Raw genomic sequence first — 72,089 nt, 5'->3', positions numbered from 1 at the left:
CATATTTCTATTACCTGCTAAGTGCATCAATGTGTGGCACAGCTGTCTGGATCTTTTAAATACTGATGGAAATTTTGGAAATAAACTTCACCAGGAAGAAAGAAAACACAAGTCCCAATATATTTAGATTATCCTTGATGGTTTTGTAAAATACAGGAGAGTAGGGAGAACAGTTGATGAGTCAGCTTATTTTAGATTGCTTCAGTAAAAGAACTGGCAAAAATACAAAGGGCTCAATGGCTTCAATCTGTGCTGTCACCTCTTTGTGTTTTATGAATGAAACAGTACACCTCGTGATGTCATGCCCTCATGAAACATGAGGTGTAATTGTGCAAAGAAGGCTGTTATAATGAAACATTTCAAATGGTTGAATCCACATATATCCCCAGGGAGAGATGTCATTTTACTGAAAGAACTGAACGAGAGTGAAGAGGAGATTTGAAAGCTGCTGATCAGCATTTTATGGGCATCACTGGACACTAGATATAAGTTGATTAGAAACAAGATTAGGGGGTGCTTATATTCTTGAAAACTGACAGCGTGAATAGATGCAGATAATTACAGGCTCATTTGTCTTACAGCAACTTACCAAAAATCTTTCAACATTACCTTCCAAATCATGACATCCCAGAAGGACAAAGACAGCAGATTCATGAGAGTAAATACCTCTGCCAATACCTCTGCACACCATCCTGACTGGAACAATATATTGGTGCTCCTTCACTGTCACTGGACAAAATCCTGGAACTCACTTCTCAATGTACCAAAAACACATGGACTGCAGCTATTTACGAAGGCAGCTCCACATCCCACTCTCAAGGGCAGTTAAGGATGGGCTATAAATGGCTGGCATTGCCATCAGATTAGATTACTTACAGTGTGGAAACAGGCCCTTCGGCCCAACAGGTCCACACCGCCCCGCCGAAGCACAACCCACCCATACCCCTACATTTACCCCTTACCTAACACTATGGGCAATTTAGCATGGCCAATTCACCTGACCTGCACATCTTTGGACTGTGGGAGGAAACCGGAGCACCCGGAGGAAACCCACGCAGACACGAGGAGAACGTGCAAACTGCACACAGTCGCCTGAGGTGGGAGTTGAACCCAGGTCTCTGGTGCTGTGAGGCAGCAGTGCTAACCACTGTGCCACCGTGCCACCCACTAATACCCACATTCTGGATTAGTGGTGCTGGAAAAGCACAGCAGTTCAGGCAGCATCCGAGGAGCACTAACATCGACATTTCAGGCAAAAGCCCTTCATTAGGAATACAGGCAGGGATCCTGAAGGGTGGAGAGATAAGTGAGAGGAGGGTGGGGGTGGGGAGAAAGTAGCATAGAGTACAATAGGTGAGTGGGGGAGGGGATGAAGGTGATAGGTCGGGGGGGGAGGGTGGAGTGGATAGGTGGAAAAGAAGATAGGCAGGTAGGACAAGTCATGAGGACAGTGCTGAGCTGGAAGTTTGGAACTGGGGTGAGGTGGGGGAAGGGGAAATGAGGAAATTGTTGGAGTCCACATTGATGCCCTGGGGTTGAAGTGTTCCGAGGCAGAAGATGAGACATTCTTCCTCCAGGCGTCTGGTGGTGAGGGAGTGGCGGTGAAGGAGGCCCAGGACCTCCATGTCCTCAGCAGGGTGGGAGGGGGAGTTGAAATGTTGGGACACAGGGCAGTGTGGTTGATTGGTCAGGTGTCCCAGAGATGTTCCCTAAAGCGCTCTGCTAGGAGGCGTCCAGTCTCCCCAATGTAGAGGAGACCGCATCGGGAGCAACGGATACAATAAATGACATTGGTGGATGTGCAGGTAAAACTTTGATGGATGTGGAAGGCTTCTTTAGGGCCTTGGATGGAGGTGAGGGAGGAGGTGTGGGCGCAGGTTTTGCAATTCCTGCAGTGGCAGGGGAAGGTGCCAGGATGGGAGGGTGGGCTGTAGGGGGGCATGAACCTGACCAGATAGTCACGGAGGGAACGGTCTTTGCGGAAGGCGGAAAGGAATGGGGAGGGAAATATATCCCTGGTGGTGGGTCTTTTTGGAGGTGGCGGAAATGTCAACAGATGATTTGGTTTATGCGAAGGTTGGTAGGGTAGAAGGTGAGCACCAGGGGCATGTCAAAGCTAAACCCACCCACCCATCCTTCACCTGGTGGCACAGTCTCTGACATGCACCCAGTATATCCACATCACCCCACAGTTTCAATCCTGCACCTGCTACCCCCCTAATCCCTCCAAGGATTGGAGGAAATGGAACCTTCTCCAGAGAAGGAAAGGTAGATGGAAATGACCAAGGAAAAATTTGGCTGCAGGGATGGTGCAGGAGAGAGGGTTTCAGGTACTTGGATAATTGGGGCCCATGCTAGGGAAGGTTGGACCTCTACAAACAGGACAGTCTTCACTTGAACCAGAGGAGTACGAATGTCCTGGGTGGGAAATTTGCCGATGCTATTTGGGTGGGTTTGAACGAGCTCAGTAGGAGGATGGGATCCTGAAGTATAGTTCCAGTGCACAGGAGGATGAGAGTAGGGAGAACATGGACAGGATTTCACGGTCACAGGAATGTGATGGCAGACAGCAAGTTGGTTTGAAGTGTGTCTACTTCAGCACCAGAAGTATCCAAAATAAGGTAGGTGAGCTGGCAGCACGGATATGGACCTGGGACTTGGATGTTGTGGTCAGTTTGGAGGTATGGATAGAGCAGGGTCAGGAATGCGTGTTGCAAGTTCCAGAGTTTAGATCTTTCATTAAGAACAGGCAAGGCAGTAAAAGAGGGGGAGGTGTGGCCTTGTTAGTTAGGGATAATATAATGGTGGCTGAAGGAACTTTTGAGGAGGAGTCGTCTACTGAGATAGTATGGGCTGAGGTTAGAAACAGGAGAGAAGAGGTCACACTGCTGGGAATTTTTTTATAGGCCTCCACAGAGTTCCAGGGATGAGGAGAGGATTGGCAAAATTATTCTGGGTAGGAGTGAAACGAACAGGATGGTCATTATGGGGGACTTTAACTTCCTCAGCATTGACTGGAAATGCTATAACTCTCGTACGACGGATGAATACGTTTTTGTCCAATGTGTGCAAGTGAGTTTCCAGACACAGCATGTCGAACGGCCAACAAGAGGGGAGGCTACACTGAATCTGGTGCTTGGTAATGAACCAGACCAGGTGTTTGATTTAGTGGTAGGTGAGGACTTTGGAGAGAGTGACCATAACTCAGTTCCATTTAGTTTAGTGATGAAAAGGGATAGATACATGCCACAGGGCAAGAGTTATTGATGGGGCAAGGCAATTATAATATGATTAGGCAAGACTTAGGATGCATAGTACGGGGTAGCAAAATACAGTGGGTGGGGACAATCACAATGTGGAGCTGGTTTAAGGAACAGATATTGCATGTCCTTGATAGGTATGTCCCTGTCAGACAGGGAGGAAGTGATAAGGTAAGGGAACCGTGGTTTACTACATAAATTGCACCTCTTGTTAAGCGGAAGAAGGATGGTTATGTGAAAATGAGGCGAGATGGTTCAGATGAGGCGATGAAAACTTACAGATTAGCTATGAAGGATTTAAAGAGAGAGCTAAGAAGAGCAAAGAGAGGATATGAGCAGTCTTTAGCAGGTAGAATAAAGGAGAACCCTGAAGCTTTCTATAGGTATGTGAGGAATAAACGGATGACTAGGGTAGGGAGAGGGCCAGTCAAAGACAGAAGTAGGAAGTTGTATGTGACCCTGTGGAGATCGGAGAGGTGCTAAATGAATATTTCTCAACTGTTTTCACTCAAGAAAAGGAAAATATTGTAGAGGAGAAGACTGAGATAAGGGATATTAGACGAGAAAGGATCGAGGTTATTAAGGAAGAGGTGTTATCAATTCTAGACGGAGTGAAAGTAGACAAGACCCCTGGGCCAGATGGGATTTATTCGAGGATTCTGTGGGAAGCTAGGGAGAAGAGGTTGGACACTTTGGCTTTGATCATTGAGTTGTCATTGTCTGCAGATTTAGTACCAGAGGACTGGAGGATTGCAAATGTGCCCTTGTTCAAGAAGGGCAGTCAAGATGACCCAGGTAATTATAGATCAGTGAGCCTTACATCTGGTGTAGGAAAAGTTTTGGAAAGGATTATAAGAGATAGGATTTATAATCATCGAGTAAGCAACAATTGGATTTCAGATAGTCAACGTGGTTTTGACAAAGGCAGGTTGTATCTCATAAACCTAATTTTTTGAGAAGGTGACCAAGCATGTGGATGAGGGTCGGGCAGTTGATGTGGTGTGCATGGACTTCTGTAGAGCCTTTGATAAGGTTCCACATGGTAGGCTGTAGGCAGAGGCATGGGATTAAGGGTGATTTAGTGGTTTGGATTAGAAACTGGCTTCTGAAAGATGGCAGCAAGTGGTGGTTGATGGAAATTATTCAGCCTGGAGTCTGGTTACTCGTGGTGTGCCACAAGGATCAGTTTTGGGACCACTGCTGTTTGTCATTTTTATAAATGATTTAGACGCAGGTATAGGTGGGTGGATTAGTAAATTTGCAGATGACTCTAAAGTTGGTGGAGTAGTGGACAGTGTGGAACAATGTTGCAGGTTACAGAGGGACTTGTTTAAACTGCAGAATTGGGCTGAGAAGTGGCAAATGGAGTTCAATGTAGATAAACGTGAGGTGATTCACTTTGGGAAGAATAACAGGAAGGCAGAATACTGGGTCAATGGAAAGATTCTTGGTAGTGTGGATGTGCAGAGGGATCTTGGAGTTTGCAGGTAAAGGGACAGCTGGAAAATGGGAAGCCTTCAGAAATGAGATAACAAGAATCCAGGGAAAGTATATTCCTGTCAGGGTGAAAGGGAAGGCTGGTAGCTATAGGGAATGCTGGATGACGAAAGAAATTGAGGGTTTGGTGAAGAAAAAGAAGGAAGCATATGTCAGGTACAGGCAGGATAGATCGAGTGAATCCTTAGAAGAGTATAAAGAAAGTAGGAGTATACTTAAGAGGGAAATCAGGAGGGCAAAATGGGGACATGAGATAGCTTTCGCAAATAGAATTAAGGAGAATCCAAAGGGCTTTTACAAATATATTAAGGACAAAAGGGTAACTAGGGAGAGAATAGGGCCCCTCAAAGATCAGCAAGGCAGCCTTTGTGTGGAGCCACCAAAAATGGGGGAGATACTAAATGAATATTTTGCATCAGTATTTACTATGGAAAAGGATATGGAAGATATAGACTGTAGGGAAATAGATGGTGACATTTTGCAAAATGTCCAGATTACAGAGGAGGAAGTGCTGGATGTCTTGAAATGGCTAAAGGTTGATAAAACCCCAGGACCTGATCAGGTGTACCTGAGAACTCTGTGGGAAGCTAGAGAAGTGATTGCTGGGCCTCTTGCTGAGATAGTTGTATCATTGATAGTCACAGGTGAGGTGCTGGAAGACTGGAGGTTGGCAAACGTGGTGCCACTGTTTAAGAAGGGTGGTAAGGACAAGCCAGGGAACTATAGATCAGTGAGCCTGACCTCGGTGGTGTGCAAGTTGTTGGAGGGAATCCTGAGGGATAGGATGTACATGTATTTGGAAAGGCAAGAACTGATTCGGAATAGTCAACATGACTTTGTGCGTGGGAAATCATGTCTCACAAACTTGATTGAGTTTTTTGATGAAGTAACAAAGAAGATTGATGAGGGCAGAGCAGTAGATGTGATCTATATGGACTTCAGTAAGGCGTTCGACAAGATTCCCTGGGAGACTGATTAGCAAGGTTAGATCTCATGGAATACAGGGAGAAGTAGCCATTTGGATACAGAACTGGCTCAAAGGTAGAAGACAGAGGGTGGTGGTGGAGGGTTGTTTTTCAGACTGGAGGCCTGTGACCAGTGGAGTGTCACAAGGATCAGTGCTGGGCCCTCTACTTTTTGTCATTTACATAAATGATTTGGATGCGAGCATAAGAGGTACAGTTAGTAAATTTGCATTTGACACCAAAATTGGAGGTGTATTAGACAGCGAAGAAGGTTACCTCAGATTACAACAGGATTTTGACCAGATGGACCGATGGGTTGAGAAGTGGCGGATGGAGTTTAATTCAGATAAATGCAAGGTGCTGCATTTTGGGAAAGCAAATCTTAGCAGGACTTATACACTTAATGGTAAGGTCCTAGGGAGTGTTGCTGAACAAAGAGACCTTGGAGTGCAGGTTCATAGCTCCTTGAAAGTGGAGTTGCAGGTAGATAGGATAGTGAAGAAGGTGTTTCGTATGCTTTCCTTTATTGGTCAGATATTGAGTACAGGAGTTGGGAAGTCATGTTGAGGTTGTACAGGACATTGGTTAGGTCACTGCTGGAATATTGTATGCAATTCTGGTCTCCTTTCTATCGGAAAGATGTTAGACAATAGACAATTGACAATAGACAATAGATGCAGGAGTAGGCCATTCAGCCCTTCGAGCCTGCACCGCCATTCAATATGATCATGGCTGATCTTTCCCAATCAGTATCCTGTTCCAGCCTTATCTCCATAACCCTTGACTCCACTATCTTTAAGAGCTCTATCCAATTCTTTCTTAAATGAATCCAGAGACTGGGCCTCCACTGCCCTCTGGGGCAGAGCATTCCACACAGCCACCACTCTCTGGGTGAAGTAGTTTCTCCTCATCTCTGTCCTAAATGGTCTACCCCGTATTTTTAAGTTGTGTCCTCTGGTTCGGCACTCCCCCATCAGCGGAAATATGTTTCCTCCTGCCAGAGTGTCCAATCCTTTCATAATCCTATACGTTTCAATCAGATCCCCTCTCAGTCTTCTAAACTCAAGGGTATACAAGCCCAGTCGCTTCAGTCTTCCCGTGTAAGGCAATCCTGCCATTCCAGGAATTGACCTCGTGAACCTACGCTGCACTCCCTCAATAGCCAGAATGTCTTTCCTCAAATTTGGAGACCAGAACTGTACACAGTACTCCAGGTGTGGTCTCACCAGGGCCCTGTACAGCTGCAGAAGCACCTCTTTGCTTCTATACTCAATCCCTCTTGTTATGAAGGCCAGCATGCTATTAGCCTTCTTCACGACATGCTGTACCTGCATGCTTGCCTTCATTGACTGGTGGACAAGAACACCCAGATCTCTCTGAACAGCCCCTTTACCTAATTTGATACCATTGAGGTAGTAATCTGCCTTCCTGTTCTTGCCACCAAAGTGGATAACCAGACATTTATCCACATTAAACTGCATCTGCCATGCATCTGCCCACTCACCTAACTTGTCCAGGTCACCCTGTAATCTCCTAACATCCTCATCACATTTCACCCTACCACCCAGCTTTGTATCATCAGCTTGATGAAACTTGAAAGGGTTCAGAAAAGATTTACAAGGATGTTGCCAGGGTTGGAGGATCTGAGCTATAGGGAGAGGCTGAACAGGCTGGGGCTGTTTTCCGTGGAGCATCAGAGGCTGAGGGGGTGACCTTATAGAGGTTTACAAAATTATGAGGGGCATGGATAGAATAAATCGGCAAAGTCTTTTCCTTGGGGTTGGGGAGTCCAGAACTAGAGGATATAGGTTTAGAGTGAGAAGGGAAAGATATAAAAGAGACCTAAGGGGCAACTTTTTCACGCAGAGGGTGGTATGTGTATGGAATGAGCTGCCAGAGGATGTGGTGGAGGCTGGTACAATTGCAACATTTAAGAGGCATTTGGATGGGTATATTAATAGGAAGGGTTTGGAGGGATATGGGCTGGGTGCTGGCAGTTGGAACTAGATTGGGTTGGGGTATCTGGTCGGCATGGACGGGCTAGACAGAAGGGTCTGTTTCCATGCTGTACATCTCTGTGACTCTATGACTCTATGTACATAGATGCCTGAAAGTTGCCACCCAGGTTGGTAGTGCTGTTAAGAAGGCAGAGAGTGCGTTAGGTTTTGTTGACAGAGGGATTGAGTTCTGGTGCTATAATGTCATGCTGCAGCTATACAAAATGCTAGTGCAGCTGCACTTGGAATATTGTGTACAGTTCTGGTCGCCATATTTCAGGAAGGATGTGGAAGCATTGGAAATGGTGCAGAGGAGATTTACCAGGATGTTGCCTAGTCTGGAGGGAATGTCTTATGAAGAAAGACTGAGAGACTTGGGTTTGTTCTCATTGGAAAGAAGAAGTCTAAGAGGTGATTTGATAGAGTCATACTAGATGATCAGGGGATTAGATAAGGTAACAGTGAAAGTCTTTTTCTGAGGATAATGACGTCAGTTTGTATGAGGGGCATAGCTACAAATTGAGGGGTGATAGATTTAAGACAGATGTCAGAGGCAGGTTCTTTACTCAGAGAGTGGTAAGGGCGTGGAATGCCCTGCCTGCCAATGTAGTTAACTCAGCCACATTAGGGAGATTTAAACAATCTTTGGATAAGCACATGGATGATGATGGGACAGTGTAGGGGGATGAGCTTGGATTAGTTCACAAGTCGGTGCAACATCGAGAGCCGAAGGGCCTGTTCTGCGTTGTATTGTTCTATGTTCTATGAAATCAGGTAGGCAAGTGTTTTCCCTTGAAGTTGATTCCTAGAGGATCCAGGTTTTCAGTTAGCCATGACAGGTAAGTGGTATGAAGATCTCAAATCTGACTTCTGCAGAATTATCCAGCACAGCTCTATTTTGGTCAAAATACTCCACTCATTTCTCTCATTCCAAACACTTCACAGCTCTACCTAAACAGCTGACACTCATACTCACACTCATCTTATGCCCTCTCACACTCACACCTCTGGGTTACACCTTAATGTGGTTTCCTCCCTGGCCTTCCACAAAAGACCACTTTGAACACTCAAAGTATTTGCTTTCTCAAAGTGAAGAGAGTATTAAACCTTGGTCTGAGACAGGAAGCTGTGAATTCAAGATGGGTTAGTAAGGGTTGGGATGGTAGCTCTCAGAAACAGGTACTGACCATCTGTTTCTACTTGACCCAGTGGGAAGGAGATCTTATTCCTAGAAACTATAGGTAATTGTAATTATCTGTTGCGGAAATCAAGGTTCTTTGAGGAGTTGTTATTCAGGTATAGCAGGAGAGCTGATCCTCTGTTATATCCCAGTGTCATAGGTTTCACTTCCTTGAGCCAGATCTCAGTGTCCATCCCTTCTACAATGTGGCTCAAGGGGAGGCAGATGGTGCTAGTGCTATCACAGTTGTTGTTCATCTTACCTTAATCAGAGCTGAAATGTGTAGGTGTTCCCACACTTTAGAATCATAGAATCCCTACAGATTGGAAACAGGCCATTCAGCCACACAAGTCCACAACGACTTCTCCAAAAAGCATTGCACCCAGACTCACCCTTCCCTATCCTATCCCTGTATTTTCCATAGCAAATCCACCTTACCTGCACATCTTTGGACCATGGGAGGAAACTGGAGCAGCCGGAGGAAACTCACACAGTTGCCTGAGGGTGGAATCAAGCCCGGGTCCCTGGAGCTGTGAGGTAGCAGTGCTAACCACTGAGCTTTATTGAAGGGTAGCATTACAAATGTAATGCAGCAGAAGTTAAATGTAAGAAGGATGTGAAGTGATTCCCAAGAATTGGTGAATGCCTGTCAAGCTGTGCAATAACAATGTGAATTGCAGCCTCTCTCCTGGCTACGGCTACAGTTCTTCAGTTTCACTGATCAAAGACTTTCCAGCTTTTCAGTGTCTGCTACCAAATGTACACTCCCCTAAACAATCCTGGCAAGTGCTGATAGCTTTGGGACATTGGCTGTTGAAGACAGACTGCTTGGTTAAAACCATACCTGGTAACATTTTAGGATAATTAAAGCAACTTGCTGAAGACTTTGAACAGGGTGAAACCCTGGGAATTAGCCAGTTTGAAAGGTACAGGTAGTTGGGATCTTGACCCAATCTCATATGCTATTGGGGAGTTAAAGTCCATATGCAATCCCAATCTTGCTTTCCATTCCCTGTACAAATCCCCCCTCATACCAAAGAGGTGGTTCCAAAAGAATTGTTCATGAATATGTATATTCAAAATGAGCTGTAAGCTTTCAAAATGCAAACTTTGGTAAAATGGATTAAGAAATTCAGAGACAACTTGCATTCTGTCTATGTTTACTTGGATTGGTGTCATTTCCAAACCAGTTGATAGATCAACAGTTATGGTGTAAGACTACTCATCCAGTCTGAATGGAAGATAAATTAAGTAGTAGGCCAGATAATACCATTGTACATTGTTAGGAGAACATTTGTGCAGGGAAAGAATGTGCTACAGCTGAAAGTTATGTGAAAAATTTGAGCAAAGATCAGATGCAAGGAGAAGAAAGAAACATTTGCATTTATTTAGCATGTGTTATATCACATCTCTCAATAGCAACTCTAACAATTTACATGTATCAAATTAATTGCTTTGATTCAGCAAATATTCTGCATTTTACAGGCTGTAATGAGATGCAATAAAAGATATTCTATTTTTGAAAATTGTCCACAGGACACTGAGAGAAATTGATGAAAAAGCGAAATACTGCAGGCACTTAGAGTCACAGCCATAGATTCACAGAGCTGTACAGTACAGAAACAGACCCTTCGGTCTAACTCATCCATGTCTAAATGATTCTAGTTCCATTTGACAGCATTTGGCCCATATTCCTCTAAACCCTTCCTATTCATGTACCTATCCAGATGCCTTTTAAATGTTGTAATTGTACCACTTCCTCTAACAGCTCATTCCATGCACTCACCACCCTCTATGTGAGAAAGCTTTTAAATTCTTCCCCTCTCACTTTAAACCTATGTTCTCTAGTTTTGGAATCCCCTACCCTGGGAAAAAGACCTTGGCTATTCACGCTATTCATGCCCCTCATGATATTATAAACCTCTATCAGGTCACCCCTCAGCCTCCAATGTTCCGAGTTAAATAGCTTCAGCCTCTTCAGCCTCTCCCTGTAACTCAAATCCTCCAACCCTGGAATCATACTTGAAATCTTTTCTGCACCCTTGATATCTGACAAAAACGAAAGTAGAAATTGCTGGAAATACTCGACAGTTCTGATAGTTTCTGTGAAGAGAGAAAAAAACGAGTAAATGTTTTGAGTCAAATATGATTCTCTCTGAACTGAGAGAAATTGATGTTCTTCTTCCAATATTACGATGGATGTTTAGTAAACGGATAAATGTGATTTTGCTTGATTTTCATCCAAAAAAATGCCTTCTCTAATGTATCACACCCCATTAGTTGTGTGCAGTCCTAGGTAGAGTGGCAATGGAGATGGTGTTGTTCTCATCAGTAGATGATCAATCCAGAGCCCAGGTAAAAGCTGCAAGGTTACAGACTCCCACTATGGCAGCCACTCAAATTTAAGTTGAATTAATTTTTTAAAATCTGAAGGTAAAAGCTAGTCTCCATGTAATTATGATTCATTGTCATAAAAATCTCATTAGTTCACTTAAGGGAAAGATATACTCCGTTCTTACCCAGTCTGGTCCACATGTGTTTCCAGATCTACAGTAGTGTGTTTGAATGCTAACTGCCTCTGCAATAGCCTAACAAGCCACTCAGTTCACAGACAGTTAGCAATGATTAATAAATTCTGGCATTGTCAGTGACACCTACATCAAATGAAATAATTTATTTTAAGCATTTTGTTATGTAAACCTGAAACGTATAATCTTCAGGTTCAAAAGTGAGTGTGTTTGCAACTGGGCCAAGCTTATATGGACATGGTGGTTAGGTTTTGGAAAAGATATAAGAATAACTTTCAAAAGGGAAGTGGATACATATTGGAAGGAAAATAAATTGCAAGGAAATAAAGTGAGAGCAATGAATTAGGATGAATGAGATTGGCAGATAAAAGAGCTACTGCAGAATTCATAGGCCAAATGGACTCATTCTATGCTATTATAAGGTTCTTTAGTTAGTAATGGCATGTCTTAGTAGAAGTAAGTCAACAGCATTGAAGGCATCTGCACAGGGAAATAGAAAGATCACATTACACTCTAGGTAGAACCTTGGCAGCCACTGAACAGTACGGGCATTGGTGTGAACAATGGGCAAATCATGAGATCAGCGCTGACAAAATTCATGAAAAAGAGATCTATTTCCCAACCAAGTATTGGAAGGCACGGCAAGATTCTGACGAGTGACCAGTGATAGACCAATTTGCATGCATTCATATGAATTAATATCTTATCATTAGTGAATCTCACCTCATTTATATGCAGTTTCCCATTCTCTCACCCGGCAGAGACGGAGGATTTCTGACATAAAAGGGAGAGTGGTTACCCTGCAGCTTTAGCTCACTGCTTGCTCCCCTGGTCCAACATTTTGGACACTAGTTACCAATATTTCAAGCCACACTCCACGGGCAGTGATTGCACAAACCCTCCCTGTCCATGAATTTTGTCAAGGGACACATACCAGCTTTACTGCACCCGCATGGCTCACCCCCGACCCACTTACCAGACAGTTCTCCATTTCAATACAGCACTTTGGAGTGCACCATCATTGCACATTACCACCAGGACACGTAGCACATGGAAACAGGCAGCAGCTCATGGATTCCAGCAGTCTGTATCCTAGGGATCCTTTCTTGCACTTCTGAGTATGCTTGGATGCTCATAGCATTACTGCTTTATCTTGATTTGCTTCTTTGAGTTTTGCACATTCAGCCAGAGCTTAAATACTCAGAATATTTCATTTTGGTTTATTTTTTAATGCAACACTGAAGTCAGGAAGCTTATACCTGGTTGTGAACAGTTTTTAGCCAAGAGGTTGGATTGTTCCTATACGGCACTGTGTGATGTCAATCTCACAGCTGCAACATGTACCAGCAGTGTACATACTGCACCAAAGCGGCCTCATCTCAAAAGCTAATAGGAACATTTCTCAGTGAAGTCAAGGGAGATAGTCTTCAGTCAGGGGTTCTGATACTGTAAGTTAAGACAGAATCAAATATCAGTCAAGACAGCTTCTAATATCAGCCAAGGGGCAGTTTCCAATATCAATCAAGGGGAAGTCTCTAATATTGGTCAGATAGAGTCTCCATTATCAGTCAATGCAGTCACCAATATCAGTCAGGCACAGTCTCCAATATCAATCAGCTACAGTCTCCATTATCAGACAAGGGGCAGTCTCCAATATCAGTCAGCTACAGTCTCCAATATCAGTCAAGTGACTTGGACTTATCTGTATTGGACAGTCAAGATCAGGCTCCTTCATTCTCTTTTTTACAAAAAAACTTGTCATAGTCCAAAGATCAGGTTCATCTCTCAGCTCAGTTCACAGCTCCAAACCCAACTTGATAAGAAAGTGGTAGAATAATGAAACATCAACATGCATTCTAATAGCATAGGACCTAGACACATTGAATGTATCCTGTCTGGAGGCAGTTATTCTGTTCTCACCTTGAACTCCCACAGGGCTGCAGGTAGTAGGTGGGATGGAGGGGCAAGGTTTGGCCATCTCAGGAGTCTCCGGTGGCCTACCTTGTCTCCTTGTGAGAAAAAGGTATCTGCAGTGAGGACAACTTGTCATCATCCTCTTACATTGCTGTTGGAGTATCTATCGGTGCACAAAATGAGTAGACTCTGAGAGTTATGGAGCTGGGTCTACAAGGCAACCACCAACTTGACCAATGGAGGCAGTTGGATTCTGCATGCCAGAGGCAGTATGGTGCAAACAACATTAGTGCAGTGTGGCAACCTTTGTTTCAGATTGCCCAGTGCCTCTGACAAACCTGCCATCTGCTCTTACGCATTCATGTGAAGTTGTCAAAAACCAATAACATGGGTTTGAGCTTGGTCTCTGGAAGACCTCTGACTGATAGTGACCTGGGGCATTTCTTCCTCAACCAGCATTGAAGGCATGGTAATGATGTGCTCACAAACATACCTCTGTTCTAGCTAAAGTTTCCACCAGGGTGTCAGTATCAGAGCTCGTGACTGGTGTAAGAGTGTTGTGGGTAAATCACCACAAACTACCTTTAATTTGTCTATTTCTTAAGAAAGTCTCAAACCATCAAATACTGAAATGATGATTTAAACTTTATTGAACGTAGCAACCAAAATAAGACCCCACAAATAAGCAAGTTAAGCCTCACAATTCAATATGGTGGAATTTAGCTAAGATTCCAATTAACAGTGTCTATCTCTGCAAGATTCCAGGGTCAATACTTGTGCAATGTTGTGCTTCAAACCTGCCAAAAGAGAGTTCCGGTGTTGGATTCGTGTACAATTTTCTTACTTTCAAGTTTGTGGTATGACATTATTGGTGACCCTTTTGATTCTTTCATCCCCAACATCGTTTGCGCTTGTAGAATCCTCAAGTTTGTAGCTTACCTTCTTATCAGAATTGACTCCCCTGTTCCTTGTTCCACTCAGTTTTTCAAACAGCCTGTCCTGTAATTTACTCCTTTATATCATGGCATTCATTCTGCAGGCAATCTCAATTGTCCCTTTGTCATGAGGTGGCATGAGTGAGTGTGGGGTAGCAGAAAATAGATGATGGCTCTTATCCTGACATGTCATTAGTGGTACTGTATTGTGCTTCAACCATGGCTATTGCAGTTATCCAGGTGGTGTTCGTTGACCAGGCTGGCTGGATGTGATGTCATTGTCATTAAATTCCCAGGTCATTTTTCAAAAAGTGATCTTTAATGTTTCTGTGCCTGACATATCTCGGGCAAATGACACAAACCATGCAGGAAGCTCCAGATATGTCAGCACTGGATTTGGTGCCCCTGCCAAGGATCCCAGGACATGCCGATAGTGGTGAGTGGGAGGGTAATAATAAACGGAGTAAGAAAGCAGCTTACTGCAGAGGTAATGAAATAAGTTTGTGAGTATTATCTTGAGAAAACACATTTGGCTTTGTGGAGAGAAACTCTCCACAAAACTGACCAAAATGGACAATTAGCTGAAGCCTGGAATAAATGTGTTAAAAGTCAGAAGTAGCATTCTTGGAACTGAGGAGATAAAAAAAAGACAAGGCTGGAAGGTTTATAAGAGTTACAACTTTAATTCTATTGATAAAGAAGAAAAGGACAATCAACTTTGTAGTGAAGAAAGATGTTGGGCAAGGCGGCAATAAATCTTTTGGTATATATGTAAAAATAATATTGCACTGTTGCCCTAGTTAAGATCAATCATCTTGACTGCGGTCAGCAATCAAAATTAGTCTGAACTTCTCTGGTCAACAATGAGTGACATGCTTAGCAACTGGACCACTGGGAAACCTGATTGGCAGCCTTTATTCACAGCCGGTGGCTCAAACAGCTTTTCTTGTAAAAGCTCTTTAATTATCCAAAGGAAATATTTATTCATGAGTCTTATACCCTGTGGAAATTCTGCCAATCCTCTTCCCAAACGATTAGTATTAGTGTTTTACATTTAATGCCAGCGTGAAAAGGGGCCATCACATTCCCTTAAGATTCCCTCAGTTGCTGGGATCAAACCCAAGAGCTGTCTGTCCATGTTACACTTGGTGATTGGAAAATATTCACTCAGTGGAGTTAATCTCTCCAGTGTTTGTTGTGAACCATTACATGAGATTCATCAAGTCAAACTTAACAGACTGCCAACAGGACTGTGAACAGTGAAGATCCCACTGTTTGGTGAAATGTCACTTGAGAAATTACTGCACTGCATGAGCAGATGTGAAATTGAGAAGCTTTTGTGCTTTATCATTTCTTTTGTGGATGTTGTTCTCAGTTGATAAATTCGCATTGGAAAAATAGGGCTTCACCCTTTTCCTAAAATAGGTAAACCTGTCAGTCTGAGTGACATGATGTTTTCAGTACTTGCACTGCATAATTGAAGTTAATAATGGCAATGGATTCCCTTGGGTCATTCAACCATAGTTTAAGTCTCTGTGAAGCTGTAGCAAGATCTAGTTTTTCTTTCATTAATACTGTATTAGCTGTTTGTTTATTATTTTGCCTTATCTCATTTCATAAATGATCTCCTGTCCCTCAGAGAAAGAAAATGAAACAGGCTTCAGACTGTTATATTAGCTATAATTCCCAATTTTGAGAGTGGAGATCGATTTTCACTGCCTTTGCCTGGTGTTATCAAGATAGTAGCAGCCTTAAAATAGGGTCACTCGCCTTATTACTCTCCAACGTCAGTGAAGTGGCCTTTTGAAAGGAACTTACCTTCAGATGTTCAAATTGCCTGCCTATTTCAGGTGATAGTGTCCTCTCAATATGGAACTTGGGAGACAGTGAATGCTGCCCAGTGAAGTTATAGCAGGATATAGTTTTAAGGCGTCAATTTGATATTTCTTAGCAAATTGCTGTCAAACTTCTTATGAAATCCTGTGCATCAATAGTAGCACTTTCATTTCTGATTTAGACAGTTATATGTTCATATCTCACTCTTGATTCATAAAATACAGAAAGAGGCAATTCAGTCCATTAAACTGCCATATCTTTAAAAATGTTATCTATTTCTTGGCTGAAGGTGCACATTTTTTCTTTCCAAGTCTGCAGCTTATTTTTAGTATAAAAACAGAGAAGGGTTAGGAGTAGGCCATTCAATAAAATTATTGCTGATCATTGAGCTCAATAGCCTAATCCTGCCTTCCACCTTTAGCCCTTGATCTCTTTAGCCACAAGAGCTATGTCTGCCTCCTTCTGGTTGTGAAATCAATCGTGCAGCACTAATCCAATAACAATAAATCTCAGGCTTATGTTAACAGGCAGAGTGAAATAGAAAACAGTGGTTCTTTTTAATACTTCAGTCATTTCAGTTTCTCAAATATTTAAACACCAGAAATATTAAATGCATTTAAAGCTTTTGTCAGTTCAGTTCGATAGCCTCAATGAGTTATGCAACTTTTGCTGTCCTTCATGTCTAGTTTTAACAGTCATGAAGGGTACTTTATATCTCCAAAACTGTATCTGACCCCTTCCAGCAGTGTCCCAGACTATATACAAAAGGGAAACTTATCTATCACTAAAGGATACTCAAGCAAATCTGATAAATTTAGACCTGTCCCAACAAGGTTTGATTTAGCACTTATCGTTTTCCCATCCCATGATGATGAAAATCAGACATGACTGAATACAGCTTCTGTTTTATGGAGGCAATTGCCATCATGATGTAAGGATTCTTAATTTGGTGCATGCCCCAAATGGACACTCTCCATTAATGCTAAAATTCAGGCCTTAACCTCCAAAAGTACCTTTCTTTATCTAAACCTGAAAGTGAAGCTTCATGCAGTAGTTGAAACATTAGTAGACCAGCATCGGTTAAAGCATGTGTGGTTCTGCAGATAAACTGTTGAAGGCTGATGCTTCCACCTTGCTCAGTAACTAAACACACTAGATAATGTCAGTGACAAATGAGATAAAACAAACCACAATAAAAAAACTTGTGATGATGAATGGTATATACATCGACCGCTGGGACTTGAGGTAACAGATAACACATTGAGATCTTTAGTATATTTGCCATTCTCAGTTTCTCAATTCAGTACACAAGGAGACCTTTCTTCCATTTATACTTGATTACCAATGCTACTTTATTAAAAATCACACAACACCAGGTTATAGTCCAACAGATTTAATTGGAAGCACACTAGCTTTAACCTGGTGTTGTGTGATTTTTGATTTTGTACACCCCAGTGCAACACCGGCATCTCCAAATCAATGCTACTTTAGACAGTGACCTAATAGACATCTTCATCCTGCATACTGAAACCCTGTTTTTATGTATATGTGGAAGTGACCACCTCCAGAAGAGATACAGAAATCTGGAAGTGATCACTTAATTGTGGTAATTCATCAGAATAGCATTATAGTGTACATGAAAGAGAAGATCAAAGGGGCTATTTCATGTTATTTTCATCATGGAACTTCAGTAGGTGTAAGCTTGAGATGGAGCTGTCAGACTGCAGCCCTGACTCTATGACTTGTGCTTGATATTAATGACATTCCATACCACCAGCACACTCTCATGAAATTATTAGTCTGCACTTCTTCATACATGAACCTTTAATGAGAATCAGTGAGAAATGGAAGAGAGAAGAACATAATAATTTACCTGATTTATTCTTACCTGTTATGAACATTTTTTTTAGCAGTCTTCACTCCATCTCTACCTCTTATGTATTCTGTCTCCTCACTTTTGTCAGTCTTGCCTTCAGTAAATTAGATCTTAGCCATTGGAATTCTCTCTACAAACCTCAACTCATCCAACTCTATCTCCCTTTTTAAGACACAGTTTAAAACCTAACTTTTCAACTGACCTGATCAATGCAATCAGCATTGGTTTTGTGTCAATTATACTGCTGTGAAGCACAATATGATCCGTTTTATGTTATGTTTTATGTGTATATACATATAAAAGTTATTGCTATTAACTTGAGAATATTACAAATAAGGTAAGCTGACTGATTTTAACTTCTCTTGGCCAGTGGTAGTACAGATACTCATCAATGTCTGGCTTCTGCTTTGCCTGGAATAAGCCCAGAATAATAATTGAACAAAGACCTTTATTCGTGCTGATGACTTTTTTTTCAGCAATTTACAACACAATTCCAATTCAGCAATCAGAATTTTATAGCTCATGCTTAAATACATTTTCTCATTTAATCTGATCAATGGACAAGTTTCCTGAATTCACTCTGGAGTTACAGATCACAGTTTTCTTGTGTTTTTATGGCAATGCTGTATAGCAGAGGTTCTGATGTGAATAACACAGCAAAGCATTGAATGGCACAGTGATACATTTCACCCAATTAACTGTTAATCCATTTGCCTTTTATATGATGACGATGCACATTTGAATCAGTACTAATCAGTTTTCCTCAGATTGAAGTATCCAGCACTGGGAATAGACTAACAGGCATAGGCAAACTTTCTCACTGACAATTCTGCCACTTTGGAGTCAATAGCAATTACTACGTACCTCTTATATACCTCACTGTGAGTTATAAATCTTTTCTGTAAGGGTTGAGCTAAGAGCTTGACATGTCATTGTGCTGTTGATAGTTGGTTCTAAGTATGTTATCAATCACAATGCCGCTGTTGTTTCTATTTAATTGGAAGGAGAAAAATCTCCCATAAATCAAATAGAGTCCACTCAATTATTTCATTGTTGAACTAAGCCTTGGAAATAATATTTCAATTTACAATATTTTGCAAACTAGGTTACTTGACTGTGGAACAAACATCTGCACAAAATTTAATAGAATTGATTCCTTTATCTATCTAAAAATTCGATGGTGCACTGCCTATTTTCCAGATAGCATTCAGCAGAAGGTATACAAACTTTTTGAACACAAATTTCTGAGTCAGGGAATGTAAAGTTGAAACTGTTTAATCTTGATCTCTCAGGTGTTCAGCTGTTAACTGGATGTAAAAGGTTATTGGTTTCAATGAAGACCATAACAAGTGCTTTGTTTGATTGGTTTATTTAATCTAAGCTAAGGAATAAACCTTAGATTTCTCTAATGTATTCCAAAATATATCATAGAATCATAGATTTATAACAAAACAGTTGCAACTCAACTCATCATGGTCATTACACTCTCTGCAATAGCAGCAAAGCTAGCTCCTCTCCTTTCCTCTCTAACCCTGCAACTTGTTTTTCTTCAGATGCTTGTGCCTTCTCCTTCTACTTTGACAGTCTTTCAATTTTGAGGATGATTTGCTTCCACTCTGGGACATTCTGTGGTGGCTAAATGATCTGATTCTAGAACTGCAGATTCTACCACAGGTAGGGGAGGTGATGTTTGATGAGGTGGTGGTTGGGATGCTCTGGTTTTTGCTGACTCTGTTGCTTGTGCTTGGCCTCCACATGCTCCATTCAGTGTCGCTCCAAGTGGTTGGCGTCTTTGTGGATGCTTCATCTGCACTCTGTGTGTTCTGGGATAGGTGATTCCTACATGGTGATGATGGTACTGCATTTGGTTGGGAAGGGTTTCAGGGTGTCCTTGGAACAGTTCCTCTGCCCTCCTCGTGATTGTGTACCACTGTAGAGCTCACATAAAGCAGCTGTTTAAGGAATCTTGAGTTAAGCATGTGGATAATGTGGCCTTTCCATCCCAGCTGGTCATGCATGACCAATGGCTCAATGTTGGGTGATTGACCTGTAAGAAGACACCTATGTTGGTAAGCCTATCTTGCCAGTGGATTTGCAGGATTTAACAATAGCAGCATTTGTGATAACTGTCTGGAGGTTTGAGGTGTCTACTGTACATGATCCATGTTTCTGATTCATACAGGAGGATAGCATGGTTGCTCTGGAGACCAGGAGCTTGGTGATGGATGTGAGGTCTTGAACTTAGAACACCTTGACTTCAAGCATTCTATGGGTGATCTGGTGTATTGGCATTGATGTTAGGTGTCATTGTTACTGTCAGTTCACTCTAAGAGGAGGCTCATAACATATGGAAAATGATCCACATGGTCCAGGGGCTCATTGATGATTTTGATGGTGGGGTGTGGTGGGGTTTGATGGTGAAGGGGCAGTGTTGTGTGGCAGGAGCAGCCTGACAGAGAACCCTTGTTTTCTGGATGTTTAGCTTCAGGCCCATTCTCTTATTCGCTTCAGTGAATGTGTTGATGACGGTAATAGCTCAACCTCTGAGTGTGCACACTTGTAGGTGTTATCTCCATACTACAGCTTGATGAGAGAAGTTGGGGTCATCTTGGTGCTGATGATTATCCAATGCCTTTTGAAAGCTGTGAGAAAAGGAGGACTGCAGATGCTGGAGATCAGAATCGAGAGTGTGATGCTGGAAAAACACAGCAGGTCAGGTAGCATCCGAGGGGTAGGAGTATCAACATCAGGATGAAGGGCTTATGCCCAAAGCATCGATTCTCCTCAGATGCTGCCTGACCTGCTGTGCTTTACCAGCACCACACCCTCGACTTTTGAAAGCTGTGTTTGAATTCTCAGCCAGTGTGTTTCACTCCCTTTTAGGGAAGACAAAAATCTGTGCCATATTCTGCAGACTAAAACCAGACATTGCTGGAAAGACTCAGCAGGTCTGGCAGCATTTGTGGGAAGAAAGCAGAGTTAATGTTTTGACTCCAGTGACTCTTCAACAGAACCTCATTCGTCAACAGAGTAATGGCAGATGGTAGAATTTGAATTCAATTAAAAATCTGAAATTAAGAGTATTATGATGAGTATGAAACCATTAGCAAGCAAACACCCAACTGGATCACCATGTACTTCAGGGAGGGAAATCTGCTGTCTTGACTTGGTCTGACCTAAAATTGTTTCCAGACCCTCAGCACTGTGATTGACTTTGAACTACCCTCTGGACAATTAGAGACAGGCAATTAAAGCAGGCCTGGCCAGGGATCCCAACACCCTATCCTGGAATAAAGAAGTACTATATATTGGAAATCTTTGGCTCTTAACCTTTCCACAAGTGGGAACAGTTCCTTTCTATTTACCCTTTCTAGCCTCCTCATGTTTGAACACCACTGTCAAAGTTCCATCAAATGTTTATCTTCAAAAGGAGATGAAACTCAGTTTCTTCTCTTGATTTAGTTTACTGAACTTCTCTGGCACTAGAACCATTTTCACAAATTTTCTTTGCACACCCTCTAAAATTTTCATGCCCTCCTTAAACCTCAGAACTGCACACAGTATTACAATTAAGGCTGCAATATTTTCTAAAGTTTCATCATAATTGACTTGCTTTTATATTACCTGCTTTTTAACTTTTTAACCATTTTCTTAACTTGCCCTGTCACCTTCAATGTTTTGTGCACCCCACATCGTTCTGTTCCTGCATTCATTTTAAAATTTCAGTGGTTATCTCTGCATTTCATTCTTCCTGACAAAATTGTACCACTTGTGCAACAAATTTCATCTGCCACTTGTCCGGTCATAGTACCAATCCATCTAAGTTGTCTTGAAGTCCATCACTCGCTACTTGACAGTTCACATCACTACCAAATTTTGATTTATCTATAATGTTTGAAATTATAATGTGTTCTACTGTTTGAAATAAACAAACCCACAGAATTAGTTAATCCTAGATGAGCAATTAGTTATTCGGTCATTGACATGACATAGTGAAGACTAGTGGGAAATATGTTGATGGGACCTATTGCTCGTGAAGAGTCAGTAAACAAGTTAATCTACAGATAAAATACATGATCACCAGTAATAAATCATGCAAAACTGCATGAGTCAGCCTATGTTGTCATTCTTTGTTAGAGTTGAAGAGTAGTAAAAATACAGATTTCTGTTAAGCAGACAAATTCAGACTGAGAGACATATTTAGGTTGATTCACAAAGAAATAATCAGGATGTGTGCTGGATTGATAATATACAATGTAAGGTGAAAGGCATATGGTCAGAACATCCACAGTTAGTGCAGCAATTCGATTTGCAGGATCAATGATGCTGGAATACAAGTGCATGCAATGTACATGGATGTTACACATGCTCTGCATCCTAGGGAGTGCTGGACCAGCAGATTGCCTATATGTTGTGGAAACTTATAAGTTTACTTTTTTATGTAATTAGCCAAACTTACTTTTGAAAGATTGGGTGATGCATGTGCACAGTGTATTAAGAAAATTAACCTTTAAGGACTTCATGTGTGGAATGCATTCAATGCTGTGACTCTGCCTGTTAATCCACTGATGGCTTGTAAGATGCACACACAGTCATTAGTTAGTTTGCTGCGATAACTGCTTTATACTTTGGAATGTGTTTTGCCATTTTAAATAAGCAAACCCACTGAATTAATCAGTTCCTGATGAGGGATTATTAGATTCTTATAATATACCCAAGTCTAGGCCAAATAAACCAGAGTCCTGACACCCTAGGAAACCCCAGCTTTGAAAATAACTATTCATCACACTTTAGCTTTTAAAAAATTCAATTCCTTTGCTGATACCTTTTTGTTTTCCATTTGTAATCCCAAACAAGGTTTTAACTTCTGAGTGGCATTACCTTGATGAGTGATGACAGCAAATTGTAAAAACAAGACTTGCCACACAGTTAAATATTTTAAATAGCATGCTTTATTGATGAATAGTAGAAATGAATTGACATGAACAATATTTCTAAACCTTGTATTCAAGCATGGCAAAAATAAAATATTTCTCAGCCCTGAGTAAGGTAAAATAATCTGATCTTAAGTATGAAGGGAATTAATTATGGGAAAATGTATGATTTAAAATTCTGAAATTTCCTCCCTAAACTTCTGCACCTCCCTTCCTTACTTTAAGACATTTCTCAAAGCTCTGACTAAAGTTTTGGCATCTGATGAGAATTGCTTTATTCATTTCAAGGTCAGTTTTTGCTTTAAAGTTTCCCTTTGAAGTACCTTAAGGCATTAACTATTTGAAAGGTACGAAATAAATATAATTAGTTATTGTACAGACTAGAGTAGAGAAAGTAACTCCAGTATGCAAAAGAAATCCAAATGTATTACTTCAAATGAAGCTAGAAACATTTTGATTCGGCTTTTGAAATTGGAATTTACAAGGAAAGACTTTAGAACTCATATGAACTTCTTTACTCAAAGTATCTTCAGGCCCTGAATTTCTTTAAAGTTTCTCTTGCTATCTTAAAACAAGTCCAGTAGGGGATGACTGAAACTCCTCAGTCAACAGTGGAACTGGTTGGAAGTAGCTCATAAAGCTATTCCTGGCAATTTTCCACCAAAATGCAACAGAAAATTAAGTAACAGACGTTTGAAGCAGCCTTCTGAGTTGAGTAACAAGAATCATTTTCTTAACTATGCTCCATAATCCTTAAAGAGAATCAAATGATTCATGGAGGATTACTATCAGTGCATCCATTGTCGTGGAGCTTCTCCCTTTAATGACCTGGAATGCAACCCATCAATTCCAGGAGAATTACCCTTCTTTAGCCCCATTATTTGATTAACGTTTTTCTACGAGTAATAGTTATTGTATTTATTTCCTCCTACTTCTTCCCTTTGATTATTCAGCAATTTTGAAAGATTATCAATGTCTTCTATTAAGCTGGGCTACTAGCAGTCCAGTGACATTCAATGTAAGGATGAGGTTTCTAAATTCTTGGAAGAGCAGGGTCGGATTAGAACAAGTCAACATGGATTTAGTAAGGGGAGGTAGTGCATGACAAACCTGTTGGAATTCTTTGAAGAGGTGACAAGTAGGTTAGACCAGGGAAACCCAGTGGATGTGGTCTATCTAGACTTCCAAAAGGCCTTTGATAAGGTGCCATACGGGAGGCTGCTGAACAAGGTGAGGGCCCATGGTGTTCAAGGTGAGCTACTGGTAAGGATTGAGGATTGGCTGTCTGACAGAAGGCAGAGAGTTGGGATAAAAGGTTCTTTTTCGGAATGGCAGCCAGTGACAAGCGGTGTCCCGCAGGGTTCAGTGTTGGGGCTGCAGCTGTTCATGTTATATATTAATGATCTGGATGTAGGGACTGGGGGTATTCTAGCGAAGTTTGCAAATGATACGAAGTTAGGTGGACAGGCAGATACTACTGAGGAAGTGGGGAGGCTGCAGAAGGATCTAGACAGTTTGGGAGAGTGCTCCAGGAAATGGCTAATGGAATTCAATGTGAGCAAATGCGAGGTCTTATACTTTGGGAAAAAAAAACACAAGCATGGACTACTTTCTAAACAGTGAGAAAATTCATAAAGCCAAAGTACAAAGGGATCTGGGAGTGCTAGTCGAGGATTCTCTAAAGCTAAACATGTAGGTTGAGTCCATAATTAAGAAAGCGAATGCGATGTTGTCACTTATCTCAAGAGGGTTAGAATATAAAAGCACCGTTGTGCTACTGAGACTTTATAAAGCTCTGGTTAGGCCCCATTTGGAGTACTGTGTCCAGTTTTGGTCCCCACACCTCAGGAAGGACATACTAGCACTGGAGTGTGTCCAGCGGAGATTCACACAGATGATCCCTGAAATGGTAGGTCTAACATACGAGGAACGGCTGAGGATCCTGGGATTGTATTCATTGGAGTTAGAAGATTAAGGGGAGATCTAATAGAAACTTACAAGATAATACATGGCTTGGAAAGGGTGGATGCTAGGAAATTGTTTCCATTAAGCGAGGAGACTAGGACCCGTGGATACAGCCTTAGAATTAGAGGGGGTAAATTCAGAACAGAAATGCAAAACATTTCTTCAACCAGAGAGTGGTGGGCCCATGGAATTCATTGCCGCAGAGTGCTGTGGAGGCCGGGACGCTAAATGTTTTCAAGGCAGAGATTGTGAAATTCTTGATGTCACAAGGAATTAAGGGCTACGGGGAGAATGCGGGTAAATGGAGTTGAAATGCCCATCAGCCATGATTGAATAGTGGAGTGGACTCAATGGGCCGAATGGCCTTACTTCCACTCCTATGTCTTATGGTCTTATGGTCTTGTGGACATCCCCTCTATACCGCTACCTTGTCCTAGTGAATACTTTGCATTGCATCACTTGAAACTTCAGGTAACATTGATTTGAGTTGCTACCTGTATCAGAATTTAAAAGTTTGGGTTAATCACCATATCTCCACTTTTTATTGAGGGTTGGCTAATTTAAACTAATTTTTGTCAGATCATACCCAATTGGGAAACCAGTAGTCATTGTCCAAGGGGACCTGTGACTAGATCAATACTGGTTGACATAATATAGATTGCTGTGATATTTCTACTTGTTATAATTTACAGCTTTCAAGCAATTAGCTTGTGAAACATCAAGCACTTTTTGAGATTGATGAGTCAATACTATGTCAATCTTTATTCTAATGTGGACAAAATATAAACTAAAACAGCACTAGCCTAAATACAAATTGTAATCTTCTGAAAACAGAAGCAAGTATATGGCACTTGTATGACCTTGCCTGATGAAAAGCGCAAGCCAATTTCTTGATGCTACAGGCTAAGCTGTCTTCATAAGACTTAGCTCTATGCACAGAATGATTTGACTCCAAGGCAGCAATTTTCAAAATTTATTATCATGTGTGCAGAGTGTTAGTCTTTAACCATACCATACATGGACTACTTACGGATAGATTTAAATTCTCATTGCAAAAGCACCTTTTAAATCCCTTTTGTTTGGAATCAACAACAAAGTACCAAAATAAACACAATGTAAACGTTCCTTATAAAAGCAAAATACTGTGGATTCTGGAAAGCTGAAACAAACACGGAAAATACTAGAAATGCTCAAGAGGTTTGGTAACATCTGTGGTGAGAGAAACATAGTTAACGTTTCGGGTCCAGTGTGAGTCTTCTTCAAATCTGCTAGATCTGCAGAGTTTCTCAGTATTTTCTGTGTTTGTTTCAGATGTTTTCCATGTAAGGAAACATTGACAACAAACACAGAAAATACTGGAAAAGCTCAAGAGGTTTGGTAACGTCTGTGGTGAGAGGAACAGAGTTAACGTTTTGGGTCCAGTGTGACTCTTCTTCAAATCTGCCAGATCTGTTGAGTTTCTCAGTATTTTCTGTGTGTGTTGTCAATGTGTTCTTACATGGGAAATAGTGACTCACTATTCTGAGCCCCCTGCCTTGCGTCACTCTGGATCCACAACACCTCATCTTTAAAACAATGGTCCTGATTTCAAATTCAGTGCTCTGCTCCTTATTTGTGCAATCCTCTGAGATTTCTAAGCTCCTCCAATACTGGTCTCCTGAGAATCTTCAGTTTTTGTCAGCATTCTTCATTGTGCCAGCAGTGAGCTCAGCTCCAAGCTCTGAAATTCTCTCCCCGAAGCATGCCTTTAAGATTCTCCTAAAATCCTAGATCTTCTACTAAGTTTGGTTACCTAAAAACAAAGTTTTGGTCACTTCTGCTAATATCGCATTGGTGATTTGGTGTTCAACTTCAATGATTGTGATCCTGTGACAGTTTGCTGTATGAAATGTGCAAAATCAAGGAATGTTGTTAATGGATTCCATTGCAAACAAGATAACAATGTTTGTCATTGCAGTGAAGGAGTTTTGGAAATGATTTGGAGGCGTTGGTGTTGGACTGAGGTGTACAAAGGTAAAAATCATACAACACCAGGTTATAGTCCAACAGCTTTATTTGGAAGCACTAGCTTTCAGAGCGCTCTGACAACCACCTGGTGAAGGAGCAGTACTCCGGAAGCTAGTGCTTCCAAATAAACCTGTTGGACTATAACCTGGTGTTGTGTGATTTTTTTTTACTGAACTTTGGAAAAACTTTGTTGTTCCGAGAACAATAGCTGGTGACAGGATTTAGCTACAAGTTAGTATGACCTGGAATACACTACTGAAATGGTTGAGAAAGCATACTGAACAACTTTAGAAAGGGAGTTGCCCACATACATGAAAATAAAAGAAATAGGTATGCTAATAGAAAATAAAAACATAAACAGAGAATTAATCAGATAGCTCTTCTAAAGTGGCAGCATTGGCTAATTTTTGCATGGCACAAAGCACTGCAAGCGTAAATGTGAAAGGGTAAGGGAAGCTGGGGTAAGGGAAGGTGTAGCATTGTATTAAGACCACTGAATTAGTAAGTCACAAGCCCACTCCAATATTCTGGGGAAGTCCAGCTTGAAAGCAGAGTCATTAAGCTTAGAATGTAAACACCATTTCTCTCTCATCACAGGTGCTGCCAAACTTATTGAGTTACTCATGAATTTTCTGTTTTTATTTCAAACTTTTGACGCCTGCTGTATCCTGCCCTTAATAACATGCAAGACATGAGTTGAAATTCCCATCACAAATTGGAGAATTTAGATTCAATTGATAAATTTGGAATTAAGGCTGAGTGTCAGTCATAGTCAACATGAAATTCATGTCAGTTGTCATAAAAAAGCCCATTTGGTTTGTTAATGTCATTTAGGGGAAGTGTCACACCTCCCTAGGATAGTACACTAGAAGCCAAGTCTTGCTATTCCTGGAATTGTCATAAAAGAAAAAATTTTAGAATGAAAACACAAAATTTCCCAATTTACCACATTCCTGGGTCTAGTTTGATAGAACCTTGTTTCTGAACTTAACAAAAAGTAATATTTATTCAAAGTAAGTAGACTGAAATTACAGGTATACAGTTATAAACTGTCAACATGTAACACCACAACTGAAAACTCTAATTGCCTTATAAACTCTCGCTTACTAAAACACACAACACACATAAAAAACAAAAGGGAAAATAAGTTATTTGTCATTAGCAGTTTGGTGGTTTCTGTTCAGAGATTGCTGAGATGATCCTTATGAAATTAATAGAATGTCAACAGTGTGGAAGCTAGCCAATCAGCCCATCGAGTCTACAATGACCCTCCGAAGAACATTGCACCCAGACCTGCCTCAATAACGTATCCCTGTAACTTTGCATTCCTCATAGCCAATCCATCTAGTCTGAAGATCCCTAGACACTGGGCAAATTAACATAGCCAATCCGCATAACCTGCACTGGAGGAAACCAGAGCACCCGGAACAATCCCACATAGGTGCAGGAAAAGTGTACAAACTCCATGCAGTCGCCCAAGGGTGGCATTGAACCAGATCTCTGGTGCTGTGAAGTAGCAGTATTAACCATTGTGCCCCTGTGTTGCCCCAGGATTTTGCTTGTCAGAACTTTGCTTTCCATCATCTTTCTCGAGATGCTTCCATTGATTTGCATGAGACACAAGATGGCTGCTTCACTTATAAATGGTCTCTGACTTATCAAATAGAAGCCATACCTTGCAATAAGTGCTGAATATAGGAACAGGTGAAGGCCATTCAGCCCCTCAGGATTGTCCTGACATTAGTGAGATCATGGCTGATTTGTGGCCTAATTCTACATACCTGCCTTTGGCCCATCTCCCTCAATACGTTTACTTAGCAAGAATTTATCTACCTTAGATTTAAAGTTAACAACTAACCTAGCAGGGGCAGAAGGAAAGATGAATTGGTTTTCTTCAGGCTTAAAATTGATTTAAACAGCAGAGAACAGAGAGACGGCTTCTATGCTGGTGGTAAAACACTTGTCTCTCTAACTAGTTCCCATTCCCAAGCTTTTCGTATACCTGGGAACCAATGACTTGACTGTTGGCAGGTAAAGGATTTTGCCGTTGATGACTGGGGTTTAGTCTGTAGACAATCAACTTTCTGTTGGCATTCAGCTGCATCTGTACACAGAAACATCTTGGCACCAACTCATCTACAACCATAAAAATTGCTGTTTATTCAAATAGCTGTTTACACAATACTTGACAAAAGTGTAAGGTTGCTTTTCAGCAATCTTTCCAAATAGTTTTGAACCAGTTCATCCACATTTCAGCCCCAAAACTTTTATAAAGCACACAAAACAACACCTTGGCCTTTACAGAGGGAAATCTGCTACCCTTAGCTGGTAAAATGTGACTTCTAATTAGCAGCATGGTGGCTAACTATTTACTCATCTCTGAAATAGCCCACATTCCTGATGAAGAGCTTATGCTCGAAATGTCGAATCTTCTGCTCCTCAGATGCTGCCTGACCAGCTGTGTTTTTCCAGCACGACACTTTTTGACTCAGATCTCCAGCATCTGCAGTCCTCACTTTCTCCTCTGAAATGGCCTGGCAATTCAGGCAGTTGAAGGGCAATTAGGGATGAGCAGCAAATGCCAGCCTTGCCAGCAACTCCCACATTGCATGGAAGAATAATGCGAAATAAATGGATGGCTGTGGAGAATAGATAGAAGGTAAGAATTAACTAGGTGCAAGTGAGTACTGCAGACGCTGGTGACTAGAGCCAAGAGGATGTTGCTGGAAAAGCACAGCAGGTCACGCAGCATCCGAGAAGCAGGAAGATCGACGTTTCGGGCAAAAACCCTTCATTAGAAGGTAAGAACTACCTGTCACAACATTAGTGGGCGGCACGGTGGCACAGTGGTTAGCACTGCTGCCTCACAGTGCCAGAGACCTGGGTTCAATTCCCGCCTCAGGCGACTGACTGTGTGGAGTTTGCACATTCTCCCCGTGTGCGTGTGGGCTTCCTCCGGGTGCTCCGGTTTCCTCCCACAGTCCAAAGATGTGCAGGTCAGGTGAATTGGCCACGCTAAATTGCCAGTAGTGTTAGGTGCAGGGGTAAATATAGGGGAATGGGTCTGGGTGGGTTGCGCTTCGGCGGGTCGGTGTGGACTTGCTGGGCCGAAGGGCCTGTTTCCACACTGTAAGTAATCTAATCTAAAACTTCTACTTCACTCCAAATTGCAGGGTGAGTGGTTTGGAAAAATAATATTATTGAAATTTAACTATTCAAAGTTGATTTCTGCAATACCAAATGCAACAGCTTCAATATCTCCTCCTTCTAGTTATACTGTCACTTTGTCCTGTGAAATCTGAACTAGGAAGAGTGTCAGTGAGTATGTCACAATGTGTTCAGCTCATGTGCCTATCATTGGCTGGATATAAGTGAAAGGTGTAACATCTAGATGTGATGCTTGTACTTGAGGGTGAGGTAGAATTTGACCATTGGCTGAGTTCAAATTGCCAAAGAATTATGTTGAGTGAGCTAGTGATGGGAGTTTGCTGCATTGAACAGTGCTGCAGTCCACAAGAAATGGCATTTGAAGATCAATTCACTAACGTTGAAACTTGCAAGCGATTATTTCATGTTTAGCAACACTGCACTTAGACTTGGATTTTTCACACTGACTTCCATGGCTATACGTCCACATTCATTCGAAGCTAAAGTCTGTGGGTTTCCTAGCCCTCTGCAGAAAAACGTGTTCTCCCCTCCTGTACCGCTATTATCTCCATTGGAGCTTTTAGAAGCAATTCCTCACAGATTTAGCCTCTCTCAAAGTAACCTCACATAAATCTGTGCCTCCAGTTGTGTATACAGACAGCCAAGAGCAAAGTCAGCACTGAGCTTAAAACCCAATTATGAAGGCTGGATAATAATGGAACGATGTAGGTTAGATGGGCATCAGATTAATTTCACAGGTCGGCGCAACATTGAGGGCCAAAGGGCCTGTACTGCGCTGTAACATTCTGTTCTATGTTCCATGAAGGTGAGCAGAGAGTACGAGATGTATAGGCTAGCTGTATCAAATTGTTTTTTGGTTGATTGGTATTCATGGTTCTCATGGCTGAAAATTACAGTGTTATTGTGTCAAGTAAGCAATAATCACACTTTATGAAAATATCTGATCTAAGTATTTCAATAATAAACAAAATAATCTGTAACTATGATGCATGTAAAGGTGCAATGAGGCTATGTGCTGGTGTGGAATTAAACTGTATACAAATACTGTGAATTAAATAAGAATTTTTTTCTGTACCCAGTAAATAGAACTGTTTCTGGTTTGGATACAAGAAAATTCACAATTAAGCAGATAATCTGTGTGTTACTGATTTCAGGAAAGAACTCCCACACCTCTTCATCACTCTCTGCATGTGTTACTTTAAAGGTCTTACAGCTAATTTCTGTCATCTTCCATAATGACATTTATCTTCTGCAGGATGACATATGGTACACGCTGAAGAAGAATCTTAAGCATATACAGAGCTAACAGCATAAAGTATGATCTTTTGAGGGCCAAAGTCCAGAACTGTCTGAAGCCATAGAGTCATAGATATATAATGCATGGCTTGGAAAGGGTGGATGCTAGGAAATTGTTTCCGTTAGGCGAGGAGACTAGGACCTGTGGACACAGCCTTAGAATTAGAGGGGGTAAATTCAGAACAGAAATGTGGAGACATTTCTTCAGCCAGAGAGTGGTGGGCCTGTGGAATTCATTGCCGCAGAGTGCAGTGGAGGCTGGGACGCTAAATGTCTTCAAGGCAGAGATTGATAAATTCTTGATGTCACAAGGAATTAAGGGCTACGGGGAGAATGCGGGTAAGTGGAGTTGAAATGCCCATCAGACATGATTGAATGGTGGAGTGGACTCGATGGGCCGAATGACCTTACTTCCACTCCTATGTCTTATGGTCTTATGGAAACAGATCCTTCGGTTCAAATTGTCTATTCCAACAGACATTCCAACCTAATCTAGTCCCATTTGCCAACACTTGGCCCATATTTCTTTAAACCCTTCCTAGTCATAGACCCATCCAGATTCCTTTTAAATGCTGTAATTGTACCAGCTCATTCAAAACATGTACCATCCCCTGTGTGAAAAAATTTCCCCTTAGGTCCCTTTTATATCTTGCGCCTCTCACCCTAAACCCATGGCCTAGTTCTGGACTCCCCTACCCCAGGGAAAAGACTTTGCCTGTTTATCTTATCCATGCCCCTCATGATTTTAGAAACCTCTATAAAGTTATCCCTCAGCCTCCAATGCTCCAGGAAAAACAGCCCCAGCCTATTCAGCTTCTCCCTACAGCTCAAATCCTCCAACCTTGGTAGTGTCCTTGCAAATCTTTTCTAAACCATTTCAAGTTTCACATCCTTCCAATGGGTGTTGGATAGGTAGGCTAAACCAACACCAGATTACTCAGTATAACATGAATGCTGCAATTAGTCTTGGTATTTTGGTCTAAAAAGTAAAAACAAACCTTAATTCCTTAGGATGGCAATCAGATGATGACAGAATCAATGTTCCTTACAATCAAATAGATTTAAAATCACATACAAGAAATAACCATGTAAATGATTTGTTGTAGGATGGCCAGTGAAATTCAGCAATCATACTTAGCTCGCACTAATGCTTTCAGCATTGGAAGAAAGTAATGTGGAGGAGATATGAATGATCTATGAATTATAGGTCCAATAACTTGACTATTATGCTTCTTTTTTTTTGCCTTGCTCATTTTGATCTTAATTCTGCTTTGCTTTGCAAGTTTTTCACTTTGTCATCTCAATGCCTAAAACAAAACTTTAATATTGCATTTTTAAAAAAATGAAAACGTGTCTGTCAGATAGCTCATAACTTTTGTAAATGCCATAGAGTCATAGAGTTACAGAGATACACTGCACAGAAACAAGACCCTTCAGTCCAACACCAGTCCATGCCGAACATAATCCCAAACTAAACTAGTCCCATTTATCCCTCCCAACCTTTCCTATACATATATCTATCCAAATGTCTTTTAAATATTGTAATTGTACCCACATTCACCATTTTCTCAGGAAGTTCATTCCACACACGAACCATCCTCTGTGTAAAAAATTTGCTTCTTACATCTTTTGAAAATCTCTCCCACCTCTCACTTTAAAAAAATGTGCCACCTAGTCTTGAAATCTCCCATCCAAGGGAAAAGAAAACAGCCATTAACTCTATCTATTCCTCTTTGTATTGTATAAACTTCTTTCAGATTGCCTCTCAACTTCCTATGTTCCAGTGAAAAAAGTCCCAACCTATCCAGCCTTTCATTCTAACTCAAACCTTCCCTACTTGGCAACATCCTAGTGAATCGCTTATGAGCCTTCTCCAGCTTAATAATATCCTTCCGATAATTGGGCCATCAGAACTGGACACAGTATTCCAGAAGAGGCCTCACCAATGTTCTGTACTATCTCAACATGACTTCCCAGATCCTATACTCAAAGGACTGAACAATGAAGGCAAGCATGCTAAATGCCTTTTTAATCACCCTGTCTATATGTGATGCAAACTTCAAAGAATTATGTACTTGCACCCCAAACTCCCTTTGTACTACAACACTACCCAAGGTCCTAAAATTAATTGACTAAGCCCTACACTTGTTTGTTGTATGGAATACTGCACATTTATTGAGATTGAACTGTATCTGCTATTTTTCAGCCCGTTGACCCATTTGATCAATATCCCTTTGTAATCTTAGAAAACTTCCTGATTGTCTACTATGGCACCAATTTTGATGTCAACCACAAACTTACTAACCATGCCTTCTATATTCTCATTCAAATCATTTATATAAAGGACAAATAAAAGAGGACCCAGAATTGATTCCTGTGAAACACCAGTGGTCACAGACCTCCAATCCAAAAAGCAACCATCCACCATTCCACTTTGTCTCCTGCCATTAAGCTAATTATGTATTCAATTGGCAAGCTCATCCTGAATCCTATGTGACCCAACTTTACTAATTAGTCTACCATGCAGAACCTTGTCAAAAGCTTTACTAAAATCCAAATAAATATTGTCTACTGCTCAGCCATCTTTTGATCTTTGTCGTAACTTCCTCAAAAAACTCAGTCAAGTTTGTGAGATACGATTTTCCTCACACAAAACCACGCTGACTATCCTTAATCAATTTTTGCCTCTCTAAATGTCTATAAGTCATCTCCAACAATTTTCCCACAACCAAATTCACACTCACAGGTCTGTAGCTCCCCGGTTTCTCCTTACAACCTTTCTTAAACAAAGGTACAATATTAGCCGCTGTCCAGCCATCAGGGACCTGACCTGTAATTATAGATCATGCAAATATTTCTGCAAGGGGTCTCATAATTTCTCCTTTTACTTCCCACAACGTTCCAGGATACATTAGATCAGGTTCGGGAGATGTATTCTTCCAAACTTCCTCTTCTGTAATATGAACTGATTTTAAAACATCAAAGTTTATTTCTCTGCATTCTCTAGACTCAATTTCTTTCTCTATAGTGAAAACTGACACAAAATATTATTTAGTATCTCTTCCATCTTCTGGGGTTCCACAGAAAGCTGACCTTGATCTTTAAGAGGCCCTACTCTCTCGCTAAGTACCCTCTTGCTCTTAATGTATTTGTAGAATCTCTCTGGATTATCCTTATCCCTATCTGCCAATGCTATCTCACATCCACTCTTAGTTTTCCTGATTTCTCTCTTAAGAATGCTCCTACACTCTTTATATTGATTAAGAGATTCAATTGAATCAAGTTGTCTTTGTCTAAAATAAGATTCCCCCTTTTATTCTTGACTAGAACCTCAATCTCTTTATTCATCCATTCTTCCTTAATCTTACCAGCTTTTAGCTTCACTCTAATGGGAACAACATGCCCTTGAACTCTAATTATCACATTCTTGAATGCCTCCCATTTGTCTGATGCTCTTTGACCTGCGAACAGTCTATCCCAATCAACTATTGAAGGTTCTCAACTCACACTGTATCTTGGCTCATATTGTTTGTCTTACTCCAATTAAAATCTTTAACTTTTATGAAAGGCTTATCCTTTCACATAACCATTGTGAAACTAATAAAATTATGATCGCTATACCCAAACTATTCCCCCACTTTTACTTCAGCCATCTGCCCTGCCTTATTACCAAAAGAAGGTCTAATTTTGCTCCTTCTCTAATGGGAAATTTTCTTGAACGCATTTGTCAAATTTGTCACCATTCAAACCTTTAATATTATGGAAGCCCCTGTCAAAGTTTGGAAAATTAAATCTCCCCACTATTACAACCTTATTATGCTTCCATATATATTTGAAATTTCCCTACATATTTGTTTTTTTAATTTCCCTCTTACTACTGGGGTGGGGAGGGGGGCTATAGTACAATCCCATCAAAGTGATCTTTCCTTTCTTATTTATAATTTCTACTCATATATTTACATTGGGCAATTTTTCAAAAATATCTTCCCTAGTTACAGCAATAAGGTATTCCGTAATCAAAAACACAAACCACTCCCCCCGCTTCCCAAATCCTTTCTTGCCTCCTTTCCAATTGCATCTAAAACCCTGAACATTGAGCTGCCAGTCTTCTCCACCTCTCAGCCAAGTTTTTGTAATAGCTAAGTTGTCCCATTAAATCTTAAATAAATAATAACCAAAATTTAATAAAAGAAAAATACCAAGAAAAAATACAAAACTTAACTAACTACTAATCTAACCTACACTAACCAGAGTTTATAACTAAGTCTCTTACATTATTCAAATAAGATTTAAAAAAACGATGGATAACACAGAAATTGGGTAGTGAGATACTTGCTCAGAATGTATTAACATCAAATCGCAACAAAACCCATATTCATGCGGGATTCCTCTCCCAAGGGGCCCCGGACCAGCCAGGTTCGCCATCTCAATTAAATAAAAGCCCTTGTTAGGATGGCCGAAATATCTGTATTTATATAATTCAAGAAGGGCTGCCATATCTTATGGAATAATGCGGTCTTTTGGTGCACCATATTTGTAAGGAAGTCAAGGGGAATATATTCCATAATTAATCTGTGCCAATTTGAAAGTCCAGGGGGGCCAGAGCCATCCAGTTTACCCAAATATTTTTCCTTGCACAGAAAGAGATAATAGAAAATAATCTCTTCCCGTGCAAATCCAGGGAGGGTAAGTTCAAAAAGCCCAAAAGGAGAGATATGGGGTCCACTCTAATTTCCATTCCTAAGATTTCTGTCAGAGCACTTGCTACTTTAGTCCAATATCTACGGATCTTATGACAGGTCCATAAGCAATTCACAAGAGTGCCAACCTCTATTTTACATTTGGGACACATTGGAGATGCTCCTGCCTTAAATTTTGCCAATCGATCCGGCGCGATATGGGCCCTATGAAGTATCTTCAACTGAATGGCCTGAGTTCTGTTGCAGATGGTGATTCTTCTGGCATTTTCCCAAATGTCATTCCATGTTTCTATAGAGATTTCTAGTCCCAAATCCTGATCTCATGTTTTAAGCAGATTGTCCATATCTCCCGATACTTCATCATGTAATAAATGATAAATAGTACTGACGGAAGATACCCCCATTGGCCATAGCGCTCTACATTCTCTATCTGATTTATAAAGACTATCTAATAACGTAGTCTTCTTCTGTATGTAATCTCGAATTTGGAAGTATTGAAAGAGGTTTCCATTAGGTAATCCAAATTTCTGACGCAGCTGTTCAAAAGTCATCAGGACCCCTTCTTTAAACAGATCCCTGAAACATGAGATACCCCTGGATCTCCAGAGTTTGAAAGTGGCATCTGTAAGCCCCGGTTGAAATCCTCATGCTCCCACTATTGGAGCATAGGGGGATGTTTTATGTGAGTTGCCCTCATTTTGCCGCATTATATTCCAAGCTTTAATTGTGTTTAGTATTATAGGGTTTTTACGGTGATCCGTAATGATTTTCCTCTTGTCTGAAAATAAAAGGTTAATAAGTGGGCATTTTACTTGAGAAGCCTCGATGTCCAGCCAGATTGATTGTGGGTCAGAGAAGACCCAATCAGCTATGTAACTTAATAGGGAACTTAACTGATATTTTCTAAAATCTGGGAAAGCCAATCTTCCCCTTGCCTGCGGAAGCTGTAGCTTCTTCAGCTTAATGAGGGGCCGTCTATGATTCCAGATAAAGGAACCCAACCAGCCATATAATTTACATGGTGCCAGCCTCGGCAGCATCACCAGAAGCATTCTCATAGGGTATAGGAGAAGGGGCAGGACATTCATTTTAATTAGTGCTATTCTATCTAGTCAAGAAATTGGAAGGTCTCCCCATCACTGGAGGTCCTGCCTTATCCTTTCCAGTAAATGCACAAAGCTAGCCTTGTATAACTGACCAAATACTGGGGTAATAAAAACGCCTAAATATAAGAAACCCTCCAGGGGCCACCGAAAGGGAAAGTGGGATCTGTCCAATAAGTGGGATATACTGGCAAGGCCACCCATTGACATAGCTTCCGATTTTGAGAAATTAATCTTGTAGCCTGAAAATACACTAACTGTATTAATAACTTGGATTAAGCAAGGCACGGACATCAAAGGATTACTGAGAAATAGGAGAACATCATCTGCATAAAGGGTAATTTTATGTTTAACTATACCAAGCCTCGGGGTCGTTATATTAGGGTCAGCCCGTATAGCTTCTGCGAGTGCTCAATTATTAGCGTAAATAGCAATGGTGAGAGGAATCCCTGATGGCAGCCCCTATCCACACTGAAGCTATACGAGCCTAATCCATTGGTAACCACAACTGCCTTGGGATCACTATACAGCGTTGAGACCCATTTGGTAAACACCTTTCCAATGCCAAACCTTTCCAATGTGTAAAACAAATATGAACATTCAACCCTTTTCCGCGTCTAATGAGATTACTACTCCTGGTATCTTTCCCTGATGACAGGCTTGAATCACATTCAAATCCCTTCTAACATTATTGGATGATCTACGGCCCTTAATAAACCCCGTCTGATTCTCCTTTATCATATGTGGCAATACCCTTTCTAGCCTCAATGCTAACATTTTAGAGAGGATTTTAAAATCTACATTTAGCAAGGATGTTGGTCTGTATGACGCGCAATCTTCTGGGTCCTTTCCTTTTTTAAGGATAAGAGAGATATTTGTCTCTTTCAGCGAAGGTGGGAGACAGCCCTGACTGTATGAATAGTTATACATGTCCATAAGTGGACCAGCCAATATTCCTGTAAACTCTTTATAGAATCCGTTTGAATGCCATCTGGGCCAGGTGCCTTACTGCTCTGAAGTTGCCTTATTGCGTCAAGTATTTCTTGGATTGTTAGGGGAACATTCAAGATCGATACCTGTTCCGGAGTTAGGTCCGGAAAGGTCAGGTTTTTAAAAAATGACTTCATCCTCCTAGTCCTGTCTTCGCAATCCTGCGATTTATATAAATCAGAATAAAATTTTCTAAAGATTGCGTTAATCCTTTTATGATCATAAGTCAAAATACCCTTACTTTTCTTGATAGATGTGATAGTTTGAGGGGCCTTCTTTTTCTTTGCAAGAAATGTTAAGTACCTACCAGGTTTATTGCCAAATTCATATAACCTTTGTTTTGCAAATAATATTTTTCTCTTAGCCATTTGGGTAAGTGTGATGTTTAGAGCTGTCCTAAGGGCCATAATCCTTTGCAATTTGATAATAGAAGGTCTGTCAGCATATGCTGTTTCAGCCGCTTTTAAGCGAGCTTCGAGCAGACACTGTTGTTCTCCCTTTAATGTTTTCTGGGTGGCTGAGTATGAGATGATCAAACCTCGCGCATAAGCTTTGATGGTCTCCCACATCATTGATGGGTTGCTAGCCATACCTGAATTCATTTCTAAAGATGTTTTAAGTTCTTGAGAGAAGTACATTACAAATTTACTACCTTTCATAGTAAGGGGTCCATACGCCAATGCCGGGGGGATGTCTCATTGTTCCTCGCCTTGATTTCCATATATACAGCAGCATGATCGGAAATTGCTATACTGCCTATTTTACAGGATGATATGGAATTTTTAAAAATCAAGGAGCAAAAAACATATCGATGCTGGTATGACATTTATGTGGATTGGAGTAAAAAGAAAAATCTCTGCTCTGTGGATGAAGGCATCTCCATACATCTACTAGTCCTAATTCTTTGTTCAGATCCACCAATTGTCTAGATCTGGGAGATACTCCTGCAGTACTCTTGGGAATCCTATCTATTTCCAGGTCCATAATATAATTAAAGTCTCCCTCTATAATTGTATGACGAGCACCGAGAGCTGTCAATTTTGAGAAGGCTTCCATTATAAATTTAAAAGGATGTGCTGGGGGGCAATACAAATTTAAAATCCCATATTCCTCTCCATTTATAAGGGCTTTAATCAGAATATATCGTCCATATTCGTCTTTTATCTGATTTAGGATTTTGAAAGGGAAATTCTTCCGAATAAGAATAACAACTCCCCTGCTTATTGAGCTAAAATAAGAAATAAAGGCCTCATCAAATCCACCTTGTCGTAATTTCAAGTGTTCTTTATCCAATAAGTGTGTCTCCTATAGGAGAGCTATATCAACCCTTTATTTCTTGAGGTTTGATAATATTTTCTTCCTTTTGATTGGTGAATTACTTCCCTTGACATTCCAGGTGCACCACTTAACCAACTGATCAACCATAATCATCCGGGCAAATCCGAGACCCCTCGGGAGGGGAAACCCTATCCAAAACATCCCGAGCATAGAGCATGTAAAATTCACAAAAATAAAGGCTCTCTGATACACTCACAACAGTATAATAAAAAACCTATTTCTACATAAAAGAAATATAAAATGTATTTAAATGGAGATTTTCCCCCTTGTTCCCAGGAGGTATCACTTCCTTTCCAAAAGTCCATCGTATCCTACCAAGAATCTTTCCATTGACTCAGTACTCTGCCTTCCTGTTATTCTTCCTCTTATTCCAAAGTGAATCATCTCACATTTCACTGCATTGAATTCCATTTGCCACCTCTCAGCCCAGTTCTGCAGTTTATCCAGGACCCCATGCAGCCTGTAACATTCTTCCAAACTGTCCACTACTCCACCGACTTTAGTGTTATCTGCAAATTTACTAACCCATCCACCTATGCCTGTGTCTAAGTCACTTATAAAAACGACAAACAGCAGTGGTCCCAAAACAGATCCTTGTGGCACACCACTAGTAACCGGAATCCAGGCCGAAAATTTTCCATCAACCACTACTCGCTACATTCTTTCAGAAAGCCAGTTTCTAATCTGAACCACTAAATTATCCTCAATTCCAAGCCTCTGCATTTTCTCCAACAGCCTACCCTGTGGAACCTTATCAAAAGCTTTACTGAAGTCCATGTATACCATGTCAACTGCCGTACCCTCGTCACCTTCTCAAAAAACTCAATGTGGTTTGTGAAACATGACCTGCCTTTGACAAAATCATGTTGACTACCTGAAATCTAATTGTTGCTTGCTAGATGATTATAAGTCTTATCTCTTATAATCCTAGATATTGTTCCCTTTCCAGTTAGGATAGATACATCCTTGTTGAATAGGTCTTTTCTATCCCAAAAGACATTCCAACTGTCCAAAAACCTGAATCCTTGAACAATGCACCAGCTCTTCAACCGTTGACTTATGTCCTTTATTCTTTTGTCCCTTGCCTCGATTGAGTTTGTCATTGGGAGCAAACCAGACGTTACTGCTTTTAAGGTTCTACTTTTTAATCTTCTATCTAACCACTTACATTCCTACTGTACTGCTTTAATCTTTTCCCTGAAAACGTCATTCCCACCAATGTGTACAATAATTACTGCCTTCTCAATTTCACCTTTAACAGTGTGCACGAAATGTTTAGAGGTATCCTTAATCTTAGCACCAGGAAAACAACAAACCATCCTAAATTTATGCTCACTGCCACAGAATCTCCTGTCTATGCCCCAGACGGGAGAATCCCTGAGAACAATAATTCTATTAAATCTTGTCAATCGCTGCCTAACATTAGAATCATTTCAAGTGTCCAGTAACTGACTATCCCTTCCATGTTTCTCAGAGAGACTATCCCTCCTACAGTTCTGAAAACTGAATATCTATTTGATAGAGGAATAGCCACCAGCGACTTTTGAACTATCTTCTTACCTTTCCCAACAGTTCCCATCTATCTGACTTAATCCTACAGTGTAATAACCTTTCTCAAGTTACTAGCCATCTCACTCTGAGATCATATATACCCTTAATAATACTAAGCCTTTAAAAAAAGGATGTTTGAATAGCACCTTATATATAAAATAAGCTACCTTTCATTACCCACAGAAAATCATGTTGAAATGAAAAAAAATGTACATATCAAACATATAAAACTTAAATAAAATCAACCACTTAGCTGATTAACTGAATGAAAAAAAACCTCCTCTTCAATAAATTCCTGCAAGAGAAAAGAATCTTGTTCAGAGCCAACCACGTGTAGGATTCTCCAAAACGAAACAACAGCTCCTTATTTTAAAACAAAACTTCAATTTTTCAAAAATTAACCCTTTGCATTGTAAAAAAATCTTCCCATAATATATATAGACATTTTCAACTTCTGAGTTTAGAATAATAAACCTTAGCCATTCACTGTAGATCCTGTAAAGCTCGCTTCAAAACAAAAGCAAATGATTGAAGTAACTTTAAAAAAAAAACTACAATAAATCTTTAACTAAGCCTTCAATCCCAGGAGCAGCTGCAATATCCACACTGCTTCGGCACAAAGAGTAAATCAGAAGTTAATTAGCAGCCTGGTTAAAAATATGAAGGAGGGGGAAGTGATCTATGTCAGTGGTCACTAATTAATTGGCATTGGTTGTGATTTGCAAACATCTGTAACAGAACCTGAGAGTTTCATCGTGATGTCTTGGATAAGACACCAGTTCAGCCTCAGCATCCAGTTCCAGGTGCTGCAATTTAGGAAGGATTGGAAGGAATTGGAAAGAGCTGAAGAGATTTATGAGAATGGTTGAAGAATTTGAATTCTGAAGATAGATCAGAGAAATTGGCTCTGTTTTTCTTGAAGAGAGAACTTGGAGGAGAATTGATAGAAGTATTCAAAATTGTAACTTTGTCTAAAAAGAGTAAATTGAGAGAAAATTTCCCACTCATGAAAGGATCAAGGACAAAACAGCACAGATTCAAAGTGGTTAGTAAAGGAGACAACAGTGACATCACACAATAAGTAGTTAGGCTCTGGAATGCATTGCTTGAGAGTGTGGTGGAGGCAGGCTGTTGAGACAACTAAAGGGAATTGGATGATCACATGAAAAGGAATCAGTATGTATTGTAGCAGAGATAAAACAGGTCAATGCTACTGAGTGCTCATTTGAATGTCAACATGATGGCCTGAACGATTTCCTTCAGCTCCATAACAATTCCATGATTTGTTGATATCTGTCCACCTATATACATCTAAAACTCGTACACTTGTGAATGAAAAAGATCATATTCAGGAAATAAACTGGATGCACAAGTAGGGTTAGGGAACATAACTACATGTAACTAACCAGCTTAAAAACTCAGTGGGAAAATGCAGGAGCAATACAAAGAGAAGTCTGTTCTGCAGTGAAACATTATTTAAAAATTGCAAGCAGTAAATCACTACACAGCAACATCTAACTTTATTGAAGTATTTCATACAGTATTTTTGCAATGACAGAGCTTACAAAGTCAGGCTGAGTGGTTCCTGCAATATCGTTGCAGTACAGAGTCAAGCAAACTTCACAGCAACAAAGTTTAAAGGATGAATGCAATAATAGAAGCTTAAAGAACAGCAGATTACAAGCAGTACTGAAATGCTAATTAGTTAAAACAGCACTATCACAAGAAGAATTAATACACATTGCAAAGACATGGAAATAGACTTAATACTTTCACAAAGTTTTATGGTCATAGGTGGGTTGTACAAAATATAAGATGGGATATCTTGGAGGACACATTTGTTAAGATGCAGAATTAATTCAAAACTACATCAATTGTGAGGCCGAACAATTTAATACATTATTGTATTCAATAGGTCCTACAGCGCATGATGATTTTAATCATCAGGCTGTTCAAGGAAACATGGAAACATAGAAAAAAGATGCAGGAGTGGGCCATTCAGCCCTTTGAGCCTGCACCACCATCCAGTACTATCATGACTGATCATGCAATCTCAGTATCCCATTCCCGCTTTCTCTCCATACCCCTTGACTCATCTAGCCTCAAGGACCACATCTAGCTCCCTCTTGATTATATCAAATGAACAGCTTCCTTTGTGAGAGATTTTCCCAGACTCACAACTCTCTGAGTAAAGAAATTCTTCCTCATTGCAGTTCTGATTGGCTTATTCTTAGGCTGTGCAGATACTTTGACAATGCTGTCAAAACTTTGGATAATTATTTTGCAAACAAATAAAATTTGTCAATGAACAAGATTTAACATGACGTTAGTTTCCAAGATTCTGTAGATAATTTTCTGAATGTCCTCTACAGATTAATGGAAAACTGTGATCATGAAGCTTTGAAATCATAACTTATGAGAGACAGAATTGTTGTTGGAATTCTTGATATGGCTGACAGACAAAGAAAGAATTAATTTTGCAGAAAGTCTATTCAGATCATGCTAGAAACCCGACAAACTCACAAAGCCAAAGAAGAGAAGACTAAACTTATCTCAGGAAAACAGCAGGGTCTATTCACATTATAAAGTATGTGTATTCTAAGGAAATAGCAAATTACACAAACAAGAATATCACATGCTACCAATGGTTGTATCTTAAAACGCAACCAACCTTTTGGTTGTGACCCTTTGACAAATCCAGAGGACGCAATTTCAAGGCAATTGAGAAAAAGGGTAGGGAGGAAATGATTACTTTAGTGAATTATAATGGTCTTGAATGTGCAGTCTGATAAAGTTGGAGGAGCAATGACAATAAATGCCAAAAATAAATTAGACAACTATTTAGAACAAAAAAAAATAGATCGATGGAAATAATGCAAATGAGTTGTACTAATTGGATTAGCTGCAACCCAATGCTCAATTGAGATCATTAAACATGCAAATAAATTGCACCTCTGACTTAAAAATATACCTGTTTCTCCCTGAAATACATGGTGTGAACACTTTGTAATTGGTGACAACAAAAATAGAAAATGGATAGCAATTTTTGCCAGTTTTGTTGACAGCACACATTATTCACGGTTGTGTTTCTTGACCTGCAGTTATATTAACAAAGAACACTCATAATAGCAGAGGACACTAATCGTATAGTAAATGCTGGAGCATCTAAAAATATAGAATGATTGAATATTACAAGACAGAAGAAGGCCATTCTCCCCATCGTGTCTGTATCGGTTCCCGAAAGAGCTGCCCAGTCAGTCCCATTCCCCAGTTCTATCTCCATAGCTCTTCCAGCCCTTTCAAATATTTATCCAGCTGTTTTTTGAAACCTCCTATGGAATGCCACTCTCCCAGGCAGCATAATCCAAGTCAACTCTTCAAGTAACAATTCTCCAAATCAAGTAACCTGGTGTGTGATTTCTCCTCATCTCACTCCTAGTTCTCTTGCTGACAATGTTGAACTGATCACCCCTAGTTTCTGACATACTAACTAGTGGAAATAGAATATCCTTCTTTGCTCTGTCAAAATTATTCATAAATTTGAACACCTCAATGAGATCAACTCTTAATCTTCTTTGCTTGAAGGTGAACATGCCCAGATACTCTAATTTTTCCTTGTATCTAAAAATCCTTCATTACTGATACCATTCTATTAAATCTCCTTTGAATTATTTCCAGAGTTTTCACATTTTTCCTTAATTAAGGTGCCCAGAACTGAACACAATACTCCAAATGTGGTTTGGGATCCCATAAGCTGATCTTTCAAAATCATGCTGCATAGACTATTATTCATCATGCAACTTTCTATTTTAATGAAATTGTCAATCCCGTAAGAACATAGCATAGGAACAACAGACTAAGTGGCTCCTCAAAACTTCTCCACCATTAGTACAAGCATAGGAATTACAAAAAAAAAACAGCAACAGTTGACCATTCAACCCTTGAGACTGGTCAATTGTTCAGATTACAATGGAGTCTTGATCAGATGGGCCAACGGGCTGAAGAGTGGCAGATGGATTTTAATTTAGATAAATGCAAGGTGCTTCATTTTGGAAAAGCAAATCAGAGCAGAACTTATACACTTAATGTCGAAAGTGTGTGCTGGAAAAGAACAGGAAGTCAGGCAGCAACTGAGGAGCAGGAGAATTGACGTTTTGGACAAAAGCTCTTCATCAGGAATGAGGAATTAAACACTTAATGGTAAGTTACTAGGGAGTGTTGCTGAATAAAGAGACCTTGGAGTGCAGGTTGACAGTTCCTTGAAAGTAGAGTTGCAGGTGGATAGGATAGTGAAGAAGGCATTTGCTATACTTTCCTTTATTGGTCAGAGCATTGAGTATAGAAGCTGAGAGGTTATGTTATGGGTGTACAGGACATTGATTAGGCCACTTTTGGAAAATTGCATGCAATTGTGATCGCCTTCCTATCAAAATGACATTGTGAAACTTGAAAGGGTTCAGAAAAGATTTACAAGGATGTTGCCAGGGTTGGAGGATTTGAGCTATAGGGAGAGGCTGAATAGATTGGGGCTGTTTTCCCTGGAGAGTCAGAAGCTGAAGGGTTACCTCATAGAGGTTTATAAAACCATGAGGGGCATGGATAGCATAAATAGGCAAGGTCTTTTCCCTGGGGTGGGGGAGTTTAGAACTAGAGGGTTTGGGGTGAGAGGGGAAAAAATTTAAAAGGGACCAAAAGGGTAGTGTTTTCAAGCAGAAGGTGGTGCATGTGTGGAATGAGCTGCCAGAGGAAGTGATGGAGGCTGGTACAATTACAACATTTCAAAGGTAAAAATCACACAACACCAGGTTTTGGTCCAACAGGTTTAATTGGAAGAACACTAGCTTTTGGAGCGTCACTCCTTCATCAGCTGGTTGTGGAGGACAAAATTGTAAGACACAGAATTTATAGCAAAAGTTTACAGTGTGGTGTAACTGAAATTATACATTGAAAAATATCTTGATTGTTTGTTGAGTCTTTCATCTGTTCGAATACCCTGATAGTTTCACTTCTTTCATGTGTAAATCACAAAACTTTTTTTTAAAAGTTACATTCTCAGGTTGACTGTAACAATTGGTGTTAGCCGGATAATGTTGAAGGTGTTAGCCCCCTGTGTTCTCTGTCTGTGCCATTATATTTAGATTGATTCTAATCTAAAAAGTGAGTTAACAAAGTCTTACATGAATTCATTAGTTTTTGAGCAAAGAACAACGTAACTCTGCAAGTACAAATTCACCCCACAAACGTATATGTATATGTGTGCATGTGTGTGTGTGTGTCTGTCTGGGGTGGGGGCTTATGAGTGTGAGAGACAGTGTATATGCATGTGCATGTGAGTGTAGAGTATTTAAATCTGTGAGAGGGTGCATGTGAGAGTGTGGGTGTGTGTGTGAGTGTCTGTGTATTTGTGTGTCCGTGTGTCCGTGTGTCCGTGTGTGTGCTTGTGTAGGAGTGTCTGTGTGTGTGTATGGTGCAATGGTGGTCACCTGTAGTGTGACATGAACCCAAGGTCCTGGTTGAGGTCCTGCCTAAGGGTACGGAACTTAGCTATCAGCTTCTGCTCGGCCACTTTTCGTTGTTGCCTGTCCTGAAATCCACCTTTGAGGATGGTCAACCAAAGGTCCAAGGTCGAATGTCCTGGACCACTGAAGTGTTCCCCAACTTTGAGGGAACAGTCCTGTCAGTTGATTGTTGTACGGTGCCCATTCATCCGTTGCCTTAGCCTTTGCACGGATTCCCCAATGTAACATGCCTCAGGGCATCCTTGCCTGCAACGTATAAGATAGACAACGTTGGCTGAGTCACATGAGTACCTGCCATGTACATGGTGGGAGGTGTCCCCACGTGTAATGGTGGTATCCATGTCCACACTCTGTCACGGCAGATTCCTCAACGTTTTCAGTGCTTTGCAATCTCTCACCATGTGGATAAAATGCCTCATTTTATTCTTCCTGCCAAAATGAGCAACATCACATTTCCCCACATTGTGGTCAATTTGCCACATCTTTTCCCATTGCACTTTCTATGTTTCTTTGTAGCATCTCTCCATTCTCGACAGCTACCCATGAAGGCAGCAAAAGGTGAATGTGATACTGGCAGCATATATAGATTAGATTACTTACAGTGTGGAAACAGGCCCTTCGGCCCAACAAGTCCACACTGACCCACCACCCACCCATACCCTTACATGTACCCCTTTTTACCTAACACTACAGGCAATTTAGCATGGCCAATTCACCTAACCTGCACATCTTTGGACTGTGGGAGGAAACCGGAGCACCTGGACGAAACCCACGCAGACACGGGGAGAATGTGCAAACTCTACACAGTCAGTCGCCTGAGTCAGGAATTGAACCTGGCTCTCTGGCTCTGTGAGGCAGCAGTGCTAACCACTATGCCACTGTGCCGCCCATGTGGTGTGGAGGTGGATGCGTGTGAGCTGGAATATTTGGATGTTGTCTTAAAGCCAGTGTGTGTGTGTTTGATGTGTTGTGTGGAATGAGATGCTCGAGTTCTGGGTATAAGACATAATGTTTGTACCACACCGCTCTTGAAAAGGGTACTTTTAGCATCTTCCTGATTGAGTTATGCTTTTGGCATTGATTAAAAAGAAATGAAGATCTTGCATTTTGCAAGACCTCGGTATGTCTCAAAGTACTTTACAGCTAATTAAGTAGTTGTTTTGAACTCTAGTCACTGTAGTTGATTTATGAACCACTGCAGCTAATTTGTGGACTCCAAGCTATTTATTAGATTAGATAGGAGATGATATTAGATTAGATAGATTAGATAACGATTAGATAGGAAGAGCCAGATAATCTGTTTTAATGATGCTGATTGAGGCTGAAACACTGGGTACTTTGCTACTATTCTCCAAATATGTCATGAGATTTTATTTCTATGCCTTCAGTTAATCAATTCATCAAAAAGATGATACATCTGATGAAAGTGAAGCATTCCTTCAAAGTGTTTGCCTAAATTATATGCTTAAGTGGCTTGATTGGGGCTTAAAACAAGAACTTTCTAATTCAGTGTCAAGAATGGTATATTGAAGCACTGCAGATTTGACCTAGATTTTTCCACCATGTCTATCTAGATTGGTAGCCTGTATTAGAAATGTTTCCAAAACGTGTGCCATTTCATCACTGCTCCAAATAGTGTTTGTTTTATAATATGAATGCACAAGTGTAAAGGTGAATCGTGCATTCAGTTGTAGAATTTTTCATGGGTGAATTAAATAAACATTCAAGTTTGATTAATTTAAACTATAACATCACTTTTTAAATTTTGACATTTTTGTTGATCTCATTGTTGTGTATAATGCATGAATTCAAGCTATCCCCAGTCATGACATGATAAGTTGATGCTTTTGCAATATAAAATGCATGCTTTGAGGACTGATTGTATAAAATGTATTAAGCAACCTAATCCTGGTTTCAAAATTTAACTGAGGACTTTTGCATTTGAATAAAGCTGAAGGTCTCAAGTCATTCTGATTTCTTTGAGGAGATGACCTTCAAATGTTTAGTGGGGGTGAGCATATGATAGTATAATTCACTCAAGAACAAAATGATGATAATGGTAGCTTCAATGTGGTGACTTGACAATTAAAATTCAGAACATGATCCTATAAATTGAATGAGATCTGGATTTATGGTGCTCAATTTTAACATTGCCAATGTGTACCGTTTGTAAAGTTAGAATTGTAACCTACTTTGTGATATTAGTAAAATTGAAAATTCTAGGTGGAGAAGATGGATATCGTTGATAGTGATGATGATTATTCTAACAGCTTTGAAGCAGCAATAGATTTTGAGCAACTGTGAGTTCATAACCAATCATGGAGATTTATATTCTTTTACTGCCAAATGATTTGGACCATTTTATTAAGTTGAAATAGAAGTGGAAAGATGAGTAGCTAAAATGCAGGAAGATTTCTCCTAGCAATTATTTCAGTGGTGGTCGGACTATGATTGACAATGGCATGACTGTGCCAACATAATAAGATAACAATTGCAATAGTCATCTGTCATGTCAATAAGGTGGGAAAAGAGATCATGAATTGTTTTAGAAGGTATGACTACTTATGTTAAAATGAAATTTGTGAGACTAAAACATAAATGCCACTAATGCTGTCTTTCAACTCAATCTCTAGAGGGATTCCGACAGCTACAGGGAGACCACTCCTCCAGGGATATCACACCATTACATTGTTTGAACTATAGTCAAATTTGCAGATGACACTAAAATAAGTTGGAAATAAAGTTGCAATGAAGAAATAAGGCATTTACAAATAGATTTATGAGGGAAATTGTCAAAATTTGGAAGGTAGACTTTAACATGGATGAGTATGACGTTATCCATCTTTGCTGGAGGGATAGAAAGACAACTTTTATTTAAATGGGGAGAAACTTCAGAGTGCTCTGGTGGAGAGGGATCTGGGTATCCTCATGCATAAGTCACAGAAGAGTAGTATACAAGTACAACAGGTAATAAGGAAGGCAAATGGAATTTTAGTCTTTATTGCTAAATGATTAGAGTATAAAAGTAGGGAAGTGTTGCTACAACTGTATAAGTCATTAGTGAAACTGCATCTGGAATATTGCATTCTGCTGATGTCATCTCACTTAAAGGAAGTAGTCACATGGGGGCAGTTTAAAGGAGGTTCACTAGATAGATTCCAAAGATGAGCGGTTTGTGTTCTGAAGAGAGATCGAGCAGTTCAGGTTTATTCTCTCTAGAGGTTATAAGAACGAGAGGAGATCTAATTGAGATGTATCCGATGCTAAAATGGCTTGACAGCATGGATGTAGACAGGATGTTTCCTCATGTGGGACAAACTATAATGAGAGGCCATAGTTAAGGCAGCAGATGTAAGACAGAGATAGGGAGAAGTTACTTCTCACAAAGAGTCACGAATTCACTATGCAAAACTGCAGAGGATGCTGGAACATCCAGCAAGGCAGAAATAAATAGAATTTTAATCAATTGATGGATTATGAAGAGTGGGCAGGAAACTTGAGGTAAAGGCAAGATGATATCAGCCACAATCACATTGAATGCTGGAGCAGGGAATAAACATGAAAGGCTGAGTTGTCTACCCCTGCTCTTAGTTCTTATGCAAAAGCATCTCTCTCAATACTGACCCCGAGGGGAACTATACCACAAACCTTCCTTCCATTCCCCTTATTGATCCTTTCTGTTACCTCTTCAAAAAACTTTCCACTTTCGCAATTATGTTGACTTGCTAATAAACTTACTTTTTTTATGTAAAGGGAGGTGGTGGCCTAATGTTATTATCACTGGACAAATGTTCAGGTGACCTGGGTTCAGAACCTGCCAAGACAGATAGTAACATTTGAATTCAGTAAATATCTGGAACTAGGAGACTCAATGATGACCATGAAATCATTGTCAATTGTCAGATAAAAACACCTGGTTCACTAATGTCCTTTAGGGAAGGAAATTGCCATCCTTACCTGGTTTGACCTATATATGACTCTAGACCTACAGCAATGTGGTTGACACTTAACTGCCCTCTGGGCAATTAGGCATTGGTATTAAGTGCTAGCCTGTCCAGTGATGCCCATATCTTGTCAATGAATAAAAAAGAACCTACAAGTTCAATCTAAATAATTTTCTCTAGAGTTTTCCCCACCACGGGAATTGCTGGTTTTATCCACACTACCTATCTTAAGCAAAGCTGAAATGTTTGTAATTTTTTAGTCTTCTGGCATTTCCCTGACACGAGGGAAGACTGAAAGATTGTGTCACGTGCCCTTGCAATTTCCAATCGCACTTCCTTCAAAATCCTTGAATGCATTTCATTTGGTCCCAGTGCCTTGTGAACTTTAAGTAGTAATAGTCTATCCACACTTCTGTCCTATCAAATTCTAACTATCCTAATGACACATACACCCAATCCTCTCTGCTCCTGCACATCCTTTATAGTACTGCCCTTTATTTTACACAGTCTCTCCAGGTTCTTTCTACTGCATACACCACATTTCTCCACATTGCACTTCATTTGCCATCTTTTAACCCACCCCATCAACCTTTCTGTATCTTTCTGAAGTTCTGCGTAATTTCCTCACAATTTACAATGCATCCACGTTTCATATCATCTGCAAACTTGGAAAATGTTAAGGTCCTCCATGGTTTAGATTGTTAATACATTACACTCTGTCTCCTAGCTCTCAGCCAGCTCAATTTCCATGTTGTCACTGTCCTTTTTATTCTACAGTTTCTAACTACGCTCACAGGTTTGTTGTGCAGTACCTTTGTACCAAATCCCTTCTGGAACTTTGTGTACACCACTTCAATAGCATTACCTTCACCAACTCTCTCCATCATATCTTCAGAAAAATCCAGTAAGTTAATTATGATTATCCATTATGAGTTCCATGCTGCCTACTCCTAATCCACCCTTATTTGTTCATGTGACTATTCAATCAATCCCAAATTATTATTTCTAAGATCATTTGCATCATCAAAGTTAAACTGACTGGTCTGTAATTACTGGGCTTACCCTTCCATTCGGTTTTGAATAATGGGATAATGTTTGCAATTATTCAACATTTGCAATTTTCCAGTCCTCTGGCCCCTTGGCTGAAAATCCGAAAGACTCTGCAATCACCACCCTCATTTAACAGGGGGATTGAGCTTAAGAGCCATGAGATCTTGTTGCAGCTCTATAAAACTTTGGTTAGACCGCACTTGGAATAGTGTGTTCAGTTCTGATTGCCCTATTATAGGAAAGATGTGGATGCTTTGGAGAGGGTTCAGAGGAGGTTTACCAGGATGCTGCCTGGAATGGAGGGCTTATCTTACGAAGAGAGGTTGACTGAGCTTGGACTTTTTCATTGGAAAAAAGAAGGAAGAGAGGGGACCTTACTGAGGTGTACAAGATAATGAGAGGCATAGATAGAGTTGATAACCAGAGACTTTTTTCCAGGGCAGAAATAGTTAACACGAGGGGTCATAGTTTTAAGCTGTTTGGCGGAAAGTATAGAAGGGATGTCAGAGGCGGGTTCTTTACACAGAGTTGTGAGAGCATGGAATGCGTTGGCAGCAGCAGTTGTGGAAGCGAGGTCACTGGGGATATTTGAGAGACTGCTGGACATGCATATGGTCACAATAAATTTGAGGGTTCGTACATTAGGTTTACCTTACATGAGGATCAATGGTCCGTACAACATTGTGGGCCTGTTCTGTGCTGTACTGTTCTATGTTCTAGGTTCTATGTTCTATGTTCTATTTCCTACAATATCATCATCTGGTTAAATTGCTTTGTCAACATAAGTCTATCCAAAACTTCCTTCTTATCAATTTGAGCTCTTTTCATGATTGAATTTCCTCCAGGGTCTTATATGGCATTTTCTTCCACCTATAATTAACTTCCTTTTACGTTTCTTCTTTCTTTTTCATTGCTCAAGGATTCTCTCACAAAACGAATTGGGTCATTGGTTTTACAGCTCATTTTCATTTTCCGAACTGCTTTAAAAATTAAAGCAGACAAAATGTTTCAATTTGTCTCACTTTGTGTTATGTTATCTTGAAGAAAGCTCCCAGGAATGATGGGAAAGCCTAATAAAAGTTTGTTGGATTATTAACAGATTTAACAAGCTTTTGCGTTATCATTGCTATTTATACATATACAAGATGGTTGCGGTGAACATTTTGTATTTATCAGAGATGTAGACCAAGTAGGTTTTCAATAACTTTCCATAATTATCATTTAACAGTCCCAAGGTGCATAATAGAAAAGCTTTGTACAGAAATTTGACAGCAACTGTTTTCTTTCTTGATGAATTGTGTAATTACTGTCAAAATAAATTTACTTTAGAAGAATGTTAAGGTCAGTTTGCTGATTTGGTTGCAAGAAAGACATATTAAGATACATGGAGAAGAATATTTAGCTTTGTATTCCAAGACAAAAACAAAGCTAGACTTATTCACAACATCCTAATTATGGAATACTGGGAATCATTACAGGAAGGATATGATGACACAAGAAACGCAGTTGAGGTGCTTTACAGTAATGTTGTCAGGGCTGGAGAATTTTAACTATCAATTAGATAGGCTGGAGTTGTTTTCTCTGGAATAGAGGAAGCTGCAGAAAATGTTATCAAACTTTGAAGAGACTGGTAAGAGTGGAAGTCTAGAAATGTTGTATTGGATTTTTATGGAGTAAGAACACCCATAGAGGGAGGAAATTACAGTCAATTACTGATTCTGGGATTCTCAACCCTTTCCCAGTGCATTCAGCATTCACCAGTGCAGGATAAGGGTGTGGGTTAGTACTGGTAGTCAGCCTGTATCCTGGTCTCCTGATTTGGCTTGACCCATAACTGGAATAGCTCTCTTCCACAACTTTTATTGAGTCAAGCTAGTATTGAAGGAAAATTGGTTCGTGGCACCTCAGACGTGCAGTGAATCATAGTCTGGATGAGGGAATACTTTGAAACATAAGTTTAAATGGTCTTACCCATGCTCTCACCTCCATGCCAAGCTATGACCTCCACTCTTAATGAGTCCACAGACTTTTCATGCCATGCAAAGTTCCCTTAAGCACTTATCTCCTCTCATGTCCCTCATACCACATCATAAGCCTTCAGCCTGAACATAGATAGTCCCTTACACCCTCCAAGCCACTTCATGCCCTCCACTGCCCCCGCCCCCCCCCACCCCCAACCTCCCCCTTACTATGCATTCTGGGATGACAATCCATGTTGATACCAATCCATGTTGATATGTTAGTCAAAGACAGATATTCTGTTTAGGCAGTATGAGGAACCAGGCACAAATTAAAAGAGCCAAACCACAGAGCTATGTGTTAATTGGCAAAGGGTACATATGATCTAGTTCAGATCATTCTGTTAAAATGTGCATTTCGTTAATGCGATTGATGCAATTGTTTCTGAGTACATTTTCGAAGTCACAGTCTATGTGCTATAAGTTGATCCACAATTCCCTTAGGGAGGGAATTCCAGGATTTTGACCCAGCAACAGTGAAGTAACAGCGATCTTTTTCCCAGTCAGGATAGTGAGTGGCTTAGAGGGGAACTTCCTATTGGTGGTGTTCCCATGTGTCTGCTGTCTTGTCCTTCTTACTTAGAAGTGATCTTGGTTGGGAAGGTGCTGTCTCAGAAGATTTGGTGAATTTCTGAAGTACATCTTGAAGATAGTACACACTTCTGTGACTGAGTGTCAGTAGTAGAGGGAGTGGGTATATTTGGATATAGTGCCAATCAAGAGGGCAACTTTGTTCTGGATGATGTCAAGCTTCTTGAGTGTTGTTGGATCTATACCCATCAGGCAGGTTGGGTGTATTCCATCACACCAATAATGGACAGGCTTTGGGGAGTCAGGGGGTGAGTTGTTATTCGATAGAGTATTTCTAGCCTCTGTGGGAAGGTTGTATCCTCTTATGGGAGAGACTAGAACCAGAGGCATAATCTCAGAATAAGGGGTCACATACTTCGGACAGAGATAAGGACTGAAAAAAATACGCAGAGAAAAAATGAGGTACGAAGGTCAACTGGCCAAAAATATAAAGGAGGATAGTAAAAGCTTTTTTAGGTATGTGAAAGGCAAAAAAATGGTTAAGACTAAAATTGGGCCCTTGAAGACAGAAACAGGGGAATATATTACAGGGAACAAAGAAATGGCAGAAGAATTGAATTGGTACTTCACATCTGTGTTCATTGGGGAAGACACAAGCAATCTCCCTGAGGTAACAGTGGCTGAAGGACCTGAACTTAAGGGAATTTATATTTGCCAGGAATTGGTATTGGAGAGACTGTTAGGTCTGAAGGTTGATAAGTCCCCGGGGCCTGATGGTCTACATCCCAGGGTACTGAAGGAGGTGGCTCGAGAAATCATGGATGCGTTGGTGATTATTTTCCAGAATTCGATAGATTCGGGATCAGTTCCTGCGGATTGGAGGGTGGCGAATGTTGTACCACATTTTAAGAAAGGTGGGAGAGAGAAAGCAGGAAATTATAGACCAGTTAGTCTGACCTCAGTGGTGGGAAAGATGCTGGAGTCTATTATATTACGACACATCTGGATAGTAGTAACAGGATAGGTCAGAGTCAGCATGGATTTATGAAGGGGAAATCATGCTTGACTAACCTTCTGGAATTTTTGAGGATGTAACTCTGAAGATGGACGAGGGAGATCCAGTAGATGTAGTGTACCTGGACTTTCAGAAAGCCTTTGATAAAGTTCCACATAGGATGTTAGTGAGCAAAATTGTGGGCGGCACGGTGGCACAGTGGTTAGCACTGCTGCCTCACAGCGCCAGAGATCCGGGTTCAATTCCCGCCTCAGGCGACTGACTGTGTGGAGTTTGCACGTTCTCCCTGTGTCCGCGTTGGTTTCCTCTGGGTGCTCCGGTTTCCTCCCACAGTCCAAAGATGTGCAGGTAAGGTGAATTGGCCATGCTAAATTGCCCATAGTGTTAGGTAAGGGGTAAATGTAGGGGTGTGGGTGGGTTGCGCTTCGGCGGGTCGGTGTGGACTTGTTGGGCCATAGGGCCTGTTTCCACACTGTAATGTAATCTAATCTAATCAAAAAAAAAATTAGGGCGCATGGTATTGGGTGCAAAGTACTAAGTTGGTTGGCTGACAGGAAACAAAGAGTAGTGATAAACAGCTCCATTTCTGAATGGCAGGCAGTGACCAGTGGGGTACCGCAGGGATCAGTGCTGGGACCGCAGCTTTTTACAATATATATTAATGATATAGAAGATGGTATTAGTAATAACATTAGCAAATTTGCTGATGATACGAAGCTGGGTGGCAGGGTGAAATGTGAGGAAGATGTTAGGAGATTACAGGGTGACCTGGACAGGTTGGGTGAGTGGTCAGATGCATGGCAGATGCAGTTTAATGTGGATAAATGTATGGTTATCCACTTTGGTGGCAAGAACAGGAAGGCAGATTACTACCTCAATGGAATCAATTTAGGTAAAGGGGCAGTACAAAGAGATCTGGTGTTCTTGTACACCAGTCAATGAAGGTAAGCATGCAGGTACAGCAGGTAGTGAAGAAGGCTATTAGCATGCTGGCCTTCATAACAAGAGGGGTTGAGTATAGAGACAAAGAGGTTCTTCTGCAGCTGTACAGGGCCCTGGTGAGACTACACCTGGAGTACTGTGTGCAGTTCTGGTCTCCAAATTTGAGGAAAGACATTCTGGCTATTGAGGGAGTGCAGCGTAGGTTCACGAGATCAATTCCTTGAATGGCAAGACTACCTTACGCTGAAAGAATGGAGCGACTGGGCTTGTATGCCCTTGAGTTTAGAAGACTGAGAGGGGATCTGATTGAGACATATAAGATTATTAAAGGATTGGACACTCTGGAGGCAGGAAACATGTTTCCGCTGATGGGTGAGTGCCGAACCAGAGTACACAGCTTAAAAATAAAGGGTCGACCATTTAGGACAGAGATGAGGAGAAACTTCTTCACCCAGAGAGTGGTGGCTATGTGGAATGCTCTGCCCCAGAGGGCAGTGGAGGCCCAGTCTCTGGATTCATTTAAGAATGAGTTGGATAGAGCTCTCAAGGATAGTGGAATCAAGGGTTATGGAGATAAGGCAGGAACAGGATACTGATTAAGGATGATCAGCCATGATCATATTGAATGGTGGTGCTGCTCGAAAGGCAGAATGGCCTACTCCTGCACCTATTGTCTATTGTCAATTGTATTGAATCTGTGGATTTTTTTTAATTGTCGAGGAATGGAGAGGCTAGGTCATTAAATGTATTCAAGACAGAGATAGACAGAGTTTTAATCAGTAAGGGAACCAAAGGTAATGGGGAAACAGAGGAAAGTGTACTTGAGTAGCATTAGACCAGCCATAATATCACTGAAAGACAGAGCAAATTTGTTGGGCCTAATTGCCTACTTCTAGTCTTATATATTATTGCCTTACGGTCTCCCTGATGTGGTTATATTTCTGCAGCTTGCATTTCAGTCCAGATTTAAATGTGTTGAACAATAAGCTATAAAAACAAATAACTGTGGTTAGTGGAAACCAGAAACAGAAACAGAAATTGCTGGGAAACATCAGTAGATCTGGTCGCATTGATGGAGAGAAAACAGAGTTAATGTTCGGGTTCAGTGACTCTGCTTCAGAACACTGAAGACCATGGCATCCAACAACTCCCACATGTTGCACCTTGAAACATATTACCTAACCTGCCTGCCCTTTCGATTGTATTTTATGTGAGTGATTAATTACTCACTTTAGTATTTACTCTCTTTACAAATGAAGAATCTTTGTACTTTAAACCTTTTTCAAATGAACAGGTAGCATCATTTTTACACCTAAGAAGCTGTTTTTAAAAGAAAAGATGCAATGCTTAAGTAGACTGTGAATCTCTGTGAATAGTCCAATATCATTTACAAAAACCATATTGAGAATTTAGAAAATTGTATTGATTTATAGCCCAGCTTGGATGCAAACAGCAGGCTGTATCCCCAAAGGATTTCAGTGAATTATTTGTAATTTCTTAACAACCTAACAGTTTAATTGTGACTTTTATTGATGCCAATTTTTCATTTTCATGTTCTTTTTAAAATTCAGTTTAAATTCTGGAACTGCCACAATTAGGTATAAATTCCTATTTCTCTGGATTATCAATCCAGGCCTTTGAATTATTAGACCAGTGACATAATGTTACCACTAAATAACAGAACCACAGAATTTTAACAGGGTAAAAAGAGGCCAGTCAGCCAATTCTATCTGTACTGTCTCTCAGAATATGTATCTCACTTGGTATAATTTTCTCCATAACTCTGTATATTCTGCCATCATCCCACGAGTGTCAGCTGGGGGGAGGCAATGACCTGATGGTGTTATTGCTATACAATTAATCCCAAAATCTTAATAATGCTCTGGTGGGACCTTAGGTTTGAATTGTGCTCTGGCAGATGGTGGAATTTGAATTCAATACAAAAAGAAATCTGGATGTAAGAGTCAAATGGTGAAACTACTGTTGATTATCGGGGAAGAAAAATATTTGTTCCAGCAATGTCCCTCAGGAAAGGAATCATCTTTACCTGGTCTGGCTTATATGTGACTCCAGACCCACAGCAATGTTAGGCAGACAAAGGTATGAATAATGGTGATAAAGGGAGAAAGACAATCTGATAATAGTTACATTAATGTGTGAAAATGGGTTGGCTGTGATGAAGGCAACTGATGTTATGACAGGTTCAGGATGTGGGAGTAGGTAAAAGGCATGGAGGAAGGTGTTGAGGCCCTAAAATGTTGAGTCCTGAAGGCTGCAGGGACCCCTAGCAGAAAGTGAGATGCTGTCCTTCCAGCTTGCACTCATCCTAGTGAGTTTTGCAAAGATTTGAAAGACCCTGTATAGACAACAAGCAAAAATAAGGTCATTTACAAATTACCATGCAAGAACTGTAACAAACACTACATTGGACAAACAGGCAGAAAACTAGCTATCAGGATACATGGACATCAACTAGCCACAAACTGACATGACCCTCTCCCACTAATATCCTTACATACAGATAAGGAAGGACACCACGTCGACGGGACAAGACTTCCATCCAAGGACAAGTCAAACAGAGACACACATGAGAATTCCTAGAAGCATGGCATTCTAACTGGAACTTTATCACCAAAAAATTGACTTGGACCCCATTTACCACTCCCTGAGAAAAAGAACAGGAAGTGACATCACCATAGGAAATGGCATCACCACAGGAAATGGCATCACCAACCAAAAGAAATCCAAACATATAAATAGAAAGCAGGAAATATCAGCACGGCTTCGTCCGGAGGCTCACTGAAGATGTTACCCAGTATGGTGACGAAACATCTGAAAATGAACCTTCCAGCTCAGTGAGCAAACCTACATCTTGCACTAATCCTCACTGGAGTACTGCAGCAGGCATGAGAGAGAAATGCTGGCCAGGGAACATGGTGGTATGTTGGAGTGGCAGGCAACTGGAAGCTCAGGGTCATTTCTGTGGACAGAGTGCAGGTGTTCCACAAAGCAGTTGTCCAGTCTGTATTTTGTCTCCCCATTGTAGTACGGATCACATTGTGAGCAGCAAACATTTGCCTTCCTGGACTCTGATATCAACAGGGAGAGTTACGCCAGACTATGATGCTGTCTTCTGGCTACAATAGATGGTATATTGAAGTAGAGATGACAAAGACTGGTGTTTTCTGACTGTGAGGCATGAATCTGAAGTTCTAGAAAATAAAGATTGTAGTAAAGGTTGTTGCTGCTCTATGAACTTATTTTTGGAGTTGTCTTGCTATGTTGATCATGTCCACCGTGCCGTTTGATGGAAGGAATTTGCATTGTGGCCTTAGTAGGAGGTCTTCAGAAGCAAATCGACCATAACCATATTGAATGGTGGAACAATATTGGCTAATAGATCAAGGGATATGGGGAGAAGGTAGGATTAAGGTATTGTGCTCCAGAATTAGCCATGAGGAGGCTCAAGCACCTCCTTCTCTTATCTTATATGGGCGGCACGGTGGCACAGTGGTTAGCACTGCTGCCTCACAGCACCAGAGACCCAGGTTCAATTCCTGCCTCAGGCGACTCTCTGTGTGGAGTTTGCACATTCTCCCCGTGTCTGCGTGGGTTTCCTCCGGTTTCCTCCCACATTCCAAAGATGTGCAGGGCAGGTGAATTGGCCATGCTAAATTGCCCGTAGTGTTAGGTAAGGGGTAGATGTAGGGGTATGGGTGGGTTGCGCTTCGGCGGGGCGGTGTGGACTTGTTGGGCCGAAGGGCCTGTTTCCACACTGTAAGTAATCTAATCTTCTATGTTTCAATGTTATTATGTACAATCTCTGGGGGTTGAATGGCTTACGTCTGCTCCTAGTTTGTATGCTTGCATAATCTTTAGCTGTTAGGACAAGGTGATTGAGGAGAGTTTGTTTTTGCAATGACATTTCTTCAGCTGGCAGCAAGGATACGCCCCTATAGTTACTGCATTTGGTTTTGTCTCCTTTCCTGAAGAAGGCCTCAATTGTAACATGGCTCATCCTTTCAATTGGGGAGATGAGCTCTTGTATGCACACAAAGAGTATTTCTCCACTGTATTTCAGCAGGGATTCATCTATTCCAGTTGCCTGTGGATAGCTTTTTTAACCTCATATAGAGCTGGAGTTATGCTGAGATGACAAGCTGTAGAAGCTAAGAAAGGGTATTCATGCCAAGAAACAGTACATCCTTAAGCTGCTCTTTCTAATGAGCAACGACTACCTCTTTGTCTTTGACAAGCATCATTCCATTCTGAACAATAAGTGAAATAGGTGTGTAATTGCTTGGACATTTAATGGTCTTGACAATGCTGAGCAATCCATACACATCAACAAGCTTTGTAGATAATCAATGTGGTTGCTCACTCAAACATTGATGTGGTTAAATAGGTGCCAATATACAAACTTAAGGCATTACCATGACGACAAATAAGCAGGGCCCAGGTCATGGAGGGGCATCAAACTATAATAACCAGAGCCTCGGGTTTCAGACAGCATGCTGTGCTCACATTGGGGCTGGTGGGTGGGGGCAGGGGTCGGGATGTGGTGGCTGGGCCAGGAGCAATACTGGGCTTGGTGACTTGCAAATAAAATTTGGCATTGATGGACTTGTTTTGCATGTGAGGTGGGAGGGAGATGAAAGGGTGTGCATAAAGTACACATCATTGTTCTAAAAACAAATTTTACCTCTCAATAAAGAAAGTTAGTGTATGTTTTATCCAAGAGAGGGCACTAGGGCTGCATGTTAGCCCAGTAAACAATGTGGTGAAGCAATATTATTTATGTCCAGTCTTATAATGCATAAAAAATCCCCTCCTTGCACACTGAGGTGACTCATAGTTGCATTAAATATTACAAGACAGTTGAATTGAGCAATTAGATTTGACTTTAGTACAGAAGTAGTATTAATGTGGAAAGTACATGTGTGTGTATGTATGTATGTATGTTACTCATCATTTACCTTGATTAGTTAACAATAGATTTTTTTTTGATTTGGAGGTGCCGGTGTTGGACTGGGGTGGAATAATCATACAACACCAGGTTATAGTCCAACAAGGTTATTTGGAAGCACTAACTTTCCGAGCGCTGCTCCTTCATCAGGTGGTTGTACAGCACGTCTTGATAAACACGCTTTCTGATATTTGCAAGTTGATTTTCCACATATTATTTTGTGTTTTGTTGTATCTTCTTCATTTCTTATTGTTTCACTCCCAGATTTCCTTTGCAGATTAACCAGCTCTTACATCTACAAAACATTGATCTGTGTTTGTTTCAGTAAACATATTTAGGATGTATGTGTCAGAAGAAATATTAGCAGCTATTTTCCATTCTGGGTTGCCTTTGAGAAACCTTTATCTTAAATCATCGCAGTCTGTGAGCTAAAATTTCTTCCACTTCTTCCAAAAGGGTAGGCACTTCAGAGATTTTTGATTCAGGAGTAATAAAAGAACATAGCAAAAAAAAAATGTCCATGCAAGGATGATTTGGGTCTGCATAAAAATGGAGAGGTGATGGTGTTCTATGTCATAGAGCCTGAATAATTCATATTTTTATAAGGCTGGAATAAAACCAACTTTTTAAGAACATAGAAAGTTAGGAATGAATGATTGAATGAATGACTTTTTAAAATCTTTTCTATATATGCATTATTAAGATAAGTTTTATTGTTTCTGTATACTAGGACAAATAAAAACAGAAAATGTTGAAGGTGTTCAGCATGTCTGCCAGCATATGTAGAGCGAGAAACAAAGTTGATATTTCAAGTTTGAGCTGACTCTCCTTCAGAACTGAAAGGGGTAGAAAAGAAACAAAGAGGGAGGAAGAATAAATGGAACAAATCATGGGGGGGCGGAGCCAAAAAGCAAAGAGAGTGGTAATGAAGATAGAGACGTAAAATAGGTGTAAAGAATAGTTGGGAAAAGAGAGAATGTGGGTCAGTTCTTCTGAGAGTAAGACAACAAGGCACAAATAAGACATAGCCAAGGGGAGGATTGTAATGAAAATGCAGGACAGAAGTCATAATTTGAAGTTATTGATCTCAAAGTTGAGTCCTTGAAGCTGCAAGGTACCTGAGCACCCTGCAGACTGCAGCAGGTCCAAGATGGAAATGTTAATGTGGGAGCAAAGTAATTGATTGAAATAGCAAACAACTAGAAGTTAGGGGGTCATTATTATGCAGAGAGTGGACCACTTTGCAATTGGCCTTGCCACTGTTAAATGGACCACCTGCTTTGTGAGCAACATATACGATAGTATAGGCAAAAGGTTACTTCATCTGGAAGGTTTGTTTGGGGCCGTGGGCAATGAGGAAGGAGGAAGTGAAAGGGCAAGCATTACTATTTCTGTCATTGCATGGGAAGATGACATGGGGACAAGAGGAAGTGTTAAGAGTGATGGCGGAATGTACGTGGGTGTCACAGTGGGATTGGTTGATGAGGACTGTTGACAGTAGAGGGTGGGAAAGACATGTTTGGCGGTGGTACCCAGCTGAATATGATCCTTTGAATGTGGAGACTGATGAAGTGAAAAGGGAGGACAAGGGCGATATTGGAAGAATGAGCATGGAAGTGCCATTATATGGTCTGGGGGCCATGACATATTGGTGGAGTGGAACGTCTGGCATAGAGTTTATGGGGGGTTGAGGGTGCTGTGGTCGATAGCAACAACATTTTACTGGCTGGCTTCATTCAGAGCTAATCAATGATGATCCCAATGATTTTATAATGGGGCATTTGGTCATGGTATCAGCTTGGAATGTCAGATACAAGTAAAATGCCTTATTTGAGATGGCTGTTGCTTGTGAGACATTTGTAGTGCATTATAGTGTCCCTACCACTGAGCCAAGCAGCTTTTGTACAAATCCCATTTGCTCCAGAGGTGTGTTATAACATTTCTGCTCGGGTTGATAAGACAATTTTTTTGAAAAGTCATTACCAATCATATTTGCAACTATTCAGTCTATTGTTTGTTTCTGGACTTGATAAAATTGAACTGTTGTACTATTGAACCTGTCAATTTCCAAATAAGGTTTTGCTGGTAGAAAGAATGTTTCACATATCAATAACATTTATTGCCCTGTACATTTTGCCCTGTAAAATTTATGAACTGCACGATTTAGATTGCTTTGTTTGGATAGTGCAACCAGAAGTCATTTGGAACACATAGGTCTGTGACAGGTCTTTTGCAATCAGGTTGCTACAATGCATCATTATTCAGTGGCAGACAGAATATGTCACCCTGGGTAACCTTTAACTAGTAATCTGCAAATTAATTCTTCAACAATCAATTGTTCCTTTTGGTACCTGATTTTGTTGCTTTTCAAGACTCTTCTGAAGAAGCTGGAATCTTCTTTTGAGGTCGAGCTCTGGATAAAATTATATGTATGGAAACTCAGGGTTTTGTAGACTTTTTGGTCCTTTAAGCCTTACTTAGCATTCAATGAGTCATTGGCAAATCTGGTTGAGAATTCATTTCCACTTTACTATCTGCACTGTCTAGCTCATGCAGCCTTGAATAAATTTAAACACCCAGACTCCAGGACCTTCTGGGGAAAGTAGCAACATTCAAGAGAGATGTAACAGAAAAAGAAAATCTCATCTCTGTATCAAAAGGGAGACAACATGGTCTGAATCTATATCGCCGAACTTTAGTTTCCACCACAAGAGAAAATATCATTTGGGTATCCACACTATCCTATCCCCTCAAGATTTCATATGACTCAGTAAAATTGCCTCTCATTCTTCGTGCCCCCAATTGGTAAAAATCTAACCTGTTCAATTTTTCTTTGTAACCCATCAATGAATGAAGTGAAACTTCCATGAACTGCTTCTAGAGAAAGAATATTGCTTTCTGAATAAGGAGATCAAAGTTTTATTTTTATTCATTCATGTGGTATGGGTGTCACTGGCTAGACCAAAATTTATTGCTCATTCTTAGTTGCCCTGGAGAAAATGCTGGTGGTCTGCTTTCTTGATCCATTGCTGTCTTGGGAGTGTAGGGAAATCCATAGTGTTGTTTGAAAGGGAGTATCAAGATTTTGCTTGGGATTTTAATGGAAGACCTATATAGTTCAAATCAAAATGGTGTGTGGCTTGGAAGGGGATTTGCAGGTGGTTTTGTATTGATGCAACTGTTGGCTTTTTCCTTTGAAGTGATCAAGATGTAGGTTTTATGCATTGCATGTTTTAGATGGTTCACGCTGCTGTCACTTGTGTGTCAGTGATTAAAGGAGGGAATGATGGATGATGTACTGCCAGTCAAGAGGACTGCTTTGTTGTCGATGGTGTCAAGCCTCTTGAATACTGTTTGAGCTGCACTCATCCAGAAAAATGAGGAATATTCCTTCAGACTTCTGACTTCTGAGTGCAGGTGTTGGATGGGTTTTGGGGAAGCAGGAGGTGAGTTACTTAGTGTAAAATTCCAAACCTCTAACATGCTCTTTTAGTACTTTATTGATAGGGTTAGTTCAGTTCAGTTTCTTGTCAATGGTAATCCCCGGTATGATGGTACTACGGGTTTAAAAAGTGCATTTTGTGCTGGTGTCTTTAAGAAGAGAGGTTGAGACAGAGGTGGTGAGTGATCTATTCCAATCCAATAAAGTAAACAACATGTGAAGCCTTAGGATTCTTTTAAGATGGAACAATAGAAGCAACATGAAAGGGTGGGGTCAAGCTCCCACAGAACCATGATTTTAGTTTAACTTTCAGCAGCTGTTGGGGTTTTGAAGCTGCTATACATGTCTCCCTGCTACAGCAAGGTGCTTGAGATTTCTGTGTCCCTGTCAGAGTTTTCTCTTGATGTTCTTTCCCTTTAGCCTGGAGAATTGCATATGAGACAATCTATTTCACTGAATTTGCCTTTACAAATGGTTTGCTTTTGAGATGTTACTATGTTGAAACAGTTGCCATTTAGTAGTTGAATTACTGATGATTTCATTAAGTTTTTCAACAGAGTTAAGTTACTCCAATTCTTCTTTCTTTTGTTTGCATTTTAATTATTGTGTATGGATAAAGTGTGTCTTGCTTTATGACCAGTCATTTGACCCATCAAATTGCATCCGCACATATCATCTTTTAAAATAAGGAAATACTAGGGTACATTTTGAAGGGATTTGGTCTGGTCCATAATACTATTCTATTGATGTTGGAAGAATTCAGCCATTGATCGTCATAGAGTCATAGAATCATAGAGATGTACAGCACAGAAACATACCCTTTGATCCAACTCATTCATGCTGACCAGTTATCCTAACCTAATCTAGTTTCATTTGCCAGCACTTGGCCCATATCCCTTGAAACCTATTCAATTCATATCACCATCCAGATGCTTTTAAAATGTTGTAATTGTACCAGCCTCCCCCACTTCCTCTGGCAGCTCATTCCATACATACACTATCCTCTGCTTGAAAATGTTGCCCCTTTAAAATCTTTTCCCTCTCACTCTAGACCCATGCCCTCTAGATCTAGAGTCTCCCACCCCAGGGAAAAAGCTTTGTCTATTTACCCTATTCATGCCCCTCATGATTTTATAAACCTCTATGAGGTCACCCCTCAGCCTCCAATGCTCCAGGGAAAACAGCCCCAGCTCAAACTCTGCAACTTTGGCAACATCCTTGCAAATCTTTTATGAATTCTTTCAAGTTTCAGGATTTGGAGATGCCGGTGTTGGAATGGGGTGTACAAAGTTAAAAATCACACAACACCAGGTTATAATCCAACAGGTTTAATTGGAAGCACACTAGCTTTCGTAGAGAATCTTCGCTGTCCACTACACCTCCAATTTTGGTGTTAGCTACAAACATACTAACTATACCTCCTATGTTCACATCCATATCATTAAATAAATGACAAAAATTCAGGAAATGATAGTTATGTTTTCTCTTCCTGAAGATTGTTTTTGCAAATCACTGTGCCATAAATATTACTTGCCACTAGACAGCCCAAGCCTGGATATGGCCAGATCTTGTTGCATTTGAACATGGATTACTTCTGTTCTTCTCTACTGACTGCAAGTCACAAGTCAGAAGTGTGAAGGAATACTCCTCATTTTCCTGGATAAGTGCAGCTCTAACAACACTCCAGAAACTTGACACATTCCCAACCAGAGCAGTCTGCTTCATTGGCATTCCATCATCCATCATTCCCTCCCTCCACCATCGACACACAGGTAACGGCAATGTGAGCCATCATTTGTGCAATGTATCAAATCACCAAAGCTCCTCTGAAAGCACCTGTAAAACCTGAATCCTCGATCAACTCAAAGGACAAAGCCACTAGCTGCATCAGTGTCTGAGGAGTCATGAACAGTGCTGAACATTGTGCAATCATCAATGAACATCAGAGAATGCTATTGATGAAGCAGCTGAAAATGGTTGAACTCCAAAACTACCTTGAGAACTCCTACAAAGATATCCTGGAGATAACTGACAGTTAACAGCTAAAACCATCTTCATTTATGTCTGAAATGACTCCAAGCAGGGAGAGTTTTCACCTTGATTCCTTTTAACTCCACTTTTTCTAGGATTTCTTGATGTCACACTCAGTTAAATACTACTTTGATGTCAAGGACAGTCACTTATCTTTGGAGTTCAGCTCTTTCATTTGTTTGGAGTAAGGCTGTAGTTTTGTTATGGATGTGCTACCTCTGCTAGAACTCAAATTGAGTCTCAGTGAGCAGGATATATCTTTGCAAATGGCTCTTGAGAGCACACAAAACAATCTTTCCAAAATCTTGAGATGGTTGAAAGTAGACTGATAGGACAGTAATTAATTGGATTCACTTTGACCTGCTTTTTTGTGCACAGGGCATATCTCGGCAATTTTCTACATTGACAGCTATGAGCCAACATTGTAAATAACCTGGAACAGCTTTATTAGAGGCATAGTTAGTTCTGTTTAGTACTAGCCTTCAGTACTATTGCTCAAATGATGATAGGGCCCATAGTTGTTACAGTATCCAATGTTTTCAGCCATTTCTTGATCACTCATGGAGTGAATGAAATTGGCAGAAGACTGGCATCTGTAATTCTGGGAGCCTCAAGAGGAGGTCAAGATCAATCATTCACATGACATTTTTGGCTAAAGATAGAAGCAAATAATTTAATTTTATGTTTTGCACTGATATGCTGGACTCCCCTTTCAATGAATAAAGGGATATTTGTGAAGCCTCTATCGCCTCTTAATTGTTTCATTGTGCACGATCATTCACAGTGGGTGTGGCATGATTGCAGAGCTTGGATCTAATTGGTTGTATTTTTTGCTTAGCTCTGTCTACTGCATGCTGATTCGCTTGTTTAGCACAGAAACAGTCATGCATCATAGCTTCAGCTGTTGGACAAAACATTTTTAAGTATGCCTAGTGCTGCTTTTGACATTGCACTCTTCAATGAATTAGAATTGACCTATTGGTTCGATGGTAATGCAAGAGTGGGGGATATTTCAATCTATAAGATTACAGAGTGTGGTTGAACACAAGTGGTGCCGATAACCCACAGTACCATAATGATGTATTGTTTTGTGATGTTAGATCTGTTCACAGTCTCTCCCATTTAGCATTGCGGTAGTATCACACAACCCGATAGGAGGTATTTTCATTGCAAAGGTAGGACTTCAATCCTATAACAACTCTTACTCAGGGCATGGTTAGTTCTAGTGCACAAGTCTTCAGTACTATTGTTCGAATGTGCCATTGCCCCCATCAGATCTCCTCCAACAGGTGTTCAATGTGTTAGAGTATGATTTATCAGCATGGTATAGATGGAAGATGTGGTAATTAGCAGGATGTTTCTTTGACCACATTGTCATGATATTAAATGGGATCTGGAGACAATGTTGAAGACTGCATAGACAACTCCTGCTATATCATCACCTCTATTGGATCTGCCCTGGCAATGGGAAAAGAGTGGCCTTGGTGGGGTTTGGCTAGTTATATTCATAGAATGATCGCTTAGAGACAATTATGGATTGTGGGTCAATGAGTCTGTGAGGTAACTTTCCCAATTTTGGCATAAGCACCTAAATGTTGGCATAGAGGAGAATTTGAAGCGTCAATAGGCATTTAGTTGCCACTATTGTTTCTGCTTTTTCAATCAATGCCAGGTGATTCATCTCATTTATTCCTTTGTTGAGGACTTTGTAACAGATTGAGTGTCTTGCTAGGCTATTTTAGAGGTCATTTAAGCGTCAAAAGCATTTTTGTGGGTCTGCTATATACAGTAATCAGTATTTACCCTAGACTTAATATCCACATTTTACATCCGGAGAAAAATCTTCTCTACTTTTATATTCCATTCCTCTTGCAGTATCTGACAACACAGAATCATAAGACTATACAGAAGAGGCCCCTTGATCTCTACTTCTAAAAATACACCACTATTAACACTACTCCTACTTTCATACAGGAGGCCCACAGCCTTGAATGTTATGACACTGCATTAGGACCGTTGCCTCGAATGTGTTTTCATTTACCTTCCTAATCATGTTTTAGTACTTGCTTACTAACATTATGTGATTCATGTAGCCGGACATCCATGTCCCTCTTTACCACTGAGTTCTATAATATCTATCGATTTAAAAAGTATACTGCTTTCCCGTCCTTCCTACCTAAATGGAGAATTTCACTTTTACCTATGTTATATACTCCATCTGCCATTTTTTTGTCAACTCACTAAAATCGTCCATATCTCTTTGCAGACTCTCTACCTCCTGACAACTTAATTTCCTAGCTGCCTTGGTTTCATCTGTAACCAATCCTTTTTCCAAGCTGATAATTTGCCTTCTACACCATGTACACTTTTTCAGTAACCTTTGATATGGTTTTATAGTTGATGATTTTTCTGTCAGAAATCCAGGCACGCCACATTTATCCAATGCCTTCTATCCACTGTAAGTGCTACTTCATCAAAACACTCAATTAGATTAATTAAAGAAGATTTCTATTTCATAAACCATGTTGGCTCTGCCGGATCATATTGTAAACAATTTTTAAGTATCTTGCTATAACATTAATGAGTTCTTGCACTTTCACTAAATAGATGCTAGGCTAGCTACAGTTTCCTGCTTTCTGCCTTCTACCTTTCTTGAGTAAATATGCCATATTTGTTATTTTCCAAAAGGCTAGGACCTTTTTAGAATCTAAAGAATTTTGGAAACTTATGACTAAAAATTGACTACATTTGCTAAGTAATTCTTCATGATTATAATTCAGAAATTCATTGAATTCCTGGAGTGTAGAAACAGGTCATTCAACCATCAAGTTCACAACAACGTTCCAAAGAGCATCCCGCCCAGAATCACCCTGTCGCTGGATTTCCCATGACCAATCTAACTAGCCTGCACACCCTTGGACACTATGAGCTATTTAGCATGGCTAATCCACCTACCTTGCACATCTTTGGTCTGTGGGAGGATACTAGAGCAAACTCACACAGACAAGCTCCGCATAGATAGTTACCCAAGCAGGTCCCTGGCACTGTGTGGCAACAGTGCTAACCATTGAACTACCTTGCCACCCAAACTGAAAAGTAAATTTTCATTATAGTGACTATGGTGGAGCAGTATCGAATAGGTAATTGTTACGATAGTCGAAGAGTTTTGCAATGACACTTTAACGGTCTGTTTTGTTTGGTTAAGAAAAATAAAACTGTTAAGTTGATTTTTAGGAAGGAGAAGCTAATTGAAATAAAAGTCTTGTGAATCAAAATTAGGTTTCATTTCCCAGTATAAAATGAGAATGGCAACAGCTCCAATATCAGAAAGTTTGTTCGTCTCCAAATAACTTGTCTTTTTCTCCATCTGCCCAAAGATTTAACAGAAGTGCGGAGGACTGGTGAAGCCGGGAACTCAAGCTGAGTGTTCACTTGGCCCCACGCCAAGGTTAAATCCAGAGAGAGAATGGGAGAATGTAAAGAAGAAAGAAATATTTGTCAGGAAAGTCGGGTAGAGATGCTTACAATTTGCAAAAATGTTTGGAAAATGCCAATATAAAATGAAGAAACACACAAAGTTCAAGTTTATTATGGTGTATTTTCTCACACTCCATTGGAGCTTAGTTCTGATTCAGTCATACTGTGATCAATCACCTGATGACCCACCGGTGCTTACCTTTCTGCTACTAACTGTGATAAACTGCATGATATTCAATTAGCTTATATGGGCACACTGCCTATGGATGTGAATAAGATGGTTCATCTTAATATAATTCTGGTCCAAATCTCAGCCAGGCTTCCACTTTTTACATTTCAAACACACTGTAGCCCCATCTCCACCAATTTACCTAACTGGGTTTTAGCACATTGCTAACAAATAGCATTTTAAAATCCTTCTTTAATCTTTCCCAAGGACATAAAAAATGATGAACAAGCATTCTGTAAATGGTCTGAAACCTCAGTTCTGTGCCATCTATCAAGCAAGACATTAATATTTCTGAAACAAAGCTAGAAAATGCTGGGGAAACACAGCAGGTCCGGAAACCACTGTACAGAGACAAGCAGAGTTAACATTTTAAGTCCAGTGACCATTTGTCAGGATATCAACACTGGGTTTCTCTCTACAAATGCTGCCAGATCTGTTGAGTTTTGCCAGCATTTTCTGTTTTTGTTTCAGATTTCTAGCATCCACTGTTGTTTGCTTTTATCAAGTTAATATGTATAAGTCACCCAAGCTGTTTCTTCAAAAGTTATTTCTGAGGTTACTAACCTGATGGTACTGTTTTTTACAACTAATATCCAACTCCCCGCTTTCAATCTCTGAAAGGTTTGGCACTGTAAATACTGATCTTAAGTTTGCAACTTTCCTCCATCTATTGTAGTTCACCCGTCTAAATACACATTGACTTGACAGAGCTGCATTGTCAGATCCAATCACAGCTCTGAAGGAGTGGAAGTGAGATAGTGTCAGACATGCTCATATTACAGAGAAGGAGTTGCTGGATGTCTTAAAATGCATAACAGTGAATAAATCCCCAGGACATGATCTGTTGTACCCGAGAACTCTGTGGGAAGCTGGGAAAATGATGGCCGGGCCCTTGCTAAGGTATTTGTATCATTGATAGTCAATCACAGGTGAGGTGCTGGAAGACTCGAGGTTGGCTAACATGGTGTGACTATTTAAGAAAGGTGATATAGAAAAGCCAGGGAACTGTAGACACGTGAGCCTGACATCAGTAGTGGGCAAGTTGGTGGAGGAAATCCTGAGGGACACGATTTACATGTATTTGGAAAGGCAAGGACTGATTAAGGATAGTCAACATGGCTTGTGTGTGGGTTATCATGTCTTGCTAATTTGATTGAGTTTTTGAAGAAGTAACAAAGAGGATTGATGAGTACAGGGCAGTTGACGTGATCTACATGGACTTCAGTAAGGCGCTTGACAAGGTTCCCCATGGGAGACTGGTTAGCAAGGTTAGATCTCATGGAATACAGGGCGAACTAGCCATTTGGATACAGAACTGGTTTGAAGATAGAAGATAGAGGATAATGGTGGGAATTGCTTTTTAGACTGGAGACCTGTGACCAGTGGAGTGCCACAAGGATTGGTGCTGGGTCCATTGCTTTTTATCATTTATATAAATGATCTGCATGTGAACATAGGGGACATAGTTCGTAAGTTTGCAGGTGACACCAAAATTAGAGGCGCTGTGGACAGAGATGAAGGTTACCTCAGATTACAATGGGATCTTGATCAGATGGGCCAATGAGCTGAGGAGTGGCAGATGGAGGTTAATTTAAATAAATGTGAGATACAACATTTTGGAAAGGCAAATCAGAGCAGGACTTACACACTCAATGGTAAGGTCTTGGGGAGTGTTGCTGAACAAAGAGACCTTGGAGTGCAGGTTCGTATTTCCATGAAATGGAGTCTCAGGTAGATAGGATCATGAGGAAGGTGTTTGGTGTGCTTTTCTTTATTATTCAGAGCATTCAGTATCAGAGATGAGAGGTCATGTTGTGGCTGTACAGGTTAGACCACCTGTACAGATTGGTTAGACTACCTTTGGAATATTGTGTACAATTCTGGT

Source organism: Chiloscyllium punctatum, chromosome 5, assembly GCF_047496795.1.
Source record: "Chiloscyllium punctatum isolate Juve2018m chromosome 5, sChiPun1.3, whole genome shotgun sequence".
Classification (NCBI taxonomy): Eukaryota; Metazoa; Chordata; class Chondrichthyes; order Orectolobiformes; family Hemiscylliidae; genus Chiloscyllium; species Chiloscyllium punctatum.
Note: the sequence above shows the minus strand (reverse complement) of the source record.